Source organism: Chlorocebus sabaeus, chromosome 4 (assembly GCF_047675955.1).
Source record: "Chlorocebus sabaeus isolate Y175 chromosome 4, mChlSab1.0.hap1, whole genome shotgun sequence".
NCBI classification, from domain to species: domain Eukaryota; kingdom Metazoa; phylum Chordata; class Mammalia; order Primates; family Cercopithecidae; genus Chlorocebus; species Chlorocebus sabaeus.
This window is the reverse complement of record NC_132907.1, coordinates 41,513,121-41,585,209: the sequence shown is the minus strand read 5'-3', so window position 1 is coordinate 41,585,209 and position 72,089 is coordinate 41,513,121. Positions and strand designations below refer to the sequence as shown.

Sequence of the window (72,089 nt, the reverse complement as noted above, 5' to 3'; positions counted from 1 at the left end):
CTGGAGCAGGACTGGAGGACAAATACAAGGAGGAGAATGGTTTGACCAGTGCCCTCTGTCAAATAATCTCTCATTTTCTAGACCTCATCTCCCTGCCCCCACCCCTACATACAAATAAGCAAATAAAAAAGTTAGTACAATTCCTAGGATAATGAAAACTGACACCTGTGGAGTACTATGTGCCAAGCAGTCTTCTAGGTGCCTAAAATATAATAGATTATTTCACCCTTACAACAACTCTATGACTTACAGGTGGGAGAAGTGAGGTACAAAGAGGTTAATAAACTTGCCCAAGGTCACAGTCTATTAGAGGCAAGACAGGGCTTGTGAACTTAAGCTGCAGTACTGTTCTCATAACCATGATGCTGTGGCCCACTGGCACCTGTATTCCACTTCAATGCTCTATCCTCAAACATCACAAATGTATAATGTACCAAATGTACAGGCCTTAGCTAAGATACAAGAGCTGGCATTCATACTGACCAAGATAATTTATAGATTCAGTGCTATCCCCATCAAGCTACCACTGAATTTCTTCATAGAATTGGAAAACTACTTTAAAGTTCATATGGAACCAAAAGAGAGCCCATATAGCCAAGACAATCCTAGGCAAAAAGAACAAAGCTGAAGGCATCACACTCCCTCACTTCAATTATACTACAAGGCTACGGTAACCAAAACAGCATGGTACTGATACCAAAACAGAGACATAGACCAATGGAACAGAACACAGGCCTCAGAAATAACACCACACATCTACAACCATCTAATCTTTGACAAAGCTGACAAAAACAAGAAATGGGGAAAGGATTTCCTATTTAATAAATGGTGCTGGGAAAACTGGCTAGCCATATGTAGAAAACTGAAACTGGATCCCTTCCTTACACCTTATACAAAAATTACCTCAAGGTGGATTAAAGACTTAAATGTTAGACCTAACACCATAAAAACCCTAGAAGAAAACCTAGGTAATACCATTCAGGACATAGGCATGGGCAAGGACTTCATGACTAAAACACCAAAAGCAATGGCAACAAAAGCCAAAATTGACAAATGGGATCTAATTAAACTAAAGAACTTCTGCACAGCAAAATAAACTATCATCAGAGTGAACAGGCAACCTACAGAATGGGAGAAAATTTTTGTAATCTACTCATCTGACAAAGGGCTAATATCCAGAACCTATAAAGAACTTAATCAAATTTACAAGGAAAAAACAAACAACCCCATCAAAAAGTGGGCAAAGGATATGAACAGACACTTCTCAAAAGAAGACATTCATACAGCCAACAGACACATGAGAAAATGCTCATCATCACTCGCCATCAGAGAAACCACAATGAGACACCATCTCACACCAGTTAGAATGGCAATCATTAAAAAATCAGGAAACAACAGGTGCTGGAGAGGATGTGGAGAAATAGAAACACTTCTACACTGTTGGTGGGACTGTAAACTAGGTCAACCATTGTGGAAAACAGTGTGGCAATTCCTCAAGGATCTAGAACTAGAAATACCATTTGGCCCAGCCATTCCATTACTGGGGATATACCCAAAGGATTATAAGTCATGCTGCTATAAAGACACATGCACACATATGTTTATTGCGGCACTATTCACAATAGCAAAGACTTGGAATCAACCCAAATGTCCATCAGTGGCAGACTGGATTAAGAAAATGTGGCACATATACACCATGGAATACTATAAAAAAGGATGAGTTCATGTCCTTTGTAGGGACATGGATGCAGCTGGAAACCATCATTCTCAGCAAACTATCGCAAGAACAGAAAACGAAATACTGCATTTTCTCACTCATAGGTGGGAACTGAACAATGAGATCACTTGGACACAGGAAGGGGAGCATCACACACTGGGTCCCATTGTGGGGAGGGGGCAGGGGGGAGGGATAGCATTAGGAGATATACCTAATGTAAATGATGAGTTAATGGGTGCAGCACACCAACATGGCACATGTATACATATGTAACAAACCTGCATGTTGTGCACATGTACCCTAGAACTTAAAGTATAATAATAAAAAAAAGAATTATCACAACAGTTTTCTTCATACTAGCCCCAACAGAAAAATAGACAATAATTTACAGTATATTAATATAAGGAAATATTACTGAGTAGTTAAAAAAAGAATTAACTGTTGATCCACAACTATATGGAAGAACTTAAAAAATGTAAGTCAAAGAAGCCAGACACATAGTATTTATAAAATAAATACTATGGTATATGAGCTCATTTATCAAATCAGGCAAAACTAACCTTTGGGGAAAAAGCAGAATGGTGGTTGTCTCTTAGTGAGTGGGGATGGAACTGCCTAGAAAGGAACTTTATAGAGTGATGGAAGTGTGCATTATATAGGTATATGTGTTTGTCAAAAGCCTTATATACTGATTTGTGTATTTCACGCTATGTAAATTTGACTTGAATAAAACAATTCTATGCAAAACAAAAACAACTGGCATTAGTAAAAGTCTACAATACTTTATCCTAAAATTCCAAAATTAAAATGTTCTAAAATCTAGAAGGGTCTTCGAAGTTTTAGACATATCTAATTTGGCAGCAAAACCTAAATGAAGACTATCTATAGCTTTATCACATTAATGGCAAACATTCACATATTTTGCTATAGAAATAATTAACATATTTAATTACAGATCCTGCTCAGACCCTGCTAAAGGTACTGCATAATATATACACATTATATTATATTTCAAAAAAAAACACAACAGATACTGAATTCAAAACACATTTGTCCCCAGGAGTTTCTGAATTTTGGACCCATGGGGTGTACTTTTTTCACCCTCATAACTTAAAAAAAGAGAAGTGGTTTAGATCAAGGCGTGGAAGTTGCATTCTGACTTAAACTCCAATCAAGCACACAAGAAAATATGTCCAGAGAAATTTTATGAATTTAAATAGTATCATACAGTTAGATGTTTTAGCCAGTTTGCATTTCTATAAAGGAATACCTAGGTCTGGGTAATTTACAAAGAAAAGAGGTTTATTTGGCTCATGTTCCACAGGCATGGTACCAGCTTTCACTTTTGTTGAGGGACCCCAGGAAACTTCCAATCATGGTGGAAGGCAAAGGAGAACGGGCATGTCACATGGCAAGAAAAGGGGGAAGAGAGACAGAGGAAGGTGAGACCAGGCTCTATTAAACAATCTGATCTCACAAGAACTAATAAAGTGAGAACTCACTTATTATCATGGGGAGGTAACCAAGTCTTTCACGAGAGACCCACCCCAATGATCCAAACACCTCTTACTAGGCCCCAACTCTAACACTGGGATCAAATGTCAATATGAAATTTTGGGGGAAAAATATCCAAACTATTTCAGTGGCAAAGCTGGAATTGAGGCTCAAATCTTAAAACCTTGTCCTCCAGAGTTCCTGATATAGCTCTTTGACATGGGTTCTGTGCTCTTTTGGTTTAGGTGAGAATATGGAATGGCTGCAGGTGGCTGACCAGATGCTGGGGCAGGCCATGCCAGAACTGGCTCCCAGAGCAGAAGTTCAGGCCTCTCTCACTTGGAGCTTTCCTGGGGGAAAAAGGGAAGCAGCAGGTAATAACTTCACATAAAAGTAGTTACCATGTGTAGACAGTGAGCTCAAGAATTCTATTTTAATATTGAAATTCCAGCTCTCCTTTACTCCCACCCAGTTTAAACCTGTAGGAATCTGCATTTTAACAAGTGCTGTAGTGATTCCATGGCAGAGGCTTCTGACTACACTTTGTTCAGCACAGTCAATCTTAATCAGAGCTTGAATCCTAGGGCTTCCATGTTGCATGACTCCATGGGCAGCCATTCATATCATAGCCCTTCTGAACGGGACCCCCTGGAATTACATGTTGCGCAGCGCTTATGGACCTACACTGTGTCCTGTACATCAGCAGACACACTTCCCTTCTATGAATGCCCACTACGCTGACCTAGTTCTGGGTGACAGCATCAGCAAGGGAGGACCAGTGAAAAAGAGAAAAGTTTATTCAGCTTGGATGTACTTTCTAGAATGTTGCAACCAGAATATGTTAAAAAAAAAAAAAAAAAAAAAAAAAAAAAAAAAAAAAAACTATTTTAATATTTTGTGTTTTATAAATATTTTTACATTTAGTTCTGGCATTTAAGCCTTTGAAAGATCTTACTCTAGCCTGTTGACATATTTTCTTCTTCCCTTTTGTGTCTTTCCTTACTCTTTACCACTTACCTGCCTACCAACTCCCTGCTCAAATGAACTCCACCTTCAATCTCTCCCTTCCAAAAACAAAAAATCATCTACTTACCACTTTCTGATCAGACCTAAGTGTCCAAAACACCCTAGCGTGACCTGGCTTCTCATTATCCAACCTGTTTCCTTAGCTAACTCATGGTGGAAAATCAGGCACTAGGGCAAGTGGAGCATCATATTTAGGGGATTAGAGTATTTGTTTAGGAGTTTTAAAATCACTTTCAAAATCATACCACATATCTGCCTCATTATTCATGAATGTTGATAGAGACCATAATTTCTACTTATTGTATAGGGATTGTTGTCTAGATTTATTTAGGACTTGTGTTTGAAGCCCTCTCCTCCAGAGAAAATGTGCTACAAAACAAAACAAAGAGTCTTTCTCAGAGCAAATGATAGCTCCCTCTAAGCTAGATCTGGCTCCATTACCAAATCTTGGTGCTGCATTGTGAAGTATTTAGAGGGGAAAGATGTAGACCATGTCAATGGACTAGTCAGTGCTCTGGAGAGTATAAACACTCCAGAAGAACACAAATGTCATTTTCCTGCCAGTTGGCTCAGGCCTTTGAGGCCATTAGCCATAAACCATTAGCCCTTGGAGTCAAGGATTATGTCATTTGGTCTTGTAAATTACTGGCCCAGGAGTATCTTGTAGGTGTCCAACAAGCAGTAAAGAAAAACATGACAGAGCTTCTGAGAACCAGCTTCCAGGGAGAAAAGCAAGGAGCAGCCAGAGGAATCATGACGTGGAGAGCAAATGAGAAGTGGCAGGAGAGTGTTTACTACAGACCAAAGTTCACCCAGGAGCCTCTGCAGCAGCGCATCACTAGGACACAGAGCAAAGAGTGAAAAGCAAGCCCAAGCTTAAGAAAATTTCTGATTAAAATGAAATCTTTCCATCCTTTACAAAAAGAAAAACATTTCCTTCTTCATGAAAACATGCTCCCACCTGGAAAAGCATCTTCACCAGAGACAATTTACTAATGTGAGCTACTGGCATGTATTCTATTCCAACTACACAGCACCAGCATTCAAGTCCCACTCAAAACCAATTCTGGTCTTAGAACAAAGAAACTGGAGTTTTTCTCTTCCTAGCTACATTCAGTGCAAAGCAAATCACAGTCTTTGGGTAGAAATGGCTTGTGTTTCTGAAGAACACACAAGTGTTGATCTCTGGTGAAGAAACTTTCTTAGCAGTAAGTCAAATCAACAGAACCTAAATTACTCTAACTTGAAGGGAAGCTATAAAGGTCTCTACATATGTTAGGCCTGATTTCCATGACCAGGGACTGGCTAGAAGTCAGATTCTTGCTCACATAGTTTATATTCAAAATATATGCACGTAAAGGCAGCTGTCTTCACTGGTACACTGGACTAGCCCCTAAGTGAACAAGAGAACATTAAACAGTAATTATTTTAATGTCCATAAATGAAAATTGCTTGTTTCTAGTTTTCATCCTTTCAGAATACTTGCTGTGTGAAGGATTTCCATGTAACTTCAAAATTCGAGAAATAATTTAGTGCTTTTGAACGTATCTGGCCACAGTGTCGATATGTTCTATGTCACAATAATGTAAATTTCCTTACTGTATGTATAGTTCAGGCTGATTGATGGGTAGTTTGTTTTCAGTGTTTACTTGGTGATATGGCTTGGCTCTGCATCCCCACCCAAATCTCATCTCAAATTGTAATTCCCACCTGTCGAGGGAGGGAATGGTGGGAGGTGATTGGATCATGGAGGCAGTTTCTCTCATGCTGTTCTTGTGATAGTGAGGGAGCTCTCATGAGATCTGATGGTTTTAAAAGTGGCAGTTTCCCTTGCACTGTCTCTCTTTCTCCTGCCACCATGTCAGACGTGTCTTGCTTCCCCTTTGCCTTTCGCCATGATTGTAAGTTTCCTGATGCCTCTCCAGCCATGCAGAACTGAGTCAATTAAACCTCTTTTGTTTATAATTTACCCAGTCTCAGGTAGTATCTTTACAGCAGTGTGAAAATGGACTAATACACTTGCTTGAATTGTATTTTGCTTAGATAGAATATTATACATTAAGTGTTCAAATACTTTGTGGTAGAAAGGAAAGGAGCATGTATTAGTTAGCTAGAGCTGCCATAACAAAATGCCACAAATTGGTGGCACAACAGAAATTTATTTCTTCAAAGTTCTGGATGCTGTAATTCCAAGATCAAGGTGCCGGCAAAGTTAGTGTCTGGAGAGACCTCTCACCTTGCCTGGTAGATGATCACTTTCTCACTGTGTCCTCACAGAGCCTTACCTCTGTACATGTACTCCTGGTATCTTTCTCTTCTTATAAGGATATCAGTCCTGTTTTATTAGGACCCTACACTTATGACCTCATTTAACTGTAATTACCTCCTTAAAGACGTAGTCGCATTGGGAGTTAGGGCACTCTGGCAACAGACAGACATGGATTTAAATCCTGGCACCCATTACTCAATAGCTGTGTGTCCCTGAAAAAGTGTATCCTCTCAACGCCTCATTATCTTCATCTGAAAATCAGGATAATAATTGTATGAATGAACTTACAGAATTTTGTGAAGATTACATGGAATATGTAGAGTGCTTAGACTCTAGTCAAGTACATAGTTCTCACTAAATGTTAGCTATTTGTATAAAAACACTCTTTTGAAAAAACTAGAAAGGCTTCACAAAGATTTAGACATTTTAGAAATAGTCTGAACAATAGGTACAAAGAGAGGTAAGACTCATGCAAATGTAATTAGGGAATTTTCAGTTTCCACAAAATACAGATTGAGATAAGAGACAGCCTTCTTCAGCTATAAATGCATAAACAGATCAGAAAAAAAATATACAAAACATTAACTAAATAGTTGAATGAAAAAAGAAAAGACAAGTCCTCAGCCAGAAACAAAAGAGGAACTTATAGCTTGAGTTGTCAGCAGTGGCTGGGACACTCCTCACATAAGGTGGTAGAAGGAAGAAAGTGTTAATGTTCAGATGGGATTAAATGAGGTCATGGGCCTACAGATGATGGCAATCTAGAATTGAAGTCCTCCAACCCTGGAAAGACTGCCTTTTCTTTGAAACAATGATGAAAAGGGCTACACTCCCAATCTAAAGAAATAGAGATAAACTTGCCTAAGGCTCTAGGGGAGGAGAGCTTCTGTGAGAAATTACTGTTCAAAGGAATCCTGAACAACTGACACTCCTCTTGTAGCAGTATCTTTACAACCCAGGCATGTTGAATATCTATACACATGCACACACATACACACACACACACCCCACTGATAAAGATGCACTCATAATGAAAAGAAATTAAACTATATGAGGATACAGTTCACTATAAAGCACATAGCATAAGGAGACACAACAAACACAAGTATTAGCATTAAAGTTTCTGAAGATAATAGAAAATTCTGAAAGAAAATATAAATAGCTATGTTTATAATTATTATGGTGATTTTAAAAAAGAAGAGAACCTTTAAAAAATACTATGTACAAAGAATATAAAGATGTGAAAAAGAACTAAATATCACTTCTATACATGAAAAGACTTTGAAACAAAGAAAAAACATTTATAGAAAGACTAAATAGCAGGCAGATTAGACAAACTGAAGAAAGAATTGGTGAACTGTTAGATAGATCTGAGGATCTATCTGAGGATTATGTAAAATGAAGCAGAGAGAGAAAGATATCAAAAATATAAAAGAATATTAAAAGAAAAGAAGGAGAGACTTAAAATACTCAATATATATGCCACAAGAGTTGTGGAAAGAATAGAATATTTGAAAATTATATATATAGAAAACTGTTTTGAGACAGAGTCTCACTCTGTCTCCCAGGCTGGAGTGCAGTGGAATAATCTCAGCTTGCGGCAACCTCCACCTACCAGGTTCAAGCGATCTTCCGCCTCAGCTTCCGGAGCAGCTGTAATTACAGGCACCTGCCACCACACCCAACTAAATTTTGTATTTTTAGTAGAGATGGGGTTTCACCATGTTGGCCAGGCTTGTCTCGAACTGCTGACCTAAAGTGATCCACCTGCCTTGGCCTCCCAAAGTACTGGGATAACAGGGGTGAGCCACCACACCTGGCCTGAAAATAATATATTTGAGAATTTTTCAAAATGGTTAAAGAGATATGTCCTCAGTTTGGAGAAGCATAGGTCTTGAATAGGATAAATACAAAGACATTCACATTTAGACATGTCAAAGAGAAAATATCTTCAAAACAACCAGAAGGAAAATATAGATTTCCTACCTTAAAAATAATTAAAATAAAAATAGATTTTCTATCAGTAACATCAAAGGCCAGAAGATAATATAAACATTTCTTCAAAATGCAGATAAAATATAACTATCCAAAATTCTATACTTGTCATTCAAGACTGGAGAGAAATGAATAAGGTTTCAAGCAAAGTTTGAGACCCATTTTCTGAAGGAACCACTAACGCATGACCTTTTTTAAGAACCAAGGAAGAAGCTGGGAACAATGATGAATTAATACATTTGTAACTGTAAGTATATATAAATCAGCATTGACTGTTAATAAAAATAAGGGCTAATTTGAGAGGGTTGAAAACAAGGTGCAACTACTATATTAGACAAAAATAATATGGAAGATGGGGATTAGTGAATAGTTTAACTCTCAGGAGGAGGGAAACAATATTAACTTTAGACTTTGTTAAGACAAGTATGCATTTTTTTAATGAACAATATTGTAATAATGGAAAAAGAGACTTCTAAACTAACAGAGGGAGAAAAGACAAAATAAGAAAACCTTAATGAATCTATGTAACAGCAAGAAAGAAGGGGGAAAAAAAGCAGTGTGTGTATATATAAAATCTCACACATTAAAATTTAAAAATAAATCAAACCACATCAGTAATTTCAATAACTAAACAGGAGTACAGACATCAGCAAAATGGCAGCATAGGACTCTCCAGCACTCATTCCTCCAGAAAACATCAATTTGAATAACATGTATAAAAATACCTTCGCAGAGCTGAGGAAATTAGGAGATTACAGCACCTGGGTACAACACAGAAATAAGAAACAATGCATAGAAGAGGATAAGAAAGACAGTTACACATTACTCACATCATCCCTTCCCGAATCCAGATAGCACAATGTAAATTGAGATACCTGGAGGAAATAGAGGGAAGTGAGCATTGGACTTTGCCTTCGACCCCATCACTGGGCCTGCACCAGTAAAATCCAGTGCCGGGCAGATCCTCATAGCCCCAGACTTCAGGTCAGTACCCACAGACTGAGCCTCCAGGCCTCCCTTACAACCAGGCTGACCCCAGTGACTCCAGGTTCCAGACTGGCCCCAGGAATGGGCTGGACCCAGAAGCCCTAGGCCCACCACAGTGGCCCCACCCCAGGCAAACTCCAGCACCAGGTCAGCCCTCACAGACTCAGGCTCTGATCTGAACACCCCAGGGCCAGGCCATCCCCAGTGGCCCCATGTTCCAAACCACCCCCAGGACTGGGCATGACCCCATATCCTCAGGCTTCAGGTTAGCATCTGCACACTCAGGTTTCAGGCTGACCCCTGCATAGCCAGGCTTCAGGTGGCCCCTGTAGGCTCCAGGCCCACCCTTGCAGACTCAATCAAAAGATCCATCCCAGTGGATCTAGGCTCCAATCCCAGCCCTAGAGACAGAGGCACCAGGCCCACCTACTTGCTGACACAGGCACCTAGGTCAATCTGCCATAAGATTCCAGCACAAGCCCACCTGCAGACCATGTCAGAAACCCTGCCCAGAATCTCTGGACAGACTGATTGGTGGAGAGTTTTCCCAGAAAAAGAGTTTTCCAGTCTGCACAGACATTGATGTATAACCAGAAGGATCAAGAACAACTGGGGAAACATGACACCACCAAAGGAACAAAATAATGCACCAGCAAACTGACCCTAAAGAAACAGAGATTTACAAACTGCCTGACAAAGAGTTCAAAGTAATCATCTTTAAGAAGTTCAGTGAGCTATGAGAGAATACAGATAGACAACGCAACAAAATCAGGAAAACAATATATGAATAAAATTTGAAGTTTAACAGAGATAGAAACTATAAAAAAAATTGAAAGCTAACAAAACACAATAACTGACCTTGAAAATTCCATAGAGAGCTCCAATAACAGACTCAATGAAGCAGAAGAAAGAATCAGTGAGCTCAAAGATAGGACATTTGAAATTACCCAGCCAGAGAAACAAAAGGAAAAAGAAATAAGGGGAATTTAAAAAGTTTATAGAATTTATGGGAGAGCATCAAAAAAGCAAAGTTTCTAATTATAGGAGTTCAAGAAGTAGAAGAGAAAGACAAAGGGCCAGAAGGTTTATTTAAAAATATAATAGCAAATAACTTCCCAAATCTGGGGAAAGACAGAAATATCTAGATATTGGAAGGTCGAAGATTTTTAATCAGATTCAATACAAACAAAATTGCAGACTACACCAAGACATATTATAATCAAACTACCAAAAATTAAAGACAAAGACAGGATCCTGAAAGTCACAAGAGAAAAGAAGCATATCACATATAAGGAGTTCCAATAAGGCTAGCAGTGGATTTCTCAGCAGAAACCTTATAGGCCAGGGGAGAGTAGATGGTATATATACAAAATGCTGGATGGGCAGGAGGAAGGGATATCCTCTCAACCAAGAATACTTTAACTGGCAAAACTGTCTTTTAGGAAAGAAAAAGTGATAAAGACTTTCCTAGACAAGCAAGAGCTGAGGGAATTCATTACCATTGGACTCATCTTACCAGAAATGCTAAAGGGAGTTCTTCAAGCTGAAAGAAAAGAATGCTAGTAAGTAACACAAAAAACAGGAAAGTATAAAGTTCACTGGTAGGCCGGGCGCGGTGGCTCAAGCCTGTAATCCCAGCACTTAGGGAGGCCGAGACGGGTGGATCACGAGGTCAGGAGATCGAGACCATCCTGGCTAACACGGTGAAACCCCGTCTCTACTAAAAATACAAAAAACTAGCCGGGCGAGGTGGCGGGCGCCTGTAGTCCCAGCTACTCCGGAGGCTGAGGCAGGAGAATGGCGGGAACCCGGGAGGCGGAGCTTGCAATGAGCTGAGATCCGGCCACTGCACTCCAGCCCGGGCTACAGAGCAAGACTCCGTCTCAAAAAAAATAAATAAATAAATAAAGTTCACTGGTAAAAGAAATGGCCCACCAGGTGCAGTGGCTCATGCCGGTAATCCCAATATTTTGGGATGCCGAGGCAGGTGGATGACCTGAGGTCAGGAGTTTGAGAACACCCTTGCCAACATGGCGAAAGCCCGTCTCTACTGAAAATACAAAAATTAGCCAGGTGTGGTAGCAAGTGCCTGTAATCCCAGCTATTAGGCGGGCTGAGGAAGGAGGAACCTGGGAGACAGACATTGCAGTGAGCCAACATCATGCCACTGTACTCCAGTCTGGGCAACAGAGTAAGACTCTATCTCAAAAAAAAAAAAAAAAAAAAAAAAAGAACAAACAAACTAAATTTAGAATACACTTATACTGTAATGGTGGTATATAAATCACTTATATCTTCAGTAAGAAGATTAAAAGACAAAAATACTTAAAATAACTATCACTACAATAATTTGTTAAGGGATACACAATATTAAAAGATGTAAGTTGTGACAACAAAAGAATTGAGAAGGGTTGAATAAAAGTGCAAAATGTGTTCATGCAATCAAAGTTATTATCTCAAAACAGCCGGTTGTAACTATGACATCTTTTACGTCAGCCTCATGGTAACCAGAAAACAAAAATATTTAATAGAAACACAAAAGAAGGGGCAGTTCCAAGATGGCTAAATAGGAACAGCTCCAGACTACAGCTCCTACTGTGAGCAACACAGAAGATGGGTGATTTCTGTGCTTCCAACTGAGGTACTGGGTTCATATCACTGGGGCGTGTTGGACAGTGGGTGCAGGACAGTGGGTGCAGCCCACTGAGTGAGAGCTGAAGCAGGACGAGGCATTGCCTCACCCAGGAAGCGCAAGGGGGAAGGGAATTACCTTTCCTAACCAAGGGAAACTGACACACAGCGCCTGGAAAATAGGGTCTCTCCCACCCTAATACTGCACTTTTCCAAGGGTCTTTGCAAACAGCATACCAGATTATATCCCATGCCTGGCTTGGAGGGTCCCATGCCCACAGAGCCTACCTCATTGCTAGCACAGCAGTCTGAGATCTAACTGCAAGGTGGTAGCAAGGCTGGGGGAGGGGCGCCCAGCATTGCTGAGGCTTGAGTAGGTAAACAAAGCCACCGGGAAGCTCGAACTGGGTGGAGACCACCGCAGCTCAAGGAGGCCTGATTGCCTCTGTAGACTCTACCTCTGGGGACAGGGAATAGACAAACAAAAGGCAGCAGAAACCTCTGCAGATTTAAACGTCCCTGTATGACAGCTTTGAAGAGAGTAGTGGTTCTCCCAGAACAGAGTTTGAGATCTGAGATGGGACAGACTGCCTCCTCAAGTGGGTCGCTGACCCCCAAATAGCCTAACTGGGAGGCACTCCCCAGTAGCAGCAGACTGACACCTCACATGGCTGGGTACCCTTCTGAGACAAAGCTTCCAGATTTGCTGTTTAGCAATATTCACTCTTCTGCAGCCTCCTCTGCTGATACCCAGGCAAACAGTGTCTGGAGAGGACCTCCAGCAAACTCCAATAGACCTGTAGGTGAGAGTCCTGAATGTTAGAAGGAAAACTAACAAACAGAAAGGACATCCACAACAAAACCCCATCTGTACGTCACCATCATCAAAGACCAAAGGTAGATAAAACCACAATGATGGGGACAAAACAGAGTAGAAAAGCCAAAAATTCTAAAAATCAGAGCGCCTCACCCCCTGCAAAGGAACACAGCTCCTCACCAGGAATGAAACAAAGCTGGACGGAGAATGACTTTGATGAGTTGAGAGAAGGCTTCAGATGATCAAACTTCTCCAAGCTAAAGGAGGAACCCATCGCAAAGAAGCTAAAAACCTTGAAAAAAGATTAGACAAATGGCTAACTAGAATAACCAATGTACAGAAGTCCTTAAATGACCTGATAGAGCTGAAAACCATGGCATGAGAACTACAGGACATATGTGCAAGCTTCAGTAACCTATTCGATCAACTGGAAGAAAGGGTATTTGTGATTGAAGATCAAATGAATGAAATGAAGTGAGAAGAGAAGTTTAGAGAAAAAAGAGTAAAAAGAAATGAACAAAGCCTCCAAGAAATATGGAACTATGTGAAAAGACCAAATCTACATCTGATTGGTGTACCTGAAAATGATGGGGAGAATGGAACCAAGTTGGAAAACACTCTGCAGGATATCATCCAGGAGAACTTCCCCAACCTAGCAAGGCCGGTCAACATCCAAACTCAGGAAATACAGAGAACATCACAAAGATACGACTCAAGAAGAGCAACCCCAAGACACATAATTTTCAGATTCACCAAAGTTGAAATGAAGGAAAAAATGTTAAGGGCAGCCACAGAGAAAGGTTGGGTTACCCACAAAGGGAAGCCCATCAGACTAAAAGCAGATATCTTGGTAGAAACTCCACAAGCCAGAAGAGAGTGGGGGCCAATATTCAACATTCTTAAACAAAAGGATTTTCAACCCAGAATTTCATATCCAGTCAAATCAAGTTTCATAAGTGAAGGAGAAATAAAACCTTTTACAGACAAGCAAATGGTAAGAGATTTTGTCACCACCAGGCCTGCCCTACAAGAGATCCTGAAGGAAGCACTAAACATGGAAAGGAACAACCAGTACCAGCCACTGCAAAAACATGCCAAAATATAAAGACCATTGATGCTAGGAAGCAATTGCATCAACTAGTGAGCAAAATAATGAGCTAACATCATAATGACAGGATCAAATTCACATATAACAATATTAACCTTAAATGTAAATGGGCTAAATGTTCCAATTAAAAGACACAGAATGGCAATTGGACAAAGAGTCAAGACTCATCAGTGTGCTGTATTCAGGAGACCCATCTCACATGCAGATACACACATAGGCTCAAAATAAAGGGATGGAGGAAGATCTACCAAGCAAACGGAAAACAAAAAAAAGCAAGGGTTGCAATCCTAGTCTCTGATAAAACAGACTTTAAACCATCAAAGATCAAAAGAGACAAAGAAGGCCATTACATAATGGTTAAGGGATCAATTCAACAGGAAGAGCTAACTATCCTAAATATATATGCACCCAATACAGGAGCACCCAGATTCATAAAGCAACTCCTTAGAGACTTACAAAGAGACTTAGACTCCTACACAATAATAATGGGAGACTTTAACACCCCACTGTCAACATTAGAAAGATCAACAAGACACAAAGTTAACAAGGATATCCCAGAACTGAACGCAGCTCTGCACCAAGTAGACCTAATAGACATCTCCATCCCAAATTAACAGAATATACATTCTTCTCAGCACCACATCGCACTTATTCCAAAATTGACCACATAGTTGGAAGTAAAGTTCCTTAACAAACATAAAAGAACAGAAATTATAACAAACTATCTCTCAGATGACAGTGCAATCAAACTAGAACTCAGAATTAAGAAACTCACTCAAGACTACTCAGTTACATGGAAAGTGAACAACCTGCTCCTGAATGACTACTGGGTACATAATGAAACGAAGGCAGAAATAAAGATGTTCTTTGAAACCAATGAGAACAAAGATACAACGTACCAGAATCTCTGGGACACATTGAAAGCAGTGTGTAGAGGGAAATTTATAGCACTAAACGCCCACAAGAAAAAGCAGGAAAGATCTAAAATTGACACCTAATATCACAATTAAAAGAACTAGAGAAGCAAGAGCAAACACATTCAAAAGCTAGCAGAAGGCAAGAAATAACTAAGATCAGAGCAGCACTGAGGAGACAGAGACACAAAAAATCTTCAAAAAAAAAAAATGAATGAATCCAGGAGCTGGTTTTTTGAAAAGATCAATAAAACTGATAGACCACTAGCAAGACTAATAAAGAAGAAAAGAGAGAAGAATCAAATAGACACACACAAAAAAAAAATGATAAAGGGGATATCACCACCAACCCCACAGAAATACATACTACCATCAGAGAATACTATGAACACCTGTATGCAAATAAAGTAGAAAACCTAGAAGAAATGGATAAATTCCTGGACACATAGACTCTCCTAAGACTAAACCAGGAAGAAGTTGAATCCCTGAATAGACCAAAAACAGGCTCTGAAATTTAGGCAATAATTAATAGCCTACCAACCAAAAAAAGTCCAGGACCAGACGGATTCACAGTTGAATTCTACCAGAGGTACAAGGAGGAGCTGGTACCATTCCTTCTGAAACTATTCCAATCAATAGAAAATGAAGGAATCCTCCCTCACTCATTTTATGAGGCCAACATCATGCTGATACCAAAGCCTGGCAGAGACACAACAAAAAAAGAGAGTTTTAGACCAATATCCCTGATGAACATCGATGCAAAAATCCTCAATAAAATACTGGCAAACCAAATCCAGCAGCACATCGAAAAGCTTATCCACCATGATCAAGTGGGCTTCATCCCTAGGATGCAAGGCTGGTTCAACATACGCAAATCAATAAATGTAATCCAGCACATAAACAGAACCAAAGACAAAAACCACACGATTATCTCAATAGATGGACAAAAGGCCTTCGACAAAATTCAGCAGCCCTTCATGCTAAAAAGAAACTCTCAATAAATTCGGTATTGATGGAATGTATCTCAAAATAATAAAAGCTATTTATGACAAACCCACCGCCAATATCATACTGAATCAGCAAAAACTGGAAAAATTCCCTTCGAAAACTGGCACAAGACAAGGATGCCCTCCTCACCACTCCTATTCAACATAGTGTTGGAAGTTCTGGCCAGGGCAATCAGGCAAGAGAAAGAAATAAAGCATATTCAATTAGGAAAAGAGGATGTCAAACTGACCCCTTTTGCAGATGACATGATTGAATGTTTAGAAAACCCCATCATCTCAGCCCAAAATCTCCTTAAGCTGATAAACAACTTCAGCAAAGTCTCAGGATACAAAATCAATGTGCAAAAATCACAAGCATTCCTATATACCAATAACAAACAGACAGTCAAATCATGAGTGAACACCCATTCACAATTGCTTCAAATAGAAAAAAATACCTAGGAATCCAACTTACAAGGGATGCGAAGGACCTCTTCAAGGAGAACTACAAACTACTGCTCAATGAAATAAAACAGGACAAAAACAAATGGAAGAACATTCAATGCTCATTGATAGAAAGAATCAATATCGTGAAAATGGTGAAACTGCCCAAGGTAATTTATAGATTCAATACCATCCCCATTCAGCTACCAATGAGTTTCTTCACAGAATTGGAAAAAACTACTTTAAAGTTAATATGGAACCAAAAAAGAGCCTGCATTGCCAAGACAATCCTAAGCCAAAAGAACAAAGCTGGAGGCATCATGCTACCTGACTTCAAACTATACTACAAGGTTACAGTAACCAACACGGCATGGTACTGGTACCAAAACAGAGATATAGACCAATGGAACAGAACAGAGTCCTCAGAAATAATACCACACATCTACAACCATCTGATCTTTGACAAACCTGACAAAAACAAGAAATGGGGAAAGGATTCCCTATTTAATAAGTGGTGCTGGGAAAACTGGCTAGCCATAAGTAGAAGACTGAAACTGGATCCCTTCCTTACACCTTATACAAAAATTAATTCAAGATGGATTAGAGACTTAAATGTTAGATCTAATATCATAAAAACCCTAGAAGAAAACCTAGGCAATACCTTTCAGGATATAGGCATAGGCAAGGACTTCATGACTAAAACACCAAAGCAATGGCAACAAAAGCCAAAATAGACAAATGGGATCTAATTAAACTAAAGAACTTCTTCATAGCAAAAGAAACTACCATCAGAGTGAACAGGCGACCTACAGAATGGGAGAAAATGTTTGCAATCTACTCATCTGACTAAGGGCTACTATCCAGAACCTATAAAGAACTTAATCAAAATACAAGAAAAAAACAACCCCATCAAAAAGTGGGCAAAGGATATGAACAGACACTTCTCAAAAGAAGACATTTATACAGCCAGCAGACACATGAAAAAATGCACATCATCACTGGCCATCAGAGAACTGCAAATCAAAACCACAATGAGATACCATCTCACACCAGTTAGAATGGTGATCATTAAAAAGTCAGGAAACAACAGGTGCTGGAGAGGATGTAGAGAAATAGGAACACTTTTATACTGTTGGGGGACTGTAAACTAGTTCAGCCATTGTGGAAGGCAATGTGGCAATTCCTCAAGGATCTAGAACTAGAAATACCATTTGACCCAGACATCCCATTACTGGGTATATGCCCAAAGGATTATAAGTCATGCTGCTATAAAGACACATGCACACGTATGTTTATTGTGGCATTACTCACAATAGCAAAGACTTGGAACCAACTCAAAAGTCCACCAATGATAGACTGGATTAAGAAAATGTGGCACACATACACCACGGAATACTATGCAGCCATGAAAAAGGATGAGTTCATGTCCTTTGTAGGGACATGGATGAAGCTGGAAACCATCATTCTCAGCTAACTATCACAAGGACAGAAAACCAAACACCACATGTTCTCACTCGTAGTTGGGAACTGAACAATGAGAACACTTGGACACAGGAAGGGGAACATCACACACTGGGGCCTGTCATGGGGTGGGGGAGGTGGGAGAGATAGCATTAGGAGATATTGCTAAAGTAAATGATGAGTTAATCGGTGCAGCACACCAACATGGCACATGTATACATATGTAACAAACCTGCACATTGTGCACATGTACCCTAGAACTTAAAGTATAATAAAAAATAAAAATAAATAACAAAACAAATAACAACAACAACAACAAAAACAAACACAAAAGATAAAAAGTAAGGAATCAGTGCACACTGTTAGTGAAACTCACCTAATCACAAAGGAAAACAGCAAGAGAGGAAGAAAGGAACAAAGGATCAAGGAAACACTCAAAAAACAATAAAATGGCAGTAATATATTCTTACATACCAATAATTACTTTAAATGTAAATGAAATAAATGCTTGAATTAAAATACATAGAATGGATAAATGGATAAAAGCAGGACTCAATCACATGCTGCTTACAAAGTACTCACTTCACCTTTATGGACAAACCGAAGATGTGAAGAAACGAAAAAAAGATATTCCATGCAACTGGAACCCAAAAGAGACAGGATTGGCTATACTTATATCAAATAAAATATACTTTAAGGTAAAAAAACTGTAAAATGAGACAAGGAATTTCATTATATAATAATAAAGAGGTCAATATAAATGCACCCAGCATCAGAGTACCTAACTATATAAATCAAATATTAACAGATCTGAAGAAAGAGAAAGACTATAATACAATAATAGTGGGGGACTTTGACATCCCAATTTCAGCAATGGACTCATCATTCAGGCAGAAAATCAGTAATGAAATATCAAATGTAAACTATATCTTAGACCAAATAAAACTAATAGACACATACAGAACATTTCATATGACTGCAGCAGAACATATATTCTTCTCAAGCACACATGGAATATGATCTATGATAGATCATATGTTAAGCCACAAAACAAGTCTTAAAAATGTAAGAAGTTTTAAATCATATCAAGTATTATGTTTTTACCACAATGGTGGGAAAGTACCTATCAGTGTCAGGAGAAATTTGGAGAAATTCACAAATACATAGAAATTGAGCAACGTTTTCCTAAACAATGAATGGGTCAAAGAAGAAATTTTAAAAGAAATGAAAAAATATTAAGATAAATGAAAGTAGACATAAAACACAGCAAAACTTACAGGATGCAGCAAAACCACTTTTAAGAGGGAAGGTTACAGCAGTAAATACCTACATCAAAAAGAACAAGGCCACATAAGCAAGCTAATGTTACACCTCAAGGAACTAGACAAAGAACAACAAACTAAGCTCAAAGTTAGTAGAAGAAAGGAAATAATAAAGATCACAACAAAAATAAATGAAATAGAGTCTAGAAAAACAACAGAAAAGATCAATGAAACTAAGGGTTGGTTTTTCAAAAAGAGGACACTGACAAACTTTTAGATAGACGAAGAATAGAAGACTCAAAGTTGTAAATGAAAAAGTAGACATTACAACTAAAGTATAAATAATCATGAGACTATTATGAATAATTATACACTACCGAATTGGAAAACGTAGAAAAAATATAAATTCCTAGACGCATACAGGCTATCAAGGCTGAATCATGAAGAAAATCTGAACAAAGCAATAATGGGTAAGAGAATTGAATCAAAAATAAAAAGTTTCCCATCAAAGGAAAGCCCAGGACTGGATAACTTCACTGCTGAGTTCTACAAAATAATAAAAAGATTACAAATACTTCTCAAGCTTTTCCCAAAACTGAAGAGAAGGAAATACTTCCCAACTTATTGGACAAGGCCAGCATTACTATTATATCAAAGTCAGACAAAGATACTAGAAGAAAAGAAAATTACAGGCCAATTTCCCTGATGAACATAGGTGCAAAAGTCTTCAAAAAAATACTAGCAAACTGAATTCAACAGCACATTAAAAAGTGTCATAAACCAACCAGGGGTGGTGGCTCACACCTGTAATCCCAGCACTTTGGGAGGCTGAGGCAGGTGGATCACCTGAAATCGGGAGTCCAAGACCTACCTGGCCAACATGGTGAAACCCCGTCTCTACTAAAAATGCAAAAATTAGCTAGGCGTGGTGGCACGTGCCTGTAGTCCCAGCTACTCAGGAAGCTGAGGCAAGAGAATCGCTTCAATCTGGGTGGTGGAGGTTGCAGACAAGGATCTCCACTCTTGCCACTTCTATTCCACATAGTACTGAAAATCCTAGCTTGAGCAATCAGGGAAAGGAAAGAAATAAAAAGCACCTACATCAGAAAGGAAGAAATTAAACTGTTCTTGGCTTGCAGACGACATGATCTTATATATAGAAAGCTCTAAAGTCTCCATCAAAAAATTGTTAAAACTAATACATGAATTTGATAAGTTGTAGAGTACATTTGAGCTAAATACACTGTGGTATCCTGACTGAATCCTAGATATAAAAATAGGCATTGATGAAAACACTGTTCACATTTGAGTAATGTCTGTTGTTAATAGCAAAATACCAATGTTAATTTCTCAGTTTTGAAAATGGTAGCATGATTATGTAAGATGTTAACATTAGGAGAAACTGAGTGAAAGGCATACAGAAACTCTTTGTACCTTCCTTGCAACTTTAATGTAAATCTAACATAAATTATTGCAAAATTAAAATTTTTTAATCATATGGAAATTTTATATACAATTAATGATCTTATTTTTATCTGTGACATAAAGAAAATGATACATTTTGAATATGTTCTTTTATGGGCCATGAGAACTCAACTCAGTTCACTTTCAAGGACTGACACAAATATTACATTTGAAAGGAGAGTAGTGGGGAACAGTATCAGATAAAAGTTATGTTCTTATAAAAGAAAACTTGAAGATTGTAGAAGAAATGTATTTCCAGTCCCAAATCAATTGACTGGCATTGCTGAGTGGCAAAGAATCATAGAAGGAGTAAAATAAAATGGTCTAAAATGCTTAGTTGCTGGTGCTGTTTCTCCTTTTGCAACGAAATCTCGGTATGCTCAAGGCAGTGAATGCCATGTGGAATCCCACTCCCTTCTCTTCTATAGAAAGAAGAATGTGGAAAAAAGCAGGAGTAGATTCTGCTGATTCTAGGGCCATAACACATATTAGTCCCAATAAGAACACCACTTCCTGTCACTGGACAGGCAATGCCACTAAACCATAAGAAAAGCTACTTTGCAAAAGCAAAATTTCAGGTGAACACAACAAGTCAAAATAACCAGGAAGTCAACATTTTCCACAAGCAAGAAGCTGTATATAGACTACTAAAATCCTTCAGGGTATTTGGTTTTGAAAAAAATTCCACCAGCACATATTTATATAACTGTTTTAAATGAAGTCAAAATATTTCTGGAGCTCTTCGCTGGATAAGAAATTGTTTGTATTTATCTGCTATTCCATATCATGTTTTTCATTTAAGAATATCAAAAGAGTTCCATTTGTATGTCTTCATCTATTCATAGAGCAGGGGGAAATGTGTTCAGAGAGACTTGAAGCTAAGTGGGCAAATCTTTACAAGCTGGTATATTCCTACTGTTTGAAAAAGATTACCCAAACAATAGACTCCACACAGCCCCACATCTACTTTTTACTTGCTAGACTGCCCCTTTGGAAGTGCCTATGAACTTCATGTGACATTTTAGGGATACAAAATCAACCCTGACCCTCATTGACTGCCAAGAAAGTACGTGGAGAGCCCTATTTTTTTCCTTTGGTCATACTCCACCATGTGAGGCTGAGATTCCCTAGAAAGAAGCTCTGATAACATCATCAATGCCTGTCCCTTTTGATATCCTCTTTTTGAACAGTTGCTTCAGTTTCCTCATCTGTAAAATGAGGATAACAAATAGATCTATCTCAGGCTATTGTGTGGATTAAATAAGAGCATTATCTCAATTTTCACGGTGAGAAAGTGTATAAAGTGCTTAATAAGTATTTGTCAAATGCATAGATAAATTAATGAATTCCTCTACCTCTGAAAATTCATAAGTCTCTGCCATGCTTTTCCTAATACCTGAGCCACTCTTCTAAATATTGGAGGGCTGTTTAGGTAGCTTGAGTACTAATTCCAGCAATTGGGTAACCAAGCACCTATCCTTAGCCTAAAAAAAAACTCCAGAATGTTGCCTGGCCTGCAGGTTGTGCCGTAATTTCAACCACTCTCTACTTCAAATACAACCTTGGTTCCTTTGCCCCCAGTACTACAAAGAACTTTTCCAACTTTTAACCCCAACTGGACTGTATCTTTAGAGAAATGTCTAATTAATTTGCTTCCTACGGAAATATCTGGTGCTATTAGATTGCTTAGGTCTCAAGGTGTGTGTGTACAGTCAGCTCCAATTGAAGGGGAATCGCATAGATTCTCCAGATGGTGGGTTGCATGGCTTATTCTTTAATGTGCTAAACCCCAGTTATCAACATTAGCCCCCAAAGCACAGGAAAGAAGAGAACAGAGTTCTGCTTTTCTCCACTGGGAGAAACACTGGTATTTTGTTATTAACAACAGACTTTACTCAAATGTGAACAGTGTTTTCATTAACGCCCATTTTTATTTCTAGGATTCAGCCAAAGTGAGAGATTTTGACACATTGCCTTCCTCATCTAGAAAACTGGCATGCTTTTCTCTGTTTACCCTGGGCTTGCCCTGCTCAGCCAGTCTGGGCCTCCTGGGCAAACACAACTCAGGGTGAGTCCCTCATCCTCAACCTTCTGAATCTAGCAGAGTCGCAAACCATGCCCGCCTCCCTGCCCACACCTCAATTTTCTCAGACCCTCCCTGTGTTGAACCCTTAGTGCTGCCACTTGCTTGTTCTTGTTCCCTGACCAGATCATATGTCCCTGCCACCCAGTCCTCTCCTCACCCATCTCCTCTTTACCTTCATTTGGTCCCCCGTCTATAAGCAGGCCAGGTTGTAGCCTCCAAAGTTCAGAACTGAGGCCTGGGCATCAGAAGGCTGCTGTTCTAGGAAATCTGAGTTTGATCCAAATACGTGGGGTGAGAGTCAGAGGCAGCTCTGGTTTCATTTTGCCAGCAACAGAAACTATGTCTGACTTATACGCAGAAAATACACTTTTTTCAAAGGATATGAGGTAGCTCACAAACTCTTCAAGAACACTGGGCTTAGAAGACAGCTGGGAGCAGAGACCTAAGACCAGTGAGGCTCTCCAGTTCCCATGGAACACAGGGAGCTGAATGTTGGCAGTATTGCCCCCACTACAACCAAATGGGTTCTCTCCTGTTTCTGCTTCTTTGTGCCACTGGCTCCCTGTTCAAAGGCTGGGGTGATGCATCTGAGGGATCCACCCTAAGGTACGCACCTACACTTGAGCTGCAGGGAGGGCTAGTGAAGGGGGTTTTCTGGTCTTTAGAGAGGAAATTTCTCAAACACAAAAGGTAGTTCATATACTAAGTAGCCAAAAATGACAAATGTCAATTGCATTTGTCTCACCATTTTCCATTCTTTCTCATTTCTGTTTCCTGAAAACTAAAGCTATCACAATGTCCCGTCCACCTCCCACTGCAAAATGGCCTGGAAATCTAGCCTCTGTGCTCCTATTTCCACCACAGCATGTGGTTCCCCAGCTCAGGATCTGTGGCATGACCTCCAATTTCTTCTCCAAAATTTTCCTTGTGCCAGTTTTGAAAGGAAAGGAAAATCAGTACTCTCAGTTCATCCTGAAAGATGGGTAGGAAGGTATAAGCTACCACTTCCTCTCCACTTTACACATTCCTTACCCTGAAGTTTAACACATGTTACAAACTATGTACACCATCAGATTAGCTTCTTTGCTTGTCTAATTCTATGATCACTGCTTTTGGAATATACAGGGGCTAAGTCCAGGTTGCTGGGAAGCCACAGGCTTATTAGAGCTAGGAGAAACCTTTCTGAGTTTGCAAAACAACAAGCCTTTAAAGAAAACATGTGCCCTTAGAGGACACTATCACACAAAGATTCCTTTTAGAGGACATTATCCCACAAAGGCTCCTTGGATGTCAAAGTTCTTCCAGAGACTGAGAATTCAAAGGTCATCAACTGAGAGAGATATTCCTATCACCCCTCCTTGATGATCACTAGCAAAGGGCTTTGTGTTCATTCCATTCCCTTGCCAACATTTGGTTCCCAAGCTTGTCCTCTTGTATCCGTCTACCCATGTCCTGGAATGCAGCCAGCCCACCGACACTGACAGGATGGATGCTAGCTGCAGCGAGACTGCTTGTCTGCTGTACACAGAGAGGATGACAGCAGGACATCAGAACAGCTGTTGGAAGGGGAGAGGAAGTAGGCAGCTGCAAGCAGGGTGGTCAGGAGAAATGCCTCAAAGATGCCCTGAGATGCAACACATCACAAAGCACTACATCTTTAAACAGCCAACCAGGCAGAACAGCCTGTTGGGAAAAGACCAGAAACATAGTTTTCCTTTCTAAATGGAAGTCTGGGTCAGGAAGTGAGTCAAAGAAGCAGAGCAGCCAAAGGAGGTTAGGACTATTGTATGCTGAGAGCAGTTCCAGTGACCAAATCAAAAGTCTTTTTCTGTGTGGGCCTCTGGAAGGTTCTCCAGGTACTCCACAGCACATAGTTCTGGATGTTTTTTGTTCTAAAGCAAAAGAAGTGGTTTCAGAATCCTTCCAATCCATCCAAACACTTCCTAGCATGTTTACACTCTATATACCACAGATAACGTGCAAAGTCTTGATGGTAAGGTCACCACAAGCATTGGAACAGATATATCAGTACCTTGGCATGACCAAGAGCAAGTTGAAAGGGGGAAATCATATCAAGAAGCTCTGGCAAAGAAAGATAACAGCAATGGAGCCCAAATCCTGGCTTTAGATGCTAGCAAGCTCAAGTCTAAGGCAAAACACAGTGGATTCTATCATTCTTGATGTCTACTCAGAGAAGGCTAGACAAGCTTTTTCTGGCTCCTGAACTATACTTAGGTATGATGCAGTAAGCAACTTCACTGAGGCAGTTCTGAGTGCACACACACAGACACATATAAAGAGAGAGAAAGAGAGCGGCGTCTTTCTTATGCCGCCTCCCTTCCACCCCCACAACCCCCATAGCTTATCTCAAACTTTTCTGGTTTTGGTTTGAGATGGAGTTTCGCTCTTTTTGCTCAGGCTGGAGTGCAATGGTGCAGTCTCGGCTCACTGCAACCTCTGCCTCCTGGATTCAAGTGATTCTCCTGCCTCAGCCTTCCAAGTAGCTGAGATTACAGGCAAGCACCAACATGCCCGGCTAATGTTTGTATTTTTAGTAGCGATGGCATTTTGCCATATTGGCCAGGCTGGTCTCAAACTCCTGACCTCAGGTGATCCGCCCGCCTTGGCATCCCAAAGTGCTGAGATTACAGGAGTGACCCACCACACCCAGTCTCTCAAGCTCTTTTAAAGACTAACTCTGTAAAGTTGAGTCTCTAGGGGTCCAGAGAAATATAATACAAAAATGAAGTTTTCTGGTGATCTAGGTGCTTAAGATAGGGATAGCATTTGCAAGCTCCTAAAGTCACTTGTGTTTCAGATTGGGCATATTCACCCTCAAAAACCCCTTTTATTAACTTCTTCAGATCCAACTGAGTCAATTAGTTTGAAACACTTCTTGACAACTAAACAAACGCACTTTTAAATATTTTTAAATGTTCATGTCTTATTATGAACAAATGTTTTACTGCCAACACTTTTTGAAATGTTGAAAGCCTCTCCATTGCATTAAATTCCCCTCAAGAATATCCCTTGACTTATCCTCACTTTTGACAGAAACGATTTTGCCAGAAAATATACATTTAAGGCATCTAACAAATACCATAACCCCCTCAGATTGTTGAAAATCCATTGTTGTGGAGGCCCAGTGTGTGGACCATAAAGGCTGTTTCATGTGAGCAATAAAGAATCCAACTTGTATCAGCACCCTCAGGGAGGACCCCAGGTCCCTGCCTCCAGGCTGGCTAAGGCCTTTTTTCTGGAAGCCCTGCCCCATCTGTTCCTGTCCCACCAAGTTATCAGTTGAAACTTCTAACTTGCATATGATAAGCCTTGGAAGTCAAGGCCTGGCCTAGAAGATGCTGAGGGCAGGGATGGTTTCCAAATGCCCCCAACACATTTTATTTTAAATGAGCTGCTTATCTGAGGAAGCTATCAAGAAAGTTAAGGGCAAAAATAGCTCAATTCCTAGTAGAGATTGATTGAAAATTATTCAACTGGATGTTACTGCATATTTCAATGTGATTAAAACTAGATGTTCTTTCTGACAATAATTGTCCTGACTATGATTAGGAGAAGGTAAGAAGGGAGCTGAGGCGTGAGCCATGCTCAGAATAATATGTAAAGTAAAAAGAACCAAGAAAGGGAAGGAGCCAGATGATTCTGGATCTGGCCAAAACAGGTCCCTACCCACACAAGATAGACTATAAAGATGGTAGGAGGTATGGTCATGAAAGGTCAAAATATAGAATGAGGTGGAAGGGAGGTAAATCTGGAAAAGTACAGGTTCTTCACAATCTTAGAAAGAGTTTTAAACAAGTGATGCTGGGCTGCTGGCTTTTCCACTCCCACTGCTTTATTTCTAAATCTACACTGCTTACAACTTTTTTCCTTTCATAATACAAATAAAGTTAAACCATAGATTTCTTTGGAAGTCACTGAGAAAGTTATAACACTGATATTAAATTCACATATGCCCTAACATACAAATCCTATATGGAGTGATCAAGAAATAATATCTTATTATCCACCTGGAAGGGTCCAAGAATTTGGTTAGCAAGGTACAGTAGCCCTTTGAGTAGCTGTCAGTGTGAGGGCCTGTGATGAAGACAGAAATGACAGAAGAAAGCTGCCCCATTTCTCTTTCCTTTCTATGGTGAGGAGGCAATTGTAGCAACCTGCTGTGTAAGGATCTGTGTGGGGAGGTCCACACATGGCAGACTCAGGCCCTTCACCTTTCTTCCCCAGTCACCAGCAGCCAAGGAGTGATTGCTTTCTCCTTTTAACAGGAAGCAGTACTGGCCCAATTCTGAATTTCTGCAAGAGTGCTAACATGTGTTCACACATTTAAAAGCAAAAAGTAGTAGAGGCTGCTCCTATGTAGATATCCTGCTGGCCACCTGTGTCCAGAAGCTGGCTACCTCCTCAGATGCTCATTCAATTACTTCACCAGTTACCTATCTGGGATCTCCTGTGTCCTCAGTTTGAGATGCTATGGGGTAGATGTTAAGCAGCATGATCTGCTGGCCCCGCAACCCAGACTGGACTGCAGCCGTACAGGGTGATTATATAGGTTGGCACAAAAGTAATTGCGGTTTTTGCCATTGTAATGGTAATACAATCTTGAGTGCTGGCCCTTCCTAGAGAGACTCTTATCACACAAAGCCTCTGTTAAATTCCTAGACAAAACACCTGGCCTCAGGGTTTTAAGTTCCCTTTGTGGGAGTCCTTATCTTTTTCTTAACTGTAATATTAGAGGGTTGATGATGCTGATACTAGAATTTACATTCCATACAAATACCTAAGTGCTTTGTATAATGAATGCACTAGTCAGGACATGCACATAATAAATTGGAAAATTATTGAGCATCAACTCTATGCACAGTCTTGTGCTGGGCACCTTTTTTTTAGCGGGTGTTTATCAAAGTATTCAACAATGGTCAGTTAGGATAAATGTGGTTGCATAATACTGACAAAAGTAGTAGTATTCAATATATATGTCATTATGCCTAGATATAATTATGCCTATTTGTTTCCTTCTGGGTTAATATTCCTTTGAGAAAAGATATTAATACACACAACAGTGGCACATCTGTTCCCTTGTTCCCTACAGGTGAGGTGAGACTGACAACACCACAAGTCTACCTTTGCATAGTTTTATGCCTATTAACATTTTAATATATAAGTGATGCTATAACTCTGGGTGATGGCCTGGTTCCCCAGGACTGCTGTGGAGCGTGACTTCTTTGATGTAATAAAAGATATTTAAACGAGTCTAGGGACTGTACGGAAAGTTGCCCTAAAACAAGTCACCCAGAGGTCTATTTTATAACCCCTGCACATGGGAAATAGGCTGAGGCCTTGCTGCCAGCAGCCATCTGGGGTGGGGTGGGAGCTGGGGGAAGCACACACCTACTAACAGGAGCAAGATAAAGATAACCCATCCAGAGAATGATCTATGCTGCTCAAGAATGGGTGATTTGTAACTAAGAGAGAGAGTGTGTGTGTATTAAAACTATATGAGCTGTGAAAGATTTTAGTGAGGCCAGAGTTTCGATTTTGAACGGCATCAGTCTATACCTGCTGGTATAAATCAACCCCAGCTGTAGGAACTGGGCCCACACAGTTGTCTCAGACACCTATTGTTGGGGTAGACTCAGGCTGACAGTGATATAAACACCACAGAAAAGGCTTTCGGGGGTAAATAGAAAGGAGGAAAAGACCCTGGCCCCCTCCAGCCAGCAGTTCTCTGAGTTCTGCCTTCAAAGGCAAAGCTGGGTTTCTGGAAGCCACAGGCCTCTCCCACCCCTGACTGCACCGAGAAATGCTCGCCTGCATCCTCAGTCTTGTCCGTCTCATGGCATCTGCACACACAGCCCCCAGTCAGGCACTCAGCCGTAGCCTTGGAAATCCTGATTCAGCAGGCACTGTGCTTAAGAGTGGCAGGCGGGTCCCTTTGCTCCTTATTGGTGACCTCTTGCCCAGGTCATCACCTGCTTCCAAAGGGATTTAAAATGAGGCATGGGGAAAGGACCATTACAAATTCACACTTCATTCTCTTTATTTGCACCTTCTTTCTTCTTTTCTCTCATCTTTCCCTGGGTTCCCTCCCTCTAGCTTTCCCTCTCTCCTTCTACGCACTGTGTCAGGTAGGTGAAGCTTCCAGACTACTAGGGGAACACCTGTTTCCTTAGTTGTCCCACGGTCACCCCTAAAGCCATCTCTTCTCAAGGGCAGCTGATTTCTGGGGTCTGTGTGGCACAGCCTCCAGGGAATGGACCAGCTACGAACTTGTAAGGAAGAAGGACCCCACCTTCTGCTTCCAGCTTCCCCCAGTATTGAAAAGCAGTGGAGTCAGTGAAGATCTGTTTCTGGCCGTGAAAAGAATCCCCTATATCCTAAGAGATCAGCTCAGCAATGAAGGGGTTGCTCTCCTTGGTGTGGGAGTTGGGGGTGTAGAAAGTTGCAGGACACTTTCCGCAGCTTGTCTGATGGAGATGCGACCTGGCACCACTGAAAAGCTTTAAGATTAATGGAGAAAAGGGGAAATCTGACAGCTTTTCCACTGGTTTCAGTCCTCCTGGGTGGGCCGATTGGTCTTGAATGTCACTAGCTACTTAATCTTGTGTATCTGAAACAGACTGGCGTGTTTGGGGAGCCCTGTTTGCTCTGTATAGACATCAATTGGAGAGGCAGATAAAAGGAAACTGCATTGAATTTCTCCTTTAAGCCTTTCACCAGGCACTTTCTGACTGCAAAATAATTAGTGACCCTGGCAGACACAACCGTCCTGTGGTAGATGCTCCCGCCACACCCCTGGTGTGACTCTGACTTCCTTGGGCAAGCTGCTCCTGCTCTGTTCAGTGCAGACTCATACTCCTGTATATTCTTCCTGCTCACCAACATTTTTTTTTAACTACATGGGCTTGCTTACCATTGTAAACCATGGGTATCTGCTTAATCTGATGGCTGAGCGAATGGATCTCCAGAGACACAGATCTATAAGCACAAATGTGGACAGGGAGACAGAAGGACAAAATAAATAAATAAATAAATAAATAAATAAATAAATAAATAGATGTACCCATTTACCTGCATATATGTCTCAAACAAATAGGGTTGAGCTATTTTTTTAATAACCAAAACATCTACCCAGGAATGGAAATTTAAAAATCAAATGATGCTTTCTATATCCTGTTTTGTCAAACTGAACACATAAAAGAAGCCATTCAGGTTAAGTGCAAAGCATTAAAAGAGAAAGAATAAATACAATAGTGTTTGCAGAGGAGGTTACAATAGATTGGCTCCTTATATTCAAAAGATAGGAATGTTTGGTGATTACTGTGTGAAATAACTCTGTCTAGTCTGGTTTGGTCTGGTGTGAGAAGTCTCTGATGCGTTTTACACACACATAGTGGTTTATGAAGAACCTGTCATAAACCTAAACAATAGCACCAATTAGAAATGAGCTTCCATTGATGTATTTCAGATCATTTGCCCTTACCCTTTTCTCACTTTCTGATTCTTTAAACTCATGAACAAGGTTGAGTGTATCATCGGGTGATGAATAGCTAGAGATGATTGAGGCCAACAGACTATATATTAATCGTCCTTAGCCTGGCATCTGGGAATCCATAAAACTCTCTGCACTTTCAAACACAAGAGAAAGCCACATTCTCCGATGTCTGAAATTTGCCACATTACAAGCACACACAGGTCTTTGCAGGGCATCTTCCTGCAATGTGCTTTTGGCTATGATGAGAAGTTTCTATGTATACATACGTAACAAACCTGCACATTGTGCACATGTACCCTAGAACTTAAAGTATAATAATAAAATAAATAAATAAAAAAGAAAAGTGTCTTTAAGGCAGAACACTTTCCAGTAAACATATACAAAATTCATCATAAACCAGACTAATTCTTCTGTCTACCAAAGGAAGATGGAAGACATAAACTGAGTAACACCACAGCAAGGTATCACAGGTCTCTATTATGACTTTGAAATGGTACCAGATATCTGGCTGTTTTTAAATTGCCAGTTTCTCCTCTGTGGTCAAGGATGTCTGCTAAAAAGAAGATACAGGAAGTTACTGATGGCCCTACAATGGAAAATGAAGTGAAAAATTAATCTTCACTATACCAAAGCAACCTCATTTCAATTATCATAGCAAATATAAGGTTATACTTTATTTTGTGACTTACCTTCTCTTTTAAAGATACAGCCTCACATTGTTGAGACCGCCATTGCAAAATTATAACTGAGGCAGTGAAAGATCTGAACTAACTACCTCTACCTCGCTTCTAACCTCCAAGCTGTCCTTGTTCATTTCTGGGTATAGGCCAAACTAAATCTGGGAGAAGCTTACTTTATGGTTTAGCTTTGAAACAAAGATGTTAACAGCCCCTTCCCAAAACAAGCCCCCTTTCTGCCTGGGGACTAGACTGCCTTTGCAAGACTAACAAATTAACTAAAAGATTAGAAATTATGATTTAGGAGTCATGCAGCTGGAGGCTACAAGATTCTGAATCTTCCCAAATTGCTCCTGGGGATAACATCACTATTGCAAAACTTAAGATCAGTGCTTGAAATATTTTGCAGACCCTGCACTTAATGGATCAACTGGCACCACAGATTGATAAACTGGCTCATCTGGTCTTGTGACCCTGACCCAGGAACTGACTCAGTGCAAGAGGACAGCTTCAACTCCTTATGAGTTCATCTCAGACCTGACCAATCAGAATTCCCAATTCACTGACCCCCCTACCCACCAAATTATCCTGAAAAACTCTGATCCCCAAGTTCTCAGTAAGACTGATCTGAGTAATAATAAAACTCCAGTCTCCCACACAGCTGGCTCTGTGAATTACTCTTTTTCTATCGCAATTCCCCTGTCTTCATAAATCAGCTCTGTCTAGGCAGCGGGCAAGGTGAACACGTTGGGCAGTTACATTATGTCAAAGCCTAAGACTAGAGTTGACTGAAATGATGTTGAGGAGACTGAAGTCAGTCTGCATGGCAGGAGAGAGGAGATGGTTCTCCATCCCTCCGAAATGTGACTGGCTGTGTTCTCAGGGGACTGGGAAGTAGTTGGCCAGAGAACATACTGAGTACAGATTTCATGAACAGGTAGGTACTGGGTACACATTTCATGAAAATCAAGAAGTACAAGAGAAGGAAGGAAATTCATATAAATACAAGGAACTAAAATAAGAGAGACTACTAGACAGAAAGGGTCATTTTTCCTGGGAATTGACTGTAGACATTTTGCAACCTTGTTTGAGATATCTGAAACAATGCCTCTCCTCTTCCAGGTTAAAAAAAGAAAAGAAAAATGTGTGTAGCTATAAACAAAAAACAGGTGAGCACACAGAGAAGGAAATTCAAGTCCCATATCTAAAGTTATTGCTATAGTCTTTGAAACCCAAGTTGTCTCTAAGTCAGTTTTGAATGAAAGGTGTAAGTCACCACAAGGTCACTACATGCATGGAGAGCCAAGAGATCCAAACATTAAAAAAAAAACACTGAAGTCACTCTGGCTATAATCACTGGCAGATTTCAGGAAGTTTCTCCACAGCCATGTTCTTGCCACTGTCATTTTATCTTTAATGGGCTCTACAAGTGGCAGATACAAATGTAAATTAAACTATGGAATCCCCCAGAACCTTCTCAAGAGAATGAACCCAGGACTCTTTAGACAGGTCGATGAATTTGAGACATAAAGATAAGAGAACTGGGAAGAGATGAATTCAAAACGTGTTGTTGGTGGCATGCAAGGCTCCTAGTTCCCCATTGTAATCTAGTGGGCAGATGAAAAGGTTCCTTACTAATTAGTCTACTTGGGTGCTTACAGGTTAGGGTTCTGTGTTACCTAGAGACCCCCATTCAAAGATAAATAACTGAGAAGAGTGTGATATACATTTACTGATCCAACAAATAATTTTTAGCATCTATTGAGTGTCAGATACTGTGTTGTGGATACAGTAATGATCACAACAAACATACCTCTTGCCCTCATGGATCTTAAGGTCTATTGGGAGAGTCAGTTGTTAGACTAGGAACTCTCCATCTGAAGAACATTAAAAAGGATGTTCTTTTTATAGGATGCTGTGGGAGTTTAGGCTGGGGGCAGGGGGCAGTCAGAGAAGGGCTCCCTGGGACAACTGAGTGACAAAGCAGGTGATATTCCAAAGGAACCAGAGATCTGGAGGTAGAGAAGAGTATAGGATACACAAGAAACTGAAAGAAGATGAAAATAGCTAGAACATAGTGAGTGAGTGAAGAGTATTGTGACACAAGGAGGCTGGAAGTGTAGCAGAAGCCATGTTACAAAGGATCTGAAGGGTACTGTTGAACAGTCTGGTCTCTAAGTGAATGAGAAGTGCTGAAGAATCCACTTTAAAAGGAAAGTGATATGATCAGATTCATATTTCAGAAAGACCCACTGTGACTGCCATGTAAAGAATGTGTTGGATTGCCCTAAGCCAAAAGAACAAAGCTGGAGGCATCATGCTACCTGATTTCAAACTGTACTACGAGGCTACAGTAACCAAAACAGCATGATACTGGTACTAAAACAGAGATATAGACTAATGGAATAGAACAGAGCCCCCGGAAATAACACTGCACATCTACAACCAGCTGATCTTTGACAAACCTGACAAAACAATAAATGGGAAAAGGATTCCCTATTTAATACATGGTGCTGGGAAAACTGGCTAGCCATATGTAGAAAGCTAAAACTGCATCCCTTCCTTACACCTTATACAAAAATTAATTCAAGATGGATTAAAGACTTAAATGTTAGACCTAAAACCATAAAAACCCTAGAATAAAACCGAGGCAATACCATTCAGGACATACACATGGGCAAGGACTTCATGACTAAAACACCAAAAGCAATAGCAACAAAAGCCAAAATTGACAAATGGGATCTAATTAAACTAAAGAGCTTCTGCACAGCAAAATAAACTATCATCAGAGTGAACAGGCAACCTACAGAACGGGAGAAAATATTTGCAATCTACCCATCTGACAAAGGGCTAATATCCAGAATCTATAAAGAACTCAAACAAATTTACAAGAAAAAAACAACCCCATCAAAAAGCGGGCAAAGGATAAGAACAGACACTTCTCAAAAGACGACATCTATGCAGCCAAAAGACACATGAAAAAATGCTCATCATTACTGGTCATCAGAGAATGCAAATCAAAACCACAATGAGATACCAGATACCATCTCATGCCAGTTAGAATGGTGATCATTAAAAAGTCAGGAAACAACAGGTGCTGGAGAGGATGTGGAGAAATAGGAACACTTTTACACTGTTGGTGGGACTGTAAACTAGTTCAACCATTGTGGAAGGCAGTGTGGCGATTCCTCAAGGATCTAGAACTAGAAATACCATTTGACCCAGACATCCCATTACTGGGCATATACCCAAAGGATTATAAATCATGCTGCTATAAAGACACATGCACACGTATGTTTATTGCAGCATTACTCACAATAGCAAAGACTTGGAACCAACCCAAAAGTCCATCAATGATAGACTGGATTAAGAAAATGCGGCACACATACACCACAGAATACTATGCAGTCATGAAAAAGGATGAGTTCATGTCCTTTGTAGGGACATGGATACAGCTGGAAACCATCATTCTCAGCAAACTATCACAAGGACAAAAAACCAAACACTGCATGTTCTCACTCATAGGTGGGAATTGAACAATGAGAACACTTGGACACAGGGAGGGGAACATTACACACCGGGGCCTGTCATGGGATGGGGGGAAGGAGGAGGGATAGTATTAGGAGATACACCTAATGTAAATGACGAGTTAATGGGTACAGCACACCAGCATGGCATATGTATACATATGTAACAAACCTGCACGTTGTGTACATACACCCTAGAACTTAAAGTATAAAAAAAAAAAGGATGTGTTGGGTTGAGTCAGACAGGATTCTGGGAAACAGGAAGGAAGTCTGCAGACATCTGAATGGAGACAATGGTAGATTGGACCAAGGTGGTGATAGCAAGATTGAAAAGAAGCAGAAATATCCTAATATCTGTAGCCAGATTAACAGTGAAGATGCCTCAGGTCACAAAGACAGGGCAGAGGCATGCAAGACAGCCATGTGAGGATCACATCCCACCCTGAGAAGGTGGGTCTTGGCACATACATCCTGGACAGGTCTGACCTGAATGAGCAGTGTGAATTGAGGAGGGTAGTTAGGAAGAAATACACTGAAGGTAACTGACCAACTTGATGATTTTTAATAGCTATGCTAATAGTTATGTTAGGAGGAATTTCGTTGTAGTAGAAAAGAATTCTGCAAAGGCTTCCTTTAAGAGAGGAGTCTGGGCAGGGTGTGGTGGCTCAAGCCTGTAATCCCAGCACTTTGGGAGGCCAAGGCAGACGGATCACCTGAGGTCAGGAGTTTGAGACCAGCCTGGCCATTGTGGTGAAACACCATCTCTACTAAAAATACAAAAATTAGTCAGGCGTGGTGGCACACACCTGTAATCCTAGCTACTCCAGAGGCTGAGGCAAGAGAATTGCTTGAACCTGGGAGGCAGAGGTTTCAGTGAACCAAGATTGTGCCACTGCACTCCAGACTGGGCAACAGAGCAAGACTCCATCTCGGAAAAAAAAAAAAAAAAAGAGGAATCTGTATATATTTCAAATATGAATTATGAATTTTAGTTTACATGCACATTTAGAAACCTATTACACAGCCCCCTAGAACAGCCATACATATTGTATTAAAGTCAAAGCCCTATATATGACTATATTATATATACATATAACATATATTCCACATATATATTTCATTTTATCTCTTAATACTAGTAGCTAGTAGGCTTCTTTCTACTATACTTCTCTACTTCTGGATCTACCAACTGAACTGTAGATTTACCAAGACTTCACTTTTTAGAGTCTGTGTCCTGGCCTTGTTCCTGTAATAATGTAATTCATTTGAAATTATATGAGTGAAACATGAGAGCAAAATGGTAGTTGTTTCTATGAAAGTTAGTTTAGGGCCAGGCATGGTGGCTCAAACCTGTAATCCCAGCACTTTGGGAGGCCGAGGCAGGTGGTTCATCCAAGGTCAGGACTTCGAGACTAGCCTGGCCAACATAGTGAAACCCCATTTCCACTAAAAATACAAAAATTAGTCAAGCGTGGTGGTGTGTGCCTGTAGTCCCAGCTACTTAGGAGACTGAAGTCGGAGAATTGCTTGAACACAGGAGGTGGAGGTTACAGTGAGCCAAGATAGCAACACTGCACTCCAACCTAGGTGACAGAGTGAGCCTCCATCTCCAAAAAACAAAAAACAAAAGAAAAACTTGGAAGGATTCAACAGAGGGGAGTCTCTAAAGAAAAAGTTGCTATCAGATTAGGTATAGACAAGACAACTATAACAGAGATTCTGGCTGTGGTGGTTCATGCCTGTAATCCCAGCATTTTAGGAGGCCGAGGCAGGAGGATCATTTGAGCCTAAGAGTTTGAGACCAGCCTGGGCAACATAGGAAGACCCCATCTCTGCAAAAATTACAAATATTAACCGGGTATGGTGGTGCATGCCTGTAGTTCCAGCTACTTGGGAGGCTGAGGTGGGAGGATCACATGAGCTCAGGAGGCTGAGGTAGTAGTAAGACAAGATTGTAACACTGCATTCCAGCGTAGGTGACAGAGCAAGACCCTGTCTCAAAAAAAAAAAAAAAAAAAAAAAATCTGGGGGGAAAAACCTAGAAACAGATTCTGTATTCAGATTCTAGAGCAAATGCCTTTAAGTTCTGGTCCACTTCAACAACAACAACAAAAAAAAAAAATTGAAAAAGTGTAGGTGATGCAATGGGTGTAGCTGATAATGCAATAAAATGGTTTAGAACCCTGATCAGAAAACCTGTATGAAATAAAGGTCTTCATTTCAGGTTGTAACCCATGAAAGTTCTATTTGGAATGTCAGAAATAGTAGACTATTCATATCTTCATATGCTTATATGAACCTAATATATTTTAAGTAAAAATAAAATGTTAAAGGTAATACATATATTTTTCTTATGTAATTCTCCTCTTAAACCAATTTTTTCAATTATCTGATAGCCACCATACTAACTATTGGATAAGAAGTATTCTTTGATGGTACCAATGGCCCAGATATATAGAAGCCACACATTCCAAGTACAGGCTGCTAGATTACAAGGACAGTGTGGGAAACCACAGATCATCAGAACTCCAACTCATCCAGAAAAGAGATTATTTTCGCAGCCACACCTAATAAGATTTCACCAGTAACTAGTGAAGAGGAATTGGAAACTCTTGCCAGAACCCTTTGTATATCATTTATAGCCTACTACACAAACATACTGTATGTGTTTATTATATAGTAAACTGCACACAGTTCTTATTTCATAGTGTGTTTAGTCATTCTCATTTAATCCTTTTGTATCTTCCTAAAGTCCATCAAGAACTTCTGCAGCTGTTGGTGGTGGTGGTGGTGGTGTGTACCCAGTGGCCCTGCTTGGACTAGAGTCCCAGGCAAGCTGTCTCCTTACAGATACTGCTTTAGTGGGGCCTATTTTGGCCAGAGTTACACACACATAGAGAGTACAGCACATTGAAAAGAAGTGCCATTTAAAGTCTTGTCTGACTTTTAGAGATACTTACGTTTATACATTTATACTGAGTTCTATGAATGAGCTTCAAGGGATCTAGGAAGCCTTGGAAACTGTTACATATGTATGTTTGCAGGGGGAGGAATGTTTGGCTTTCAGCAGATTTTCAAAAGACCCCTTAATCCCAAGAGAGGTCAAGAATCATTGGTGTAATAAAAAGGAATGAAGTTCTCATACATGCTACCACATGGATGAACCTTGAAAACATTATGCTAAGTGAAAGAAGCCACAAAAGACCACATACTATATGTCTTTATTCATATGCAAATCCAGAATAAAGAAATCTATAGAGACAGAAAGTAGATTAGTGGTCGCTTAGGGCTAGGTTGAGAGTAGGGGAATAAGAAGAGATGGGGATGATAGCTAAAAGGTACAGGGTTTTTGATGTGAGGAATATGTCCTAAAATTGACTGTGGTGAGGTCTGTACATATCTATGGATATGCTAAAACCCACAAAATGGTAGACTTTAAGTAGATAAATTATATGGTATATTAATTATATCTCCATAAAGCTATTTTTTAAAAAAATAATTGGCATAGACTTATCATTTGCCAATCTTGTTCATATTCTTTACTTCACAAGGTATTATGAAATAAGTAAATGAACATCCAAAGTCACTACTAAGTGACTTACTCTTCTGATGCCAATTCCATTTCCCACCATGCTTCAGCTATTGCCTACTGTCAGGATAGGGTGAAAAGAGCATGGACTTGGGAGCCTGAACCACTTAATAACCCCTTGTACAGGCTGCTTAATCTTACTATCTTGTTCTTATTTTCCTGTTCTAAAACAGAATGTTACCCAACTAAGAGTACAATTGTGAGAAACTCTATGTAAAGTACCTAGCACTGTGCTTAGCATATGGTAGATACTAACAAACGGTAGCATATGTTTATCATCATGTATTAACACTGATTCGGTTTTAAGTGACAGAAACTCAATCTAGTTAAAGCAAAGAAGGAAATGTATTAATTTATATCACTGGGGAGATATATATATAGTAGATACTAACAAATGGTAGCATATGTTTATCATCATGTATTAGCACTGATTTTGTATTAAGTGACAGAAACTCAATTTAGTTAAAGCAAAGAAGGAAATGTACTAATTTATATCACTGGGAAGGCCATCTAGCTTCAGAAGAAGCAATAGCCAGAGTCTCAAGTGACCTCTCCAGACCCTCCTGGCTTTGTCCTCAGGTGGAAACACATGGAGACAAAGTTGTCAAACTCCAGGCTCACATTCCACCAGCTTAGTGGCTCAAGTGGAAGAACAAACCTCTTTCTAGATAATGCCAAAAGTCCTGGAAGATTCTTGCTGGCCTGGCTAAGATGCTGTGTCCATCTCTGAGCCAATCTCCATGGCCAGGGGGAAGGAATTACAATTAATCAAGCCTGAATCATGTTCCATATCTGTGGAAGGATGATGTATTAGTCCGTTTTCACACTGCTAATACATACCTAAGACTGGGTAATTTATAAAGAAAAAGAGGTTTAACGAACTCATTTTGAGGCTGGGGAGGCCTCAAAATCATGGCAGAAGGCAAAAGGCACATCTTACATGGCAGCAAGAAAGAGACAATGAGAGCCAAGTGAAAGGGGAAACTCCTTATAAAACTGTCAGATCTCGTGAGACTTATTCACTATCAGGAGAACAGCATGGGGGAAATCGCCCCCATGATTCAATTATCTCTCACTGGGTCCCTCCCACAACACATGGAAATTATGAGAGCTACAATTCAAGATGAAATTTGGGTGGGGACACAGCCAAACCATAGCAGAGGATAGATTACTCCCTCCCTGCACCCCAACCGCAAACCAATACATGTGCTACATATCTACAGACATTTATTCTCTCCAGGGTGCGATAATCTTTTTAGGCTGAATGGTGAAGCAAAGAAAACTGACAATTCAACTCTGCATTAATGGTCACCCACTCTGGGGGAAGTACCTTCCATGTTGTGTGTGTGTATATGCACATGAACCCTCGAACACATGGCGAGCCTGTCAGATGCCAAGATGAATGAGAATCTCATATATTAATTGTTTACACATTTTATAACAACAGTAATTCCTTCCTGGTGGCTTCAACTAGATGCTGAAGTGTGAAGGAGACAATCTTCATAAGAAATTTGGATAAAATTGTATGTTATGGGTAATTTTGCTTATTAAATATTTTCTCAGTTGTGAGTTTAGAAAATAGAACAAGGTAATACAAATGAGTATTTCAGGAAGCCCCTGCAATATTAGGCAGTGACTGAGCAGTGGGTTTACATTTACAAACAGCCAGATCCTGCAGAATGAAGGCTGGTCTAGCTGAGGTCAGCTCTCCTAGGGAGCTGACACGGGTGTAAATCAGATGTATGCCATTGCTCATTCTTCAGGTCTTTTTTTTTTTTTTTTTTTTTTTTTTTTGGACATTTGGATTTAATTTGTGGGTGTCTCTTCCTTTTCCAAAAGCAGTGTTTAAAACATAGAGGAAATTTAAGGTTCCAGGATGCACGGCTGGGTTGTGGCTTCCCCGGGCCATTTCTCGTCTTTATGTATTTTCGTGGGTGATTCTCATCATGTTCAAGACATATTACACGTATGTGTCTCCCTCACGTCAGAAACAGTTCAGATCCAGTCGTTTAGCATCACTAATGAGAAGTTTCTCTGTAGATTTCCCATGGTCAAAAAACTAAATAGAAAAACTATAGTGCAGTGGTTAAGAGTGCAGGTTTTGAATTCCAATCTAGCTTTGAATCCTTATGTTTTTTTATCACCAGATCATATTAAATCACTTATTATGTTTATTTTTTATATCTGTTTTCCTTAGTTAGAATATGAGCTCCAGGAGGGCAGGCATCACTGTTTTGTTCGCTGATATAGGTCACACACCTAAAACAGTGTCAGGTACTTTGAAGGCACTCAATAAATATCTGTTGAATGTGTGAATCGTGTAATTAACCATGTTAATATATTATTTAACACAGTTTCTGTTTTCACCCTTAAGGTTTCATCCTGAGTGTGCTGAATTATGGGATTGACAGGGAGCAATGTTTAATATCAGCATCTGAATATCCTCTTTTCTTTCCATCTTCTCCCTACTCCATCTGCCCAGAGAAGGGTTTCATCTTTCTGTGTGAACTATACACCCGTACTTGGGTCAGCATGCATTCTTTCCTACATTAAGTTTAATGTATAAACTCTATGTGGTAAGTTCTCTACCTTAGCTCTTGATATAAAAAAACTAGATTTTGGAATCCCAGAGGAAATTCTCTCCCACCAAAGCCTGCCTAGTAATAACAAGTCAAAAGCACTTTGACTTTTAGATTACTGTGTCTCTTGTGAACTTAAAAACTATTTTGAAACTCAGAGCTGAGCAATGACTTCTTTTTCTTAGACTATAACTCTTCTCTCCCTGAAACAGGATAGATAAAAAGCTATCAGTGCTGCTCAGGAAATAGTGACTTCTCAGCATCTCAGCATAGTTCCCTGCTACATCCACTTCCATAAATGATCAACGTCCCTTTTGTTGGGCTCTTCTCTGCCTTGTAACGCCTATATGTGATTACCAAACCGGGGGTTCTTTTCTCATCTTTAAGATACCTTTATGAGTCTTTGCTTGATTCATGATAACTGATTCCCTTTTCCAGCTGTAGAAGGGCAGTGTTCAACTAGAGGCTCATAAACGACTCCTCTCACGGGAAGTGCCACTGTCTTCATGCTCAGATCCCGCTATCTAAATCCTGTTGCCTACCTGGTCTCACGTTAGCTGATATTCATCAACAAACGCTTGCCTACGAAGGACAGTTTACTCTTACGTCATTTGAAACTAATGCAGGACCCCAAAAGTGTATATGGAGAAGGCACATTGAGTTAAAAGTACAAGTAGAGTTTCTGAAACCACCAATTTCCTTTCCAGTAGTAATAAAAGATCTTAAACATAGTGAGACAAATTTAAAGGAAATTAATCAGAGAGCAAGAGAGAAAATTATTTCTCCCCAAAGAAAGCATCTATGTGCAAGTAAAGCCACTAGCTGACAGTCCAGGGCTGTGGCCCCTGGAGTCAGGGATGGAGGGAGTGGTAGCCTCTCTCTCAGCCCTCCTTGTGCCTCCCCATACCCAGAGTGTGGAGAGCTGGGAAGACAGGTATGTCAGAACCCTGGCCATGGCATCCACCAGACAGAGGAGGCAGTCCTAAATAGACCGTGACTTTAGAAGACTGGGAGAAATCCCTTAGTTCTCAGGGCTTAAATCCCCTCAAAAGATTCCTAAATTCCAAAAAAAAAAAAAAAAAAAAAAAAGGATTTCAATTTGGCAGTGTGTACTGTGCAGAGTCCAGGGAAAAAGACAGCTCACCGGAAGACTTGACTGTCTGACCCTATGGAAAATGGATGCATCAGAGATCTATGGACTATTTGCCATTGAAAGTATTCAACTGACTCCCTTCAGTCTGAATATTTGCCCACTTGGCAATCTCCTGATGAGAGTTGGCTTCCTCATCTTTATTTTTTTGGCTGTATGTAACAGACTTAACCAAAATGGGCTTAAAAACTAAAGAGCATCATTTTCTCAAAGGAGGAGCAGTCTGAGGTACCGTGCGTCTAGGGTTGGTAAATTTAGGGGCTCGACAACATCAGCAAGGACCAGATTCTTGCCATAATTCTACACTGCAATACTTAGGGTGTTGGCTTTGGTCCTCTAGCTTGTCTCCTTATGGTCAAAAAACAGTGACAACGACCTTCACCATAGCAACCTCACACAACAAAATGTGAAGTCCATAGTGAGAATGATATTTCTTTGTCAACAAGAAAACTTTCCCAGGCCTCCCCCCCATCCCTTTTCAAAAACCTTACCTTTGTGCCTTTTTAGTCATAATTGTTCCCAAATATTTTTCTAAGTCAATTGTCAGCAAGGAGAATGCAGTCACCATGATCAACTTGGAGTAGTCAAGAATAATTGCCTTTTGGTCCTGAGAATGGGCCCAGCTTTCCTAAAACACAGAGTCACATAAATGTATCAGAATTCTACTAATTACAAAACCTGGGGAAATTGCTGTTACACACACAATGCAACCAAAAATATCTACCGCACCATGAATGTTTCCTGCAAGGAAAGACACATAGAGAGTTCAACTGTCTGGTCACTATGGCTATTAGTCTCCTTATTTAAAAAATAGTATTCCAAGGTCAGGCATGGTGGCTCATGCCTGTAATCCCAGCACTTTGGGAGGCTGAGGCGGGTGGATCACCTGAGGTCAGGAGTTCGAGACCAGCTTGGGCAACATGGTGAAACCAACCCCTGTCTACTAAAAATACAAAAATTAGCCAATGGTGGTAGCCACCTGTAATCCCAGCTATTCAGGAGGCTGAATCAGGAGAATCACTTGAACCCAGGAGGCAGAGGTTGCAGTGAGCTGAGAGTGTACCATTGCACTCCAGTCTGGGCAATGGAGTGAGACTCTGTCTCAAAAAAAAAAAAAAATCTTTACTTAAACATTTGTCTTCCTCTTCAGAAATAACAACAAAAAAGCTCCAAGAATGAAGAGGTGACCTATTAAACTTCAAAGTGATGATGACTTATGCCCACTTTCTTAAGGTATGGACAGACAGATGCCTGGCAATCCCAAGGGCTATGTGGGGTGACCAGGAGTAATGGAAAAAAATCTTATCTAGTTAAAGATTTGGCAAATATCCACTGAGGGATCTTGATGTGCCAGGCATTGTGCCAAGCAGGATACCAAGGAGATAGGGCATAGTCTCTGCTCCTGGGAATCCACAGTCAGCCTCATGACTTTGCCTGGGGATAGTCTTTGTTATGAGACCTAGATCCAACCAGTCTGGGAGTCCAAGACTGTCCAGATGGTTTGGGCTTCTGGCTGCCCAATCAGTATAGCTAGCTTGCCACCAGCACAGAGACAGAAGGTAGTCTCTTAGCTGTCCTCCTTAGCTGACCAGGGCCTGGAGGGTATATACATCTTGTTTCAATCCCCAGATCTGTGGTTCTTCTTGTCAGCAGACAAGGCCAGCAGTGTCTGCCTGGTTCTACACTATGAGTTGGGTTCAAGCCTCTGCTGTCCAGAAAAGCACTGATACTATTTCTTAGGAATAATATCTATATAAGAAAACCCTCAAGGAAGGCAAGAAACCAAGCTTGGTAATGGGCTGAAGGGAAGAAGGCAGAGTTCTCGGAGGGAATGAGCAATGCTGTATATAAGAAAGCATAGGATAAGGAGTTGAACATGCAATAAAAGGTAGTGCACCAATTTTCCTTGTAAAGCAATGGTGACGTATAAAGAATGAATTCAACAATCTCAACACCTCAAACCCTATAAGAAGCAATGTGCAGACACCATGACCCCTTATTTAGTAGACATTTTGGGGCTCTGTGGGTATATCAGATTAAGCAGATGGGGTAGAATTTTGTTATTGTCCGTTAAAAGTAATTTGGGGTGTCCGTTCCAAGACGGCCAAATAGGAACAGCTCTGGTCTGCAGCTCCCAGCGTGATTGATGCAGAAGATGGGTGATTTCTGCATTTCCAACTGAAGTACCTGGTTCACCTCACTGGGACTGATTGGAAAATGGGTACAGCCCAGGGAGAGCAAGTCGAAGCACGACAGGGTGTCACCTCACCCGGGAAGTACCAAGTGGTCAGGGGATTTCCCTTTCCTAGCCAAGGGAAGCTGTGACAGACTGTACCTAGAAAAACAGGACACTCCTGCTCAAATACTGCGCTTTTCCGACAGTCTTAGCAAATGGCACACCAAGAAATTATATCCCCTGCCTGGCTCTGCAGGTCCCATGCCCACAAATCCTTGCTCACTGCTAGCTCAGCAGTCTAAAATCAACCTGCCAGGCAGTGGCCCGGCAGGGGGAGGGGCGTCTGCCCTTGCTGAGGCTTGAGTAGGTAAACAAAGTAGCCAGGAAGCTCAAGCTGGGCGGAGCACACCACAGCACCACAAGGCTTGCTGCCTCAATAGACTCCACCTCTAGGGGCAGGGCATAGTTGAACAAAAGGCAGCAGAAACTTCTGCAGACTTAAACATCCCTGTCTGACAGCTCTGAAGAGAGCAGTGGTTCTCCCAGCACAGTGTTGGAGCTCTCAGAACGGACAGACTGCTCCCTCAAGTGGGTCACTGACCTCCATGCAGCCAAACTGGGAGACACCTCCCAGTAGGGGCCAACTGACACCTCATACAGCCAGGTGCCCCTCTGGGATAAAGCTTCCAGAGGAAGGATCAGGCAGCAACATTTGCTGTTCTGTAGCCTCTGCTGGTGATACCCAGGTAAACAGGGTCTAGAGGTCACCTCCTGGAAGCTCCAACAGAACTGAAGCTGAGGGACCTGTCAGAAGGAAAACTAACAAACAGAAAGGAATATCAGCAACATCAACAAAAAGGACGTCCACACCAAAACCCCATCTGTCAGTCACCAATATCAAAGACCAATGTAGATAGAACCACAAAGATGGAGAGAAACCGAACAGAAAAGCTGAAAATTCTAAAAACCTCTGCTCCTCCAGAGGATGGCAGCTCCTTGCTAGCAATGGAACAAATCTGGATGGAGAATAACTTTGACGAGTTCACAGAAATATGCTTCAGAAGGTCAATAATAACAAACTTCCCTGAGCCAAAAGAGGATGTTTGAACCCATCACAGGGAAGCTAAAAAAAACCTTGAAAAAGATTAGATGAATGACTAACGAGAATGAACAGTGAAGAGAAGACCTTAAATGACTGGATGGAGCTGAAAACCATGGCATGAGAACTATGTGACACACGTACAAGCTTCAGTAGCCAATTTGATCAAGTGGAAGAAAGGGTATCAGTGATTGAAAATCAAATTAATGAAATGAAGCAAGAAGATAAGTTTAGAGAAAAAAGAGTAAAAAGAAATAAAACCTCCAAGAAATATGGGACTATGTGAAAAGGCCAAATCTACGTTTGATTGGTGTATCTGAAAGTGACAGGGAGAATGGAACAAAGTTGGAAAACACTCCAGGATATTATGCAGGAGAACTTCCCCAACCTAGCAAGACAGGCCAACATTCAAACTCAGGAAATACAGAGAACACCACAAAGATACTCCTCGAGAACAGCAAACCCAAGACACATAATTGTCAGATTCACCAAGGTTGAAATGAAGGAAAAAATGTTAAGGGCAGCCAGAGAGAAAGGTTGGGTTACCCACAAAGGGAAGCCCATCAGACTAACAGCGGATCTCTTGGCAGAAACTCTACAAGCGCAAAGAGAGTGGAGGCCAATATTCAACATACTTAAAGAAACGAATTTTCAACCCAAAATTTCATGTCCAGCCAAACTAAGCTTCATCAGTGAAGGAGAAATAAAATCCTTTACAGACAAGCAAATGTTGAGAGATTTTGTCACCTCCAGGCCTAGCTTACAAGTGCTCCTGAAGGAAGCACTAAACATGGAAAGGAACAACTAGTATCAACCACTGCAAAAACATACCAAATTGTAAAAACCATTGATGCTAGGAAGAAACTGCATCAATTAAGGGGCAAAATAACCATCTAACATCATAATGACAGGATCAAATTCACACATAACAATATTAACCTTAAACATAAATGGGCTAAATGCTACAATTAAAAGACACAGACTGGCAAAGTGGATAAAGAATCAAGACCCATCAGTGTGCTGTATTCAGGAGACCCATCTCACATGCAGAGACACACATAGGCTCCAAATAAAGGGATGCAGGAAGATCTACCAAACAAATGCAAAGCAAAAATAATGCAGCAGTTGCAACCCTAGTCTGTGATAAAGCAGACTTTAAACCAACAAAGATCAAAAGAGACAAAGAAGGCCATTGAACAATGGTAAGGGATCAATTCAACAAGAAGAGCTAACTATCTTAAATATATATACACACAATACAGGAGCACCCAGATTCACAAAGCAAGTCCTTTGAGACCTACAAAGAGACTTAGACTCCCACACAATAATAATAGGAGACTTTAACACCCCACCACCAATATTAGACAGATCAACAAGACAGAAGGTTAACAAGGATATCCAGGGCATGAACTTAGCTCTACACAAGTGGACATAATAGACATCTACAGAACTCTCCATCCCAAATCAACAGAATATCCATTCTTCTCAGCACCACATTGCACTTATTCCAAAATTGACCACATTGTTGGAAGTAAAGCACTCCTCAGCAAATGTAAAAGAACATAAATCACAACAAACTGTCTCTCAGACCACAGTACAATCAAATTAGGACTCACGATTAAGAAACTCACTCAAAACCACTCAACTACATGGAAACTGAACAACCTGCTCCTGAATGACTACTGGGTAAATAACAAAATGAGCGCAGAAATAAAGATGTTCTTTGAAACCAATGAGAACAAAGACACAATGTACCAGAATCTCTGGGACACATTTAAAGCAATGTGTAGAGGGAAATTTATAGCACTAAATGTCCACAAGAGGAAGAAGAAAAGATCTAAAATTGACACCCTAACATCACAATTAAACAAACTAGAGAAGCAGGAGCAAACAAATTCAAAAGCTAGCAGAAGGCAAGAAATAACTAAGATCAGAGCAGGACTGAAGGAGATAGAGACAAAAAAACCTTTCAAAAAAATCATTGAATCCAGGAGCTGATTTTTTGAAGAGATTAATAAAATTGATAGACTGCTAACAAGACTAATAAAGAAGAAAAGAGGAGAATCAAATAGACACAATAAAGAATGATAAAGGAGATATCACCACCTATCCTACAGAAATACAAACTACCACCAGAGAATACTATAAACACCTCTATGCAAATAAAAGAGAAAATCTAGAAGCAATGGATGAATTCCTAGGCACATACACCCTCCCAAGACTAAACAAGGAAGAAGTTGAATCTCTGAACAGACCAATAACAGGCTCTGAAATTTAGGCAATAAATAATAGCCCACCAACCAAAAAAAGTACAGGACCAGATGGATTCACAGCTGAATTCTCCCAGAGGTACAGAGAGGAGCTGGTATCACTCCTTCTGAAACTATTCCAATCAATAGAAAAAGTGGGAATCCTCCTTAACTCATTTTATGAGGCCAACATCATCCTGATACCAAAGCCTGACAGAGACACAATAAAAAAAAAGAGAATTTTAGACCAATATCCCTGATGAACATTGATGCCAAAATCCTCAATAAAATACTGACAAGCCAAATCCAGCAGCACATCAAAAAGCTTATCCACCACAATCAAGTCAGCTTCATCCCTATGATGTGAGCATGGTTCAACGTATGCAAATCAATAAATGTAATCCAGCACATAAACAGAACCAAAGACAAAAACCACATGATTATCTCAATAGATGCACAAAAGGTCTTCAACAAAATTCAACAGCCCTTCATGCTAAAAACTCTCAATAAACTAGGTAAACATGGAACATATCTCAAAATAATAAGAACTATTTATGACAAACCCACAGTCACTATCATACTGAATGGGCAAAAACAGAAAGGATTCCCTTTGAAAACTGACATAAGACAGGGATGCCCTCCTCACCACTCCTATTCAACATAGTGTTGGAAGTTCTGACCAGGGCAATCAGGCAAGAGAAAGAAATGATTGGTATTCAATTAGGAAAAGTTGAAGTCAAACTGTCCCTGTTTGCAGATGACATGATTATATGTTTAGAAAACCCCATCATCTCAGCCCAAAATCTCAAGCTGATAAGCAACTTTAGCAAAGTCTCAGGATACAAACTCAATGTGCAAAAATCACAAGAATCCCTATACACCAATAACAGACAAACAGCCAAATCATAAGTGAACTCCCATTCACAATTGCTTCAAAGAGAATAAAATACCTAGGAATCCAACTTACAAGGGATGTGAAGGACCTCCTCAATGAGAACTACAAACCACTGTTCAACGAAATAAAAGAGGACACAAATAGATGGAAGAACATTCCATGGTCATTGATAGGAAGAACCAATATTGTGAAAACAGCCCAAAGTTATTTGTAGATTCAATGCCATCCCCATCAGGCTACCAATGACTTTCTTCACAGAATTTGAAAAAACTACTTTAAATTTCATATAGAACCAAAAAAGAGCCCACATTGCCAAGACAATCCTAAGCCAAAGGAACAAAGCTGGAGGCATCATGCTACCTGACTTCAGACTATACTACAAGGCTACCGTAATCAACACAGCATGGTACTGGTATCAAAACAGAGAGTTAGACCAATGGAACAGAACAGAGCCCTCAGAAATAACACCACACATCTACAACCATCTGATTTTTGACAAACCTGACAAAAACAAGAAACGGGGAAAGGATTCCCTATTTAATAAATGCTGCTGGGAAAACTGGCTAGCCATATGTAGAAAACTGAAACTGGGTCCCTTCCTTACACCTTATACAAAAATTAATTCGAGATGGATGAAAGACTTAAATGTTAGATGAAAAACCATAAAAGGCCTAGAAGAAAACCTAGGCAATACCATTCAGGACATAGGCATGGGCAAAGACTTCATGACTAAAACACCAAAAACAATGACAACAAAAGCCAAAATAGACAAACGGGATCTAATTAAACTAAAGAGCTTCTGCATAGCAAAAGAAACTACCCTCAGAGTGAAAAGGCAACCTACATAATGGGAGAAAATGTTTGCAATCTACCCATTTGACAAAGGGCTAACATCTAGAGTCTACAAAGAGCTTCAACAAACTTTCAAGAGAAAAACAAACAGCTGCATCAAAAAGTGGGCAAAGGACAGGAAAAGACACTTCTCAAAAGAAGACATTTATGTAACCAACAGACATATTAAAAAAATGCTCATCATCACTGGCCATCAGAGAACTGCAAATCAAAACCACAATGAGATACCATCTCATGCAACTCAGAATGGCGATCATTGAAAAGTCAGGAAACAACAGATGCTTGAGAGGACGTGGAGAAATAGGAATGCTTTTACACTGTTGGTTGGAGTGTAAACTAGTTCAACCATTGTGGAAGACAGTGTGGTAATTCCTCAAAGATCTAGAATGAGAAATACCATTAGACCCAGTGATCGCATTACTGGATATATACCCAAAGGGTTATAAATCATGCTACCATAAAGACACATGCACACATATGTTTATTGTGGCACTATTCACAATAGCAAATACTTGGAACCAACCCACATGCCCATCCATAGACTGGATTAAGATTAAGAAAATGTGGCACATATATATCCAGGAATACTATGCAGCCATAAAAAAGGATGAGTTCATATCCTTTACAGGGACATGGATAAAGCTGGAAACCATCATTCTAAGCCAACTATCACAAGGACAGAAAACCAAACACCGCATGTTCTCACTCATAGGTGGGAATTGAACAATGAGAATACTTGGACACAAGGAGGGGAACATCACACTCTGGGGCCTCTCATGGGGTGAGGACCTGAGTGAGGGATAGCATTAGGAGAAATATATAATGTAAATAACAAGTTAATGGGTGCAGCAAACCAACATGGCACATGTATACCACTGTAACAAACCTGCACGTTGTACACATATGCCCTAGAATTTAAAGCATAATAAAAAAAAAAAAGGAATTTGAATGAACTAGAAATACTAAGGGGAAAAATAAAGTGAATTCCTGGAAAAAAATAACTCCATCTATTATTAATGCTCAGTGGGAAAATCATTTCAGTAATTTACTGCTGCCTGTATGGATGCAGACATTAATCCATGCAATGATGATTAATAGCATTGTTCAGAGAAATTCACCTCTACAGATGCAAAGAATAAAAATTTAGGGAGGCTTCTAGTCAGTCACAAACAACTATTGCTCTTCATATTCTTTCTTGATTAAAAAAATGAACTGAACAAAGATTCTATTACACAAACCTATAATTATCTTTTTTTTTTTTTTTTTTTAGAGAGAGAGAATCTTGCTCTGTTTCCAAGCTAGAGTGCAATGGCATGATCTCAGCTCACGGAAAACCACGTGTTGGGTTGGAGCAATCTCCTGCCTCAGCCTCCTGAGTAGCTGGGATTACAGGAGCCCGCCACCAAGGCCAGCTAATTTTTGTATTTTTAGTAGAGATGGGGTTTCACCATCTTGGCCAGGTTGCTCTCGAACTCCTGACCTCGTGATCCCCCTCCTCGGCCTCCCAAAGTACTAGGATTACAGGCATGAGCCACCACACCTGGCCAATACACCTTTTTTTTTTTTCTTTTTTTAATACTTTAGGTTCCAGGGTACATGTGCACAATGTGTAGGTTTGTTACATATGAATACACACGCCATGTTGGTGTGCTGCACCCATTAGCTTGTCATTTACATTAGGTATATATCCCAATGCTATCCCTCCGCCGAACCCCTCCCCACAATAGGACTCAGTGTGTGATGCTCCCCTTCCTGTGTCCAAGTGATCTCATTGTTCAATTCCCACCTATGAGTGAGAACATGCGGTATTTGGTTTTCTGTTCTTGTGATAGTTTCCTGAGAATGATGGTTTCCAGCTGCATCCATGTCCCTACAAAGGACACAAACTCATCCTTTTTTATGGCTGCATAGTATTCCATGGTGTATATGTGTCACATTTTCTTAATCCAGTCTGTCACTGATGGACATTTCAGTTGATTCCAAGTCTTTGCTATTGTGAATAGTGCCACAATAAACATACATGTGCATGTGTCTTTACAGAAGCATGACTTATAATCCTTTGGGTATATCCCCAGTAATGGAATGGCTGGGTCAAATGGTGTTTCTAGTTCCAGATCCTTGAGGAATGGCCACACTGTTTTCCACAATGGTTGAACTAGTTTACAGTCCCACCAACAGTGTAGAAGTGTTCCTATTTCTCCTATTGGCTGTATGAATATCTTCTTTTGAGAAGTGTCTCTTCATATCCTTTGCCCACTTTTTGATGGGGTTGTTTGTTTTTTTCTTGTAAATTTGATTGAGTTCTTTATAGGTTCTGGATATTAGCCCTTTGTCAGATGAGTAGACTGCAAAAATTTTCTCCCATTCTGTAGGTTGCCTGTTCACTCTGACGGTAGTTTATTTTGCTGTGCAGAAGCTCTTTAGTTTAATTATATCCTATTTGTCAATTTTGGCTTTAGTTGCCGTTGCTTTTGGTGTTTTAGACATGAAGTCCTTGCCCATGCCTATGTCCTGAATGGTATTACCTAGGTTTTCTTCTAGGGTTTTTATGGTTTTGGATCTAACATTTAAGTCTCTAATCCATCTTGAATTAATTTTCGCACAAAGAGTAAGGAAAAGATCCAGTTTCAGCTTTCTACTTATGGCTAGCCAGTTTTCCCCACACCATTTACTAAATAGGGAATCCATTCCCCATTTTGTGTTTTTGTCAGGTTTGTCAAATATCAGATGGTCGCAGATCTGTGGTATTATTTCTGAGGGCTCTGCTTTGTTCCATTGGTCTATCTCTCTGTTTTGGTACCAGTACCATGCTGTTTTGGTTACTGTAGCCTTGTAGTATAGTTTGAAGTTAGGTAGTGTGATGCCTCCAACTTTGTTATTTTGGCTTAGGATGGTCTTGGCAATGTGGGGTCTTTTTTGGTTCCATATGAACTTTAAAGCAGTTTTTTCCAATTCTGTGAAGAAACTCATTGGTAGCTTGATGGGGATGGCATGGAATCTATAAATTACCTTGGGCAGTATGGCCATTTTCACGATATTGATTCTTCCTATCCATGAGCATGGTATGTTCTTCCATTTGTTTGTGTCCTCTTTTATTTCACTGAGCAGTGGTTTGTAGTTCTCCTTGAAGAGGTCCTTTACATCCCTTTTAAGTTGGATTCCTAGGTATTTTATTCTCTTTGAAGCTATTGTGAATGGGAGTTCATTCATGATTTGGCTCTCTGTCTGTTACTGGAGTATAGGAATGCTTGTGATTTTTGCACATTGATTTTGTATCCTGAGACTTTGCTGAAGTTGCTTATCAGCTTAAGGAGATTTTGGGCTGAGATGATGCGGGTTTCTAAATATACAATCATGTCATCTGCAAACAGGGACAATTTGACTTCTTCTTTTCCTAACTGAATACCCTTGATTTCTTTATCTTGCCTGATTGCCCTGGCCAGAAATTCCAACACTATGTTGAATAGGAGTGGTGAGGAGGGCATCCCTGTCTTGTGCCAGTTTTCAAAGGGAATTTTTCCAGTTTTTGCCCATTCAGTATGATATTGGCTATGGGGTTGTCATAAATAGCTCTTATTATTTTGAGAAATGTTCCATCAATACCGAATATTTTAGAGTTTTTAGCATGAAGGGCTGTTGAATTTTGTCGAAGGCCTTTTATACATCTATTGAGATAATCACGTGGTTTTTGTCTTTGATTCTGTTTATATGCTGGATTACATTTATTGATTTGTGTATGTTGAACCAGCCTTGCATCCCAGGGATGAAGCCCACTTGATCATGGTGGATAAGCTTTTTGATGTGCTGCTGGATTCAGTTTTCCAGTATTTTATTGAGGATTTTGGCATCAATGTTCATCAGGGATATTGGTCTAAAATTCTTTTTCTTTGTTGTGTCTCTGTCAAACTTTGGTATAAGGATGATTTTGGCCTTGTAAAATGAATTAGGGAGGATTCCCACTTTTTCTATTGATTGGAATAGTTTCAGAAGGAATGGCACCAGCTCCTCCTTGTACCTCTGGTACAATTCGGCTGTGAATCCATCTGGTGCTGGACTTTTTTTGGTTAATAGACTATTAATTATTGCCTCAATTTCAGAGCTTGCTATTGGTCTATTCAGAGATTCAACTTCTTCCTGGTTTAGTCTTGGGAGAGTGTAAGTGTCCAGGAAATTATCCATTTCTTCTAGGTTTTCTAGTTTATTTGCGTAGAGGTGTTTATAGTATTCTCTGATGGTAGTTTGCATTTCTGTGGGGTCGGTGGTGATATCCCCTTTATTATTTTTTATTGCATCTATTTGAATCTTCTCTCTTTTCTTCTTTATTAGTCTTGCTAGCGGTCTATCAATTTTGTTGATCTTTTCAAAAAGCAGCTCCTGGATTCATTGATTTTTTTGGAGGGTTTTTTGTGTCTCTATCTCCTTCAGTTCTGCTCTGATCTTAGTTATTTCTTGCCTTCTGCTAGCTTTTGAATGTGTTTGCTCTTGCTTCTCTAGTTCTTTTAATTGTGATGTTAGGGTGTCAATTTTAGATCTTTCCAGCTTTCTCTTGTGGGCATTTAGTGCTATAAATTTCCCTCTACACACTGCTTTAAATGTGTCCCAGAGTTTCTGGTATGTTGTATCTTTGTTCTCATTGGTTTCAAAGAACATCTTTATTTCTGCCTTCATTCCATTATGTACCCAGTAGTCATTCAGGAGCAGGTTGTTCAGTTTCCATGTAGTTGAGCGGTTTTGATTGAGTTTCTTAGTCCTGAATTCCAGTTTAATTGCACTGTGGTCTGAGAGACAGTTTGTTATAATTTCTGTTTTTACATTTGCTGAGGAGTGCTTTACTTCCAACTATGTGGTCAATTTTGGAATAAGTGTGATGTGGTGCTGAGAAGAATGTATATTCTGTTGATTTGGGGTGGAGAGTTCTGTAGATGTCTATTAGGTCCACTTGCTTCAGAGTTGAGTTCAATTCCTGGCTATCCTTGTTAACTTTCTGTCGCATTGATCTGTCTAATGTTGACAGTGGGGTGTTAAAGTCTCCCATTATTATTGTATGGAGTCTAAGTCTCTTTGTAAGTCTCTAAGGACTTGCTTTATGAATCTGGGTGCTCCTGTATTGGGTGCATATATATTTAAGATAGTTAGTTCTTCCTGATGAATTGATCCCTTTACCATTATGTAATGGCCTTCTTTGTCTCTTTTGATCTTTGATGGTTTAAAGTCTGTTTTATCAGAGACTAGTATTGCAACCCCTGCTTTTTTTTTGTTTTCCATTTGCTTGGTAGATCTTCCTCCATCCCTTTATTTTGAGCCTATATGTGTCTCTGCACATGAGATGGGTCTCCTGAATACAGCACACTGATGGATCTTGACTCTTTATCCAATTTGCCAGTCTGTGTCTTTTAACTGGACCATTTAGTCCATTTACATTTAAGGTTAATACTGTTATTTGTGAACTTGATCCTGTCATTATTATATTAGCTGGTTATTTTGCTCGCTAGTTGATGCAGTTTCTTCCTAGCATCGATGGACTTTACATTTTGGCATGTTTTTGCAGTGGCTGGTACCTGTTGTTCCTTTCCATGTTTAGTGCTTCCTTCAGGATCTCTTGTAGGGCAGGCTTGGTGGTGACAAAATCTCTAAGCATTTGCTTGTCTGTAAAGGATTTTATTTCTCCTTCACTTATGAAACTTAGTTTGGCTGGACGTGAAATTCTGGGTTGAAAATTCTTTTCTTTAAGATTGTTGAATATTGGCCCCCACTCTCTTCTGGCTTGGAGAGTTTCTGCTGAGAGATCTGCTGTTAGTCTGATGGGCTTCCCTTTGTGGGTAACCCAACCTTTCTCTCTGGCTGCCCTTAACATTTTTTCCATCATTTCAACCTTGGTGAATCTGAAAATTATGTGTCTTGGGGTTGCTCTTCTCAAAGAGTATCTTTGTGGCGTTCTCTGTACTTTCTGAATTTGGATGTTGACCTGCCTTACTAGGTTGGGGAAGTTCTCCTGGATGATATGCTGCAGAGTGTTTTCCAACTTGATTCCATTTTCCCCGTCACTTTCAGGCACACCAATCAGACATAGATTTGGCCTTTTCACATAATCCCATATGTCTGGGAGGCTTTGTTCATTTCTTTTTACTCTTTTTTCTCCACACTTCTCTTCTCGCTTCATTTTAGTCATTTGATCTTCAATCGCTGATATTCTTTCTTCCAGTTGATCGAGTCAGTTACTGAAGCTTGTGCATTTGTCACATATTTCTTGTGCTATGGTTTTCATCTCTGTCAGTTCTCTTAAGGTCTTCTCTGCATTGATTATTCTAGTTATCCGTTCATCCATTCTTTTTCAAAGGGTTTTACTTTCTTTTCACTGGTTACGTAGTTCCTCCTTTAGTTCTGAGAAGTTTGATCAATTAAAGCCTTCTCTCAACTCATCAAAGTCATTCTCCATCCAGCTTTGTTCCCTTGCTGGTGATGAGCTGCGTTCCTTTGGAGGGGGAAATGTGCTCTGATTTTTTGAATTTCCAGCTTTTCTGCCCTGCTTTTGCCCATCTTTGTGGTTTTATCTACCTTTGGTTTTTGATGATGGTGATGTACTGATGGGTTTTGGGTGTGGGTGTCCTTTCTGTTTGTCAGTTTTCCTTCCAACAGTCAGGACCCTCAGCTATAGGTCTGTTGGAGTTTACTTGAGGTCCACTCCTGACCCTGTTTGCCTAGGTATCAGCAGCGGAGACTGCAGGAGATAGAATATTGCTGAACAGTGAGTGTTGCTGTCTAATTCTTGCTCTGGAAGCTTCGTCTCAGGGGTGTACCACACTGTGTGAGGTGTGAGGTGTTGGTCTGCACCTAGTGGGGGATGTCTCCCAGTCAGGCTACTCAGGGGTCAGGGACCCACTTGAGCAGCCAGTCTGTCCATTCTCAGATCTCAACCTCCGTGCTGGGAGATCCACTGCTCTCTTCAAAGCTATCAGACAGGGGCATTTACCTCTGCCGAGGTTTCTGCTGCTTTTTGTTTAGTTATGCCCTCTCCCCAGAGGAGCAGTCTACAGAGGCAGGCCAGCCTATTTGAGCTGCAGTGGGCTCCACCCAATTCGAGTTTCCTGGTGGCTTTGTTTACCCACTTAAGCCTCAGCCATGGCAGGCACCCCTCCCCCAGCCTCGCTGCCATCTCGCAGTTAGATCTCAGACTGCTGTGCTAGCAATGAGGGAGGCTCCGTGGGCCTGGGACCCTCCGGACCAGTTGTGGGATATAATCTCCTGGTGTGCCATTTGCTAAGACCCTTGGTAAAGTGCAGTATTAGAGTGGGAGTTACCTGATTTTCCAGGTGTTGTGTGTCTCAGTTTCCCTTGGCTAGAAAAAGGGATTCCCTTCCCCCTTGTGCTTCCCAGGTGAGGCAATGCCTCACCCTACTTCAGCTCTCACTGGTCGGGCTGCACCAGCTGACCAGCACCGATTATCCGGCACTCCCCAGTGAGATGAACCTGGTACCTCAGTTGAAAATGCAGAAATCACTCATCTTCTGCATCACTCACGCTGAGAGCTGGAGGCTGGAGCTGTTCCTATTCGGCCATCTTGGGCGTGCCCCCAATATACTCATTTTTAAGGGAACTGTGATTGCCCTTTCTAACAGGCTAAAGTGCTTATACAATTAGGACAAAATTACTACCTACCATAAAATGTATTTTAACTGAGATACTATGAAATGAGACTTCCAACCAAGAGAAAGCTCAAAGACTAAAGATGACCACTAAGTTAAATATAGAAATCACAGAGGGTAAAAATTTGGAATGAAACACCTGAAAATTCCATTTAAGGTGAAGAAGACAAGATAATAAATTCCCTGATATATTCCAACTTTCCTGGGTTTACAATCTGAAACAAATACTAATGTCAGTAGCTATTATCCCCACCTCACAGGACTGTGAATCTTGGTGATGACCATCATGGTATCAGGATCTTTGTTTTTGAGAACAGCAAAATCTGTCAAGATCTCATAGGTCCAGGATGGTTAATGTGAAAATGATATCAAATGTAAATATATTGTAGCAGTATGGCTTAAAAATAGGATACTGGCTGTGATATTCAGATGGGAGGCAAAGATATTTAAGATGCAGGGATGGGCAGGACACAGTGGCTCAGGCCTGTCATCCTAGTACTTTGGGAGGCTGAAGTGGGCAAATGACTTGAGCCCAGGAGCTCGAGACCAGCCTGAGCAACATGGAGAGACCCCACCTCTACAAAAAAACACAAAAATTAACGGGGTGTAGTGGTGCGTGCCTGTAGTCCCAGCTACTTGGTAGGCTTAGTTGGAAGGATCACCTGAGCCCAGGGAGATCAAGGCTGCAATGAGCCATGATCATGCCACTGTACTCTAGTCTAGGCCAGAGTGCAACCCTGTTTCAAAAAAACAAAGATTCATAGATGTAGGATGCTCACATGAAAAATGGTGTGAGCTCCATGAGGGCAGGTGCTTGGTCAGTCGTGGTCACTGTTGTATCTTTAGTATCTAGAGCTGTGCCTGGGATACAACAGATGCATGATAAATAGCTGTTGAGGGATGAATGAATGCTGAATGTTGACTAATTGACTGGCCCAGCCATCCCTGCATCTTGTCTCTCAGCTTTTTTTTGCAGGGTACTTCTCTCCAACTTTCTTTTCACACAGGGCCATGTGGTACCTCACCTATCCCATGTCTCTTCTTCTTATTTACTTTTGTCTAGCCAATTTATGGGGTTGCTCAGCAAATGTTTCGACTCCAATTGGGAAAACAAGCTCTTAGTGCCATCATTGTCACCTGGCCCAGACTCCCAAAACAAGCCTGGTGTTGAAGGAAATGTCAACTGAAATGGTTTGGTCTGCCCCTCTGGTAGACCAAAAACAACACATCTGGATATTGAATCTGAGTTTCTTCATTGTCTTTCCAGAGAAACCCCTCTTGATCCCCCACTCAGAGCCACTTCCACCTTCAGTGGCTCTAGAATTCTGTAAGACAGCAGCTCTCTACTACCTAAAACAAAAGTGGAAAATTTAAATGATACTTAAACTGGAGTCACTCTCTCCTGAAAGTGGAGAATGAGAAAACTAGACACAATTTCTTTATCTGTAATATGAAAGAGTTTTAGATTAATGGTATTTCTTGGGTATAATCTGTCCTCAGTGTGTTGTGATTTGCCCATTGTATCAGGGTTCTCCAGAGAAATGGAACCAATCAGATATATATGTAGATATGTCAATATCTATAGATATGTAAGATATTGACATATCTATAGATATGTCAATATCTGTAGATATGTAAGAGGAAATTATTATGGGAATTGGCTCATGTGATTATGGAGGTAGAGAAGTCCCATCCTGTGCCACATGCAAGCTGGAGAACCTGGGAAGCTGGTGGTGTAATTCAGTCGGAGTCCAAATGTCTGAGAATCAAGGCAGCTGATGGTATAACTTTCAGATCAAGGCCAAAGGCCTGAGATCCTAGGAGGCCACTGGCATAAGTCTGAGTTTGAAGGCCCAAGAACCTGGAGTTCTGATGTCCAAGGGCTCTAGAAGATGGATAGTCCACCTCCAGCAGAGAACATGAATTTACCTTTTCTCTGCCTTTTTGTTCTATTCTGGCCCTCGAAGGATTAAATGGTGCCCACTCACTTGGAGTGAGGTTGGCTCTTCCTTACACAGTTCACTCATTCCAATGCCAGTCTCCTCCAGAAACACCCTCACAGACACCAAAATAATGCTTTACCAGCGACCTGGTATATTAGTCCATTCTTGCAGTGCTATAAAGAAATACCTGAAACTGGGTAATTTATAAAGAAAGAGGTTTAATTGACTCACAGTTCTGCAGGCTGTATAGGAAGCATGGCTGGAAGTTTCAGAAAACTTTCAATCATGGCAGAAGGCAAAGCAAATGCACCTTACCTGGCCAGAGCAGGGTAAGAGAGAGAAGGGTGAGGTGCTACACACTTTAAAACAACCAGATCTTGTGAGAACAAACACACTCTCATGAGAACCGCAAGGGGGAAGTCCGCCGCCATGATCCAATCACCTCCCACCAGGTCCCTTTACCAACACTGGGGTAGAGACACAAATCCAAATCCCTTAACCCAGTGAAATCAGATCTAAAATTAACCATCACACCTATAGAAAAAACTTTTAAAACATAAATTAGTTGCCAACATTTAAAAAACAGGAAATTTCAGAGAAACAACAGCTAGAGTCAAGTTGTAACTCCAGCAGAATCAAAGTTGGAGCGGAGTCAGATTCCTTCTCTAGTGGAACTGTGTGCTTTTCCCCTGTCTTCACTACTCCCTATCTTCTCTCGTTTTGTTTAGAGTCTTCAAGGCCCATGTGAGCTGCTGGGGTGGCAGGCCTGCCTAACTCACTGTTCTGCCTGATTCCTGTGGGGACATTGGGATCTCTGAATTCAGTGACTAAAATCAATTCCAGCTCTCTGATTCTGGAGTATTTTAACAAGTCACTGCTGAAACCTTGCATAGGATTACTCTATCGTGATACTCAAAGTACGTACAAATGCTCTGAGGACATTGTTAAGATGCAGATTCTAATCCAGTAGGTCTGGTATGGGGCCTGAGAGGCTGTATTTCCATCAAGCCTCCCTGTGATGCTAATATAGAGACCACATTTTGCAGCAAGGTCCCCTACTTGCCTCCGAATTCTCTTCCATTAGAGTTTTGGAGATTAGAGTCAGCCAGGGAGTGTTTTAAAAATATACCAACACCCAGTCTGCATGCCCAGAGATCTGAATTATTTAGTTTGGGGTGGGTCCAGGGATTGATATATTTTTTTTAACGTCTCAGATTATTCTTATGTGTCTTCAGGATTAAGACCCACTGCACTGGGCTGGGTGTGGTGGTTCATGCCTGTAATCCCAACACTTTGGGAGCCTGAGGCGGGTGGATCACAAGGTCAGGAGATCGAGACCATCCTGGCCAACATGGTGAAACCCCGTCTCTACTAAAAATACAAAAATTAGCTGGACCTGATGGCGTGTGCCTGTAATCCCAGCTACTCAGGAGGATGAGGCAGGAGAATCGCCTGAACCAGGGAGTCGGAGGTTGCAGTGAGCCGAGATTATACCATTGTACTCCAGCCTGGTGACAGAGTGAGACTCCATCTCAAAATACACACAAAAAACAAACAAACAAACAAACTACTGCACTAAGTGGCATTCATCCTCAATGTCAAACTTCACCTTCTAGGCTGAATCTTAGCTTTAATATAAAGACATTACATTTGTGTTGTTTTCAAAGGATAGACCGTAATGGTTACTGAGAGAGTTGGTGTGTGCAGAGGGGCCCCTTGGTACCTCAGTTGAGTCCCCCTTTCCCACCCATCTAAGTACCTGCAAACTGCTGCTGCTCAGATTTCTGAGCCAGTTCTCTCTGTCACTTCATCGGCTGCCCTTGATTTTGAGCCCCAAGGAACAAAACCTGGTTACATCTCTCATGCCTTGGCTCACTGGCCTGAATTTCTCAACTTCAAAGTGAAAACCTTCTAACAAACTTTTAACACAAGCCTCCATGTCTATCTCCAAGGACTCCTGAGGTCTGGCACACCTTTTCAAGTTTATTTACTTCCACCTACATCCCTACAATAATCTGGGAGGGCTCAAAAGAGGGACTGGAGGTCAGGAGCGACTACAAAGAGAAAACATCTAGATCAAGTCTTCAAGAATAAAAAATAGTCATTCTTTTAACTGAATAAGGTGGAGGTGGCCATTCCTATATCTTAATAGACAAAACCATATAAAAACAAGGAATTGTGTTTTTGTCTTTAGTTCCCAGTATGGAAATGTCCCATATTTGACACATGCTTGATAAACCCTGGTAAGTTTATTAATGGAGTGGAGTTGCTTCTGTGAGACTGCTTGTTCTTACCAAGTGAAATGAGGTGTGGAAGGCAACTACGACTTAACTGCGTTTAAGTGAGACTCCCTGAACCTGCTCACAGCCTGGGCCTGGCTGTCCCTATTTCTCCTTGGCTCTCTGAATACATTTCTTTTTTTTTTTTTTGAGACGGAGTCTCGCTCTATCGCTCAGGCTGGAGTGCAGTGGCACGACCTCGGCTCACTACAAGCTCCGCCTCCTGGGTTCACGCCATTCTCCTGCCTCAGCCTCCCGAGTAGCTGGGACTACAGACGCCCGCCACCATGCCTGGCTAATTTTTTGTATTTTTAGTAGAGATGGGGTTTTACCATGTTAGCCAGGATGGTCTTGATCTCCTGACCTCTTGATCCACCCACCTCGGCCTCCCAAAGTGCTGGGATTACAGGCATGAGCCACTGCGCCCGGCCTGAATGCATTTCTTTCAGTGCACTGAGGGAAAGGTACACGAATGACCGTTCCTTCTGGCCCCATGCCTTCTACACATACACATCTTTCCTCTTCCCGGGTTTCTAGGCTTGGTTTCCGATTCTTAGTATGAAGACCATTCATGAGCATACTTCGCTGAAAAATGTGGTGAAAATCATTCCACACACAACATCACTTACACCTATGTACCTCACTTCCTCCAGGATATGGGGCTTTGTTTTCCAGAAACTGCCGAGAATTTATGACCTGGAACTTGTTGATAGGTAGTTGAGGAATGGGATCTTAGAGTCTGTAGGAAAGAAGTATGCCACTCCCTGGACCACTCTGGGCTCAGGACACACCCTCTACGCTTCCCCCATGCCCCAAGGCCTTTCAGAATCTGAGAAACAGTCAGAGGCTTGATAGTTGTCCTATTTAGAGAGAGGCTGGACTCTTCCCACCCCTATCTTCAGAGGAAGGGAACTAGAACTTACTACATCTTGGTGCCTATAAAAACAGGCACATGACTTTTTTGGTCTCTTAGAACTACTGCCTCTTTCCTGATGAAGAAAAGAGGGCAAGATGACTTGGCTCAGTGGGGGAGTTTGCTCTCTCCTCTGACAGTTTTGTAATATTTCTCTTCCCTCATTTTGTTGTCCAAAATCTCCCATCTCCCAGCCAGAATGTTATGATAGAATTCATAAGGCCTGTCTGCTGAGAGTTTAAAAGAATACTCACATAGGAAGTCCAATAAATGTTTAATAAACATCACCACAAGCTAGGAATGGACACTGGAGATAAAGTGGTGAATAAGGTGGCATGGCCCTTGCCCTCTCCCAGCTTACAGTTTAGGGAGAACTAATTTGCATTATTAGTATACCAGAGCCCATGCAACTGAAGACAATATTGTTTGGAGTGGAATTGACCAACAAGCTTCAACTCATTTACAATTATATAGATTAAACTTTTTGCTTTGCAATTTTCAATTCTCCCTGCTAGTCTTTATACTAGGAGTTGCTTCTTTCTTCTTGGGATCTTAATTTTGATTCATCAATTAGTCAGCCAGAGTACATCCTCAAATGATTTTTTCAAGATGAAATACATAGGAGGTATATTTTTGAAATCTTTGTCTAGAAGTGTACTTCTGTTGCCTTAAGAGATGAAAAACAATGTGTATAATATTCTTAGTTTATAATTTTCCCTTCAACATCTTGTAAACACAGCACCATTATTTTTCTGGCATTTACAAATGCATAAACAAGTTGAAAGTTTGTCTGATTTTGTTCATTTGTGGTTATATTTTTCTGGTTAAATGCATGCAGATTTATTCACTTATCCTTGTAATTCAAGGTTTTGTTAGATTTTTTATTTTTTATTTTTTTTAGAATATTCTTTGGCTGAACCAAGGGGGCCCTTTTCATCTATGAATTCAGGAACTTTTTTCTTCCTGGAAAAGCTGTCTTTTTCATCATGATTGTTGCTTCTGTTCTAACTACTCTAGTTTTTACACTTAATCTTAGCCCAAAGGCTGAGAAGCAATTAACTTCTTAGGGTTTTTTAAATAAAAGAAATCTGCAGTTCTTGGTTGGCTCCCTGCATCCTTTGAATAATACTTTCTTACCCACCATTTCTTTATTCATTTTAACATATTTCTTTTCCCCTGCTTTTCACTATCTTCTGGAACAATTTCTAGGCTTATCCTCCACATTACTGATTTAAATTCTACCCTGTTAGTTCTGCTGTTTATTACTCTGATGCAGATTTAAATTGTGCTACTCCAAGTGTTGTTTCCTTACAGTCCTATTTTACCACTCCCAGTCCCCTTTCTTCTCAACATTTTCATTTTCATGTTGTATCATGTGGTATGGTTGTTGTACTATTAGCCCTTCACTTCACAGTGTTCCCATATATGGCTTTCTGTTTTTGTTTCATTAAAGTCATGTATTATTGAGGATGCTATTTTCTAAAAAATGTATTTAACTATTTTCTAAAAATTTATCCTTCCAGTAAGTCATTTCTATTATTACACAGTCCCTCTAAGTCATAGTTCTAAAGGTCTCTGGGGAATGCGTGAGATTGATTTCTGGCCCCCTCCTGAGAGATACCGATTCAGCAGGCATGCTGGCACAGACGGTGCCCAGAACTCAAGCAGTTCCATGGTCCACTGGATTGCAGGTTCCGTTACCTTAGGTCTATGAGACAGGTGTGCACAGCATACAGCACAATTCCTGGTTGCTCACAAGCAAGCATTACATTGGCTCTGCTGGAAAGATGTGTAATTTTTTTCCCTGCTTCCAAGCCTTGATCTTCGACATGCTAAACCAATCAAATACATTAAAAACTCAGATCCCCCGCAAGCATACTACCAGAGATTTTTGTCTCTGCCCTTGTCTACAGTGCTTTATGTGAGGAACCTAAATCAGCAATGCTCTACCACTGTCAGTCCCCAGCTGGGCTCTACCTGAATAAGCATATGTTGAGGTGGAGGAGGGAGCCAGGAGTTCCATGCTCAGCAGAGTACCTACATCTTCTGTCTCTGAACAAAGCAGAAAAGGAAAGCAGAGAACAGTGTGTGAGATCTTCCACTCCATCTCAGGTGAGTGAATAGAGCTGCTTTATGTTACAAAAGGAAGTACAGCTAATTTGTGGATATTTTGCTAGATTATTCTCCCCTTCAATTTGGATCCAGCAGCTATATTAAAAATGCCTATTTATCAAGCTGGAGTAGCACATTCAACAGGAAAGGAAACTTATCAAGAATAATCCAAAATGGAATATAGGATGTTTTGGAAAGGGGGAAAAAGGGATGGTAAGAAAATGGGCTCTTCTTACCCAGTTCTCACAATTGTGCTCCAATATCCAGGTGGTTTCAGATCATTCCTTTTACTTGTCTTTCTTTTCCTTTCGTCTTGTATATTACAACGGAGCCTTCTCTTATTTCTCCTACTCCCTTTCCAACCAGACTGTCCCTGGAAGGCAACTTCATGCTCTACTTTCTCCAGTGCTAGAACCTCAGAGCCCTTTGGAAGACTCTATCTTGGCCCCGGGGAACGAACTTAAACCTGTCTCAGCAGCAAGTGCCTTTCCTTGGGTAGATGCAAATACTGCTGCTGTCTATCAAGTTCCTTTCTACCCACACACTTTTCCAATTACCTCCCTGAGCCTCCTTCTCTCCCCCATGCTGCCCAGCTCCTTATACAGCTGTCATCACTTAGGTATATATTTCGTGCTTATGTGACTTATGTTATTGTGTATTTCCATTATATCTGTCCTATTTCCAGTTATATTGCACACTCCTTTGGTCCTCCATCTCCTTCGTAACTTCGCAGTCTGTTGTGTTTGCCCACACATGGCAGTCCCTCAAATTGAGATGATTACATATTTCCTTTTGCACACACACCCCCAACTATAATGACAGGTCTTTTTCTTCCACAGTTTCTTGTTTCTTAAGCATTTCTAATTTCTCTGGTACTAGAAGTCAGAAAACCTTTGTTCTTCTCCACTTGTTTCTACTACCCTGTAACTTTATTCGAGTCATTTAACATTGGTGAGCTGTGGATTCTTTTTTTTTTTTTTTTTTTTTTTTGAGACGGAGTCCCGCTCTGTAGCCCAGGCTGGAGTGCAGTGGCCGGATCTCAGCTCACTGCAAGCTCCGCCTCCCGGGTCCACGCCATTCTCCTGCCTCAGCCTCCTGAGTAGCTGAGACTACAGGCGCCCCCCACCTCACCCGGCTAGTTTTTTTTGTATTTTTTAGTAGAGATGGGGTTTCACCTTGTTAGCCAGGATGGTCTCGATCTCCTGACCTCGTGATCCACCCGTCTCGGCCTCCCAAAGTGCTGGGATTTGGGTGGGGTGGGGGTGGGGTGAGGATTATAATGGCTTCCCCTTAGGGTTTCTGGTCCCTACTGCTAATGAGTTCCTATTGTGTTCCTGGGTCAGCTGAGGTTTCAGAACTCCTAATCAGCAATTGTTTTGTTATTTGACATTCCCCTGCTTCTGGGTCACTAGAGTACATATTGACTGAGACGTCTTCCTGCCTTCACAACAGGTGAGCATAGCTCTTCAAATAGGAAGCCCTTGGCCTTATAAAAGTCACAAGAAACATTATCTGAGATCTCTGGAGGCCAGCAATACCTCTTCCGAGCACACTGCTTTAAAGGGCAGGATGGGAAAGGACATCCTAAATGGTATAGGCAAAGCTTTTCCATATGAGAGGAGGAATACAGCCCATGGTTCAAGCTCCCACTTACATCCCCTGCCCAGAACTGAATCATTCCCAAATTCTCAAATTGGTTATAGTACTAAACCCCCAGTGCAGTCATACAATATCTTCTATGGCTGCTATTTCATTGCAAAATATTGTGTACTTAGCCTTTATCCTAGGGTAGCTCAGTGGTGTCAAATTCCTTCCAGTAATAGCATTGGCTTTTCCAGTGCCTGATTCCAAATGAATCATATATGGTCTTATTTCTGAAATTGACATCAACTGATGTTAGGCCCAAGGTTTATATAATAGCTAAGTTGTTTATGGACACTATCCCAATATAACCTTCTCTCAAGCCACAGTGTCCTCTCCAATGAGGGTTGAGTTGCAATTCTAGGTGTCTACTGCTGGCTGGAGCCTCACTCAGTTTCTAAACATTCAAATCTAAGTCGTAGCATACTACCTGGTACAAAGTAGATCCTCAAAAATATATGTGGAGTAAAGGAATACATAAGCCCCAAGAGGAATCTTATGAAAAATTATCTAATTTCAGTGTGAAGTATATGGAAAGACTGGTTCTGTCCTCCAGATAGCAAGTGATTAAGAACAGCCAATTCCCTCATTCTCAAGTGTGACTTGGGCTGGAATACAGAGAGGGTTCCAACTTGCTAAGCAGTCTTGTTAACTCGATTCTCCCATTGCAGTTTCCTTTGGTGCCAGCTCCAATTGGCAGTTCCTGGAAGTTCCCAGCAACAGCATCTCCTGATGGTGGTAATTACTGTTGACTGTTCTGGGAATGGCAGCCACTCCTATAAAATCTTCAGTGTCTGTTATGTCCCTGAAGATGCACCATGCAACATTTTCAGCACCATTCCTACAGAGCAGTCCAAAGCTGGAGCAGTGCTCTTTGAGCAACTTCCATTTGTGGTTGCTCCAAGTCCTCAGCTGCCTTGCTGCTCAAAGTGTGGTCCGTGGATTGGAAGCACTGGAATCACTTGGGAGATTGTTAGAAATGCAGGACCTTGGAGTACACCCCAGACCTACTGAAACAGAATCTGCATTTTAACAAGATCCCAGGTGTTTCCTATGCACATTAAAGTTCAAGAAACATTTCCCCACTACAGTTCTAATTCAATAGGTCCAGGTCTAGGATGGGGCCCCAAATTCTGCATTTTTGAACAAGGTCCCAAGTGACGATGCAGCTAGTCCAGGGACCACCCTTCAAGTAGCAGAGCTTTAGAATCGTTAGGGAAGAAAGAGTATGTAAATTCCCCACTCACCACCACCACCACCATCATCACCATCACCTGGGGCTGCTCCCAAAGGCAAGGGACAGATGACCAGTGCTTCCTTAGCCTACTAGGACACTGTTTTTCAGTCCCAGCTGCACACCAGACAGAATCACCTGGGCAGTTTTTAACAATACCGACTCCTTGGCTCACCACCAGAGTGTCTGGTTTGAATGATGTGGGAAGGAACCCAAATGTTGGAATTGTTCCGCAATTCCTTAGGTGATTCTAATGGGTGGAAAACTACTGGCCTTGGGTGAGCTCTTAAAATTAGTCAGGGTGCTCTCTGCTTCCCCCTTCCACCAAATTCTCTTACCCCTCCTGCAGGTCTAATCTCTTGTATCTGAAAAGTTTTAGCTAAATTCCTAATTCTGCTTCAAGTGCAACAAGAACACTTGTGTAAATCAATTTCTACCAGCACCTGGGTAGTATTCTAAGAAAACTCTAATAATGACTTCATGGTGCATTAACAGATGATTCCCTTTCACAAGCTTCATGAAACTAATTCTGTAAAGTGCCATTCTTTCAACAACTCTAGGAGAAACCCTCAGTCTTCCTGTTTCACATATTGAGAGGAATTTCCTAAGAGAAAAACATGAGATTCAGTTTTCCTGTATCCTTGAGTTTCATCCTCAATCTGCATGCTGGTTTATCAATTTTTTCCCCCACATCACTTCATTATATTTTATATCCCTGTGGTCTTCTCAGGGAATTCCCGCAGGAGTTCCCTGGCTCCTCTCTTCATTCCTGAGGGCAGTGCTGGAGTTAGAGGGTGACAAGTACTTCCCTGCTTTTCTGCTCCAAGCCCCAAAGCAGTTGACAGGTAGACAAGGGAGGCTGGGGCTCTGAGCTGGAGCCAAGAATGTCTGCTCTATTGCTGATAAAGCTAGACGAAGAGCCCCGGTCTGCACCTAAGATTTCTCACACAGCCCTATTTAACATTTCCCAACCAAACTGCAGGCTCTCCCTTTGCCAAGACAAAGTCCAGTCCCAGGAAACTTCCAGAGACAGAGAAAGCTTGCTTCTTGGAAAGTGAGAATGGAAGGGGTTGAACTGCACGTGTCCATTTCTCCATCTCAAACTCACCAATCAGAGAAGCAGGAAGAGAAGAAAAGATGTCATCTTCCCAACACACAAAGAGGTGGTGGCAAAATGTCCCGCTGTAGGGCTAAGATGGGAACTCCAGGAGCAAGCCTTAGCACGATGAGACGGCCATCTTGCTCAGTGTGCCTCAGAAAGCAGGTGGCTGAGCTGCAAATCCTGATTGGCCCTCAGAGACCTGGCAATGAAACAGCCAGCCAATCAGGCTATCCCCTTGGTGCCAGGGCCAAGCCCCTGCGAGGTCGCCCTGAGAGCACCATGAGTCCACTCTCCAGCCTGACAGTGGTTATCACCAGATGTGATGGACTTGGGGAGGGTTCCTATTTGCAGTAGAAATGCAGAGTGTTTTAAAAGAAATGTATTTCTCTGACACTTACACTCGGCCAGTGGCATTCTGTGTGGGTCAATGAGACCTTGAAAAGCTGCTATAATTGAAAGAAGAGGTGCTCGATGCCAAGCAGTTTTCCAGTAAAATGACTTAACAAGGCGTGGGTTTGTGGTGGGGGGGAGGTGTGCATGGGGAGGGGACAGGGGGCAGAATACAATGATGACCAGAAGAAGGGACAGACTTTTAAGAAGTCACTGGAAAAGACTGTCGCGCCTAATTCCAGAGAAACAATACAAGTCAGAGGCCTTCTCTGCTTTGCTAACTGGAACAGTGACTGAGGGTAGGAAGGGAGGGAGGGAGACTGGTGCCCACAGAGCGGGGAGGGCTTGAGGTTCACAGTGGATACATTGCTGACATTAAGCCAAGACCCAGCTAATTGCCTATGATTGTTTTCTCTTTTCACATTTATTCATCTAAGCTGGGGATGTCTCCCAGGCACCACAGATATAATTAGAGTTGGGTTTTTGTCTCTCTCAGACTTGGACTCCTCTTTAAAAAGTTAGCAGAAATATAGAAATCTTTGGTTTTAAAAATATTCAAATGATTTTCTAGAAGCATCCTCAAAGTCAATAGATGTAAGTTTCATAGCAACTTATTTTCTAAAAAAGAAAACAGAAAGTGGAAAGTCAGTACCATGAGGGGTGCATAAAAATGGAAGCTAAGTAACTGTTCTATGTAAATAATTGCAGAAGGTATGGCTGTTTTCATTACTAAGTAGCCCTGAAGCCCCTTTAAGCTAATTAATGCAGCTAGGAGCAGTCAGGGATGTAGTAAGGGGAGTGAGACCTGCCTCATCCATTGCTATAAACAGGCCCTGTGTTAGGACTTATGTGCTTGTTTTCTTTTCTTTTATCCCTCTGAACAAAAATACTTAAACTCTAAGTGGAGACTTTTCACAGCACAAAACTTGCGTCATATGTTTAAAAGCCGTGGCAAAGTCATCTTTCGGCAGAAGTTGTGTAGCCTTAAACAAGTCATGCCCTGGTGTGCGTCCTTCAGTAGGGGGATGGTTCTCAGGTTTACCATATGGTGCATGCAGTCAGTCTCATGACTCATTTTGGACTTGGCACTGGGAAGGGTTCAGAAAGGTGCAGAACATGCAAATGGCTTTGAGGATGAGTGCTCACTCCCCAGTAAGGGGATATCCCCACCTGCATACAAATAGTCCAGGCCACTGTTTTCCAAACATAATGAACCTACAATGCTGTCCCCTCTAGAAGCTTCTGGATGCTCAGCAGTTTGCCTCCTGGTTTAGTCCAAAACACTATGTCCAAAGCATAATCTCTTTTTCAAGGACATTTAAGAAAATATATTTTAAGCTTCACATTGGCCTCTTGATTTGTAATGATTTTCTCAAATGTGTTTGAGAGGAGATGAAAGGAATTTTAAACTAGGTAGATTTCACATATAAAGTGAATTGGCTTCATCTGTGTACTCATGAAACAGAACCATGAGCTTGAAAAGATCCTAAATGTCAACCAAAACACCACTGCAGATATGGAAGATCCACTGCAGATATGGAAGATCCACTGCAGATATGGGAAACCCACATGGGCATACAACCTATTCTTGAACAGGCCTGAAATAGCTCAACTTCATGAAGCACTTCAAAGCACTGCTGCAATTTTCTAAAAGTCTTTTGGTTAAGTAGCAATGCTAAAGAAAAATAGAATTTTCCATGAACAGAAAAATAATGTTCAAGTTTATATCAGAGCAGGAATCAGCTTTTCTCTTCTGTGAATCACATTTGGGCCTGAAGCCAATAAATGTACCATTTGAGTCCTGGTTTATAAACACACATACACACACACACACACACACACACACACACACACACACACACACAGGGAAGGGTTTGTTACCCTGAGTATGAATCCCACTGGCTTGTCTTCAGAATCAAACTGTAGGTCTAATAAGTCATATGGTTTAATTTCAAGAACCTACTCAGGGTTGGGCTGGGATGTAATGTACATGTTTCCCTAATCCTGTTTGGTTTTGCTAATATATATAATGATATCTTTAAGCTTGTTCCTAAGTTATGCCCACCGCTGGGGGTCCAGTGAACAGCTAGGGTGGCCTAACCAAGCCAACATGCATAAGAACTGTGGACCCTACTGAATGAGTGAAGGGATCAAGGATCAGGAAAAGTTTGCCCCAGTTAGAAAAATCCTAGTTGTAGAATGGGAAGGAGGAATGTTGAACCACCCACTGTTTTTATTTTATGACATTCCCCAACTGGACTCAGGACTCACTAATGGGGAAAATTGGCTGAAGGTTAAACACTGAAAGAGATCTATGTGGTGGGCATTTGTTGTTTTGTTCACCCGGAACAGCACTGTCCTCTTTTTAGTAGGATTCTGATGGGGCTGCCAACCATAGTTCCTCATACTTTGGCCACAGCGAACGGTTCAGTGATGCACATATGACCCAACCATAGTCAATAGGCTCTTCCCTAAGATATTCCCAGTAAGAGCCCTCTGAGTTTTGTGGTTCTGAAGCTTTGAGGATGTAGGCCCAGGGCCGTTGTTAATGTTGAAGCTTCCAGCCTCATGGGGACAAGTCTAAGGGAATAAATTTAACACAGAGAAACAGAGACCAAAAGAAAAAGAAAAGAAAAGAAAAGAAAATGAAAAATGAAGAGAGAAGGAGTGAATTCTCTAACATTTGATATTCTGAATCCAGTGGTTGCTAAGGAGCTCTACCTGCTGCCTTTTCCCTACTTTGGTTACATCAATCAATAAATAGCCCTCCCTTTGGTTAATTTAGGTTTGTAAATTTAAAATTGAGTTTCTCTGCCCTTCTATAAAATGTTGAGAGCACAGACGGTGCTTTTTGGGAGCTTCTCTAACAGAGGATTCACAAAAACCTCCTTGCCTGGGACTATTGTAAAACTTAGGTTTTCTGAGAATAAAAGAGGGTGCTATTAACAATTAACAATTATATCAGGACAACAGGCATAAGCTAGAAATATATGGCCACCCTTAGTGAAAGATCAAGCTTGGCTTGTTGTTGTGGTTGGTGCCCAGCAGAATAGTGGCAAAGACTGTAATACCTGGTGGGGAACTGAGGTATCTGGTGCACTCAGCTGGAGTGGACCATTCATGAGCTTGGAAGAACACTAAAGAAAAATCTTGGTCTGGCTGGGCACCGTGCTACAACCTGTAATCCTAGCAGTTTGGGAAGCCAAGGCAGGAGGATTGCTTGAGCCCAAGAGTTCAAGACCAGCCTGGGCAAAGTGGCAAAAAAAAAAAAAAAGAAAGCCAGGCCTGGTGGCATGCACGTATAGTTTTAGCTACTCAGGACGCTGAGATGGGAAGATCACTTGAGCCCAGGAGGCAGAGGTTGCAGTGAGCTAAGATCATGCCACTACACTCCAAACTGGGGGACAGAGCAAGACCCTGTCTCAAAAAATTAAATGAAAATAAAATAAAATAAAACCCGTGGCAGCATTTGTGCGAAGTTTGAGGTCCCCTATTATTCTGGTGTTATGAGCATGACGTGACTATTTGTGCCTATAGCTGACAAAACCTGGAGACATTAAAGTTACAAACAGTAAACACAGAAAACTATGGCTCATTTTCTTTTGAAAGCTCAGCATGTGGACCATGTTTCTTCTCTGAGAAGGTATCTCTGATGCCCAGAGTAAGCCCCCAGCACCCACATTTATAGATTGTGAAAATTGCCCTTTGTTTATAGTTCATTAGGCCACTGTAGACCCTGATTCAGGTTCCTTCTCCCAAGAATTAGGACTAATTAATAGCTAGTTAATCTTCATGTGACTGGGAAGATAAAATGTTGATCTAGGAGCCTTGGGGTAACCACATTCTGCAATGTGACCAGAGAACT

General features: G+C 40.9%; 1 long non-coding RNA gene across 1 annotated transcript; it reads right to left on the bottom strand.

The window, feature by feature from the left end:
• Positions 1 to 20,538: 20,538 nt before the first annotated feature.
• Positions 20,539 to 67,967, bottom strand: LOC140711581 (uncharacterized). Its single transcript, XR_012092855.1, has 6 exons — positions 67,841 to 67,967; positions 64,094 to 64,230; positions 29,593 to 29,657; positions 28,491 to 28,651; positions 22,819 to 22,928; positions 20,539 to 21,783 (listed from the first exon to the last, which is right to left on the bottom strand). It is a non-coding gene; the product is annotated as an uncharacterized lncRNA (long non-coding RNA).
• Between the last annotated feature and the right edge of the window lie 4,122 nt (positions 67,968 to 72,089).